This window comes from Lactuca serriola, chromosome 6 (genome assembly GCF_051521515.1).
Source record: "Lactuca serriola cultivar US96UC23 chromosome 6, Lser_US96UC23_V15, whole genome shotgun sequence".
Taxonomy (NCBI): Eukaryota; Viridiplantae; Streptophyta; class Magnoliopsida; order Asterales; family Asteraceae; genus Lactuca; species Lactuca serriola.
The window spans coordinates 76,450,791-76,522,879 of NC_136413.1; the positions used below are offsets into that span (position 1 = coordinate 76,450,791).

The window sequence follows — 72,089 nt, forward strand, 5'->3', positions numbered from 1 at the left end:
TAAAACCCCTAGACTAAGGCATCATATATCAGGCCATTCTAGTCCTAATAAGAATACCTAGTCTTACTCTAGCATGCATAATATAATTCATCATATAGCATAACATAACGTTTCTTTTAAAACTTATTGTAAGGGTATTTTGCGAAATCACCGTTCGGGCGCCGACTGATCGTACACACGGCTCCGCTCTGTTTTTCTCAAAACTCTTTTTACTCTTTTTTAAAAATTTACTTTGTTATCAAATTTTTCCTCAAATCCTCAGTTCGAGTTCAGATACGCCCGAAGATGCATCCGAATCCCTCAAACCAAGGCTCTGATACCAAATTGTAACACCGGAAAAATTAAAACAAATTTTTGCATTTTTAAACACATTTTTCCAAACACATTTATTAACAAAATCTCATTGTATCATAACTTTGTTTCACAAAATATTTCCCAAGATCAAAATACATAAAAAAAAAACCATGCGTGTGTACGAATCATGCTGACGCTTTCCCGCGATCATCACTGGTACCTGAAACACATAACACATAACACTGTAAGCATAAAGCTTAGTGAGTTCCCCAAAATACCATACATAACACATACTAGCCACTCGAGGCTATAACTCTATGGGCCCGGGGCCCTAACTCTGTGGACCCTCTGGTCCTAGCTCTATGAACCTTCCGGTTCTAACTCTAATATACTCTAATATACACATGGCATAAATCACATAGACACAATGCAGTGCAACACATCACATAATAGCATACATTAACTCTGTAACATGACTCTAATTACCACTCAAGGTAAAGTATAGTGAGAAGACTAACCTCAGATGTCTCGGTAAATCTCTGACTCGGTAGAAATACGATCTAGCCTCCACCTAATCACATAAAGTAATACTCTCATAAATATAACTCTCAGGACTAGACTCAACCCTCTCTAGGCACCCTCAGAAGGGTAAAAGACCATTTTACCCCTCCTTTGGCTCAAAGGCCCTCATTGTTGACCAAACCCTAAAAGTCAACCAAATTCAACTGTCAAACTTTGACCCGACTCGTCGAGTGCACTTGGGCAACTCGGCGAGTCCACACGTGTTCACTAACTCCCTAGTCTCACTTGGCATGTTGAGTCCCTTCCCTTGCTTGACGAGTCACACCTAGCATGAATCGTGGGGCTACCCCGACTCAACTCGCCGAGTCTCAAGATCAACTCGGCGAGTTCCATCTGAACTCCAATCCTCTAATCCCTCTCTGATTCACTAAGTTATTCCCCCAACTCGGTGATTCTACTCGCTGAGTGATTTACAGGAAACCCTAACCCTACTCGTCGAGTCTGATCTTTGGACTCGGCGAGTTCATGCCATGCAAAAACTCCATTGACCTCCTGAGGTCAGATGTAACACCGTCAATTTCCAAAACAATTTTTCGCATTAATAAAACATAATTCATTTGTAAATCATAAAAACATCATTGTTTGAAACTCAATTTATAACATATAAAAATATCCCAAGATCTCGTATCATAAAAATCCCGTATGTGTACTGATCAAGCCGGCGCCTTCTCGCGATCCTCACTAGTACCTGAAACACATAACACAAAACACTGTAAGCACAAAGCTTAGTGAGTTCCCCAAAATACCACATATAACACATATTAGCCACTCGAGGCTATAACTTTGTGGGTCCCTGCACCCAAACTCTGTGAACCCTCAGGTTCTAACTCTGCAAGCATACACAACATAAATCACATAAAAGAATGCAGTACAACAAACAATGTATATAAAGCAATGTATCACATAACTCTATTTACCTACTCAAGGTAAAGTATAGTGAGAAGACTCACCTCGCGTATCTCGGTAACTCGTAAATCCCTGAAATCACTAGTGCTCGATCTCCCGAGCTATAGTCCTCCTATAACACAATACATCTCTAATTAACACTTTCCCAACTAAGGTTGACTAACCCTATCAAGTCAACACCGGTCAACTCTGATCAATGGTCAATGGTCAACCCCAACTCGCCGAGTCTGGCGTGGACTCGCCGAGTCCCTACGAGGACCCCATTTCCTCTGAGTCCCTTCCGACTCACCGAGTCACTCACCCAACTCGGTTACTCAACCCTTGGTTCTAAATCTATGAACAACCCGCACCAACTCGTCGAGTCTGCCAAAGGACTCCGCGAGTGCATTCCATGTACAACCCCAAACGACCTTCTGAGGTCAGATCTGCTCCACTAACTCATAGATCCAGTCCTTCCGAGCTTATTTATCACGTAAAGTTCATGTCTTAGCGCTCATATCACACCTAATGACTCATAAATGGTGTTTTGACCTCAAACACAAAGATCCCAAACCAAAACCTCCATGGATTCATAAAAAGCTTGGACAAAGGGACACTCTGGTCCTCCAAGGGTCTAGATCCAGAACCTAACTCGCTTAAGGGACCAAATGGGCACTAGATCTAGCCACAAAAGGGCTCAATAAACCCTAAATCAACATGAACATCACCTTAACAGAAAAGGGTTCGAAAATGGTACCTCAAATGTGATGTTCTGGACCTCAAATCTTCAGGAAGTTGGTCCTCTTGCTTCCTCTTGGCTAAAACTTCCTTTCCTTTTCTAGACAACACCTCCAAGGTTGATAATGGCTCTTTCTCTTACTCCAAACGCTCAAGTGCACTAGGGTTTCGCTCTGGGGGCTGGTGAGCACAAATGACGGCCATAAGGCCCTTTAAATAGGCCCTAAACCCGAGAAATTAGGGCTTCATTAAACAGCGCTGACTCGCCGAGTCCACCAATGCGACTCGTCGAGTCCGGTCATTAATCCAGACGAGAAATCGCGTCTCTACTCGACGAGTCTACGCCCTAACTCGCCGAGTTCTTCCACAAAACTCAAAATAAAATGAATAACTATAATACCTGAAATTCCAGATGTTACATCAGATTTGTTCCTTAAACCCATAGATCTGACCTTCCAAAGCATGATAATCATGTAAAGTTCAGACCTTGACACTCATATAACATCTAGATGGTCCTACTTGGTGATTTAGCCCCAAAAATAAACTCCTAAGTTCATGGCTCCCAAAATAACCCATAAAGCTCCAAGGGTTAAGGTCTCTGGACCTCTTTGAGTCCAGATCCAAAGCATAAACTCGAGAAGGGACCAATTGCTCCACATATCCATTCTCTAAAGGGGTTAGAAAACCCTAACTCTAAGAATCAACACCAAAACTGAAGAAGGTCTAAATAAATACCTCAATATGAAGTCTCTGAACTCTGAAATCACCATATCCGCTCCTCCTTCAGCCTTCTCTTGCCTTGGTCACCTCCTTTTTGCAATCACACCAACAAAATGATCAAAAGTGGCCTCTCCTACCTCACAAATGATCTAGATCTCTTAGGGTCTCTCTCTGGGGTTTGGTAGCTGTAAATGACGGCCTTAAGGGCCTTTAAATAGGTGCCAAACCCGGGAAATTAGGGTTTCATTAAACAACGTGGACTCGCCGAGTCCGGTCATGAACCCGGATGAAGATCCGCGACCCTACTCGGTGAGTCTAAGCACCAACTTGCCGAGTCCCTCTACAAACTCCAAAATAAATGAATAAAATAATATACCTGGGAATTCGGATGTTACAATTCTCCCCCACTAGAATCAGACTCCTCCCTCAAAGTCTCACTCTGCAAACAACTCTGGATTCTGCTCACGCATCTCACGCTCCGACTCCCAAGTCAGCTCTGACCCTTTCCTACGTTGCCACTGTACCTGCACCAGAGGAACTTCCATGTTTCTCAGAACCTTGATCTTCCGATATCTAATTACCACCGGTCTCTTAACATAGTTCAGGTCCACATCCACCTGAATATCCTCTAATGGTACCACTGCCGACTCGTCGGCTATACACTTTCTCAACTGCGACACGTGGAAAGTGTCGTGAATCTGACCCAACTCCGAAGGTAGCTCCAAACAGTAGGCTACCCTGCCTACTCTCGCGATCACCCTGAAAGGTGCAATATATTGAGGCCCCAACTTTCCCTTCTTCCTAAATCGGATCACTCCTTTCCAAGGAGAGGCCTTCATGAGCACGAAGTCGCCGAACTGAAACTCGAGCTCGGACCGGCGCCTGTCCGCATAACTCTTCTGACAACTCTGAGTGGTCAACAACCTCTGTCTGACCTGTTATATATGCTCAGTCGTTTGAAGCACAATCTTTGTACTACCCATCACACGTTGCCCTACCTCTCCCCAACAAATAGGGGTCCGACACCTCCTCCCATACAACAACTCAAAGGGTGGCATACCAATGCTCGAATGATGGTTGTTGTTGTAGGAAAACTCTTCCAAGGGCAAATATGTGTCCCAACTCCCGCCAAAATCCAACACACATGCTCGGAGCATGTCCTCAAGCGTCTGAATTGTCCGCTCACTCTGCCCGTCAGTTTGTGGGTTATATGCGGTACTAAAATGCAGCCTCATACCCAACTCCTCATGAAATTTCTTCCAGAATCTGGAAGTGAAACGCACATCTCGATCTGAGACAATCGAGATCGGCACTCCATGCGGCGATATCAGCTCTCTCACATACAACTCTGTCAGCCTCTCCGCGGAAGAGCTCTCGCTAATAGCAAGGAAGTGAGCGATCTTCGTCAACCTGTCTACAATCACCCAAATTGCATCAACGCCCCTCGCAGTCCTCAGTAATTTGGTGATAAAATCCATAGTAATCTGCTCCCACTTCCACTCGGGAACCTCTAATGGCTGCAACTTACCATGCGGTCTCTGGTGCTTGGCCTTAACCCTACGACAGGTTAGGCAACTCTCAACGAACCACGCGACGTCCCTCTTCATACAGGACCACCAATACTCCTTCTTCAGGTCCAAATACATCTTAGTGGCCCCGGGATGGATCGAGAACTTCGATCGATGAGCCTCTTCCATCAAAATGCTACGCGTCCCGCCCACAAACGGTACCCAAATTCGACCCTGAAATGTCATAAGCCCCCGACTATTGGTAACGAGCTCCGATACCTGCCCGATAACTCGCTCCCTCTTCTGGTTATCTAGTCTCACAACCTCAGCCTGGGCCCCTCGAATGGTGTCCAACACCGGAGTCATTACTGTCAATCTCATGCAAACGTCCCGCATCGGGGAGCTTTCCGCCCTACGGCTCAGGGCATCGGCTACCACATTAGCCTTACCCGGGTGGTACATGATCTCGCAATCATAATCCTTTACCATGTCCAACCATCTCCTCTGCCGCATATTCAAGTTGGGCTGATCCATCAAGTACTTCAGGCTCTTGTGATCTGTGTATATGGTACACCGGACCCCATACAGATAGTGACGCCAGATCTTGAGAGCGAACACTAATGCTCCCAACTCTAGATTGTGGGTGGGATACCTTATCTCATGAGGCTTCAGCTGCCTCAATGCGTATGCTATCACGTGCCCCCTCTACATAAGCACCGCTCCCAACCCTGATATCGACACGTCACAATATACCACAAAGTCCTCCATTCCCTCCGGAAGGGCTAACACCGGGGCTTTGTATAACCTTTGGCGAAGTGTCTCGAAGGAGGCCTGCTGCTCTGGGCCCCATGAGAAAACAACACCCTTCCGGGTCAACTTGGTGAGTGGCACGGCGATCTTGGAGAAATCCCTGATAAATCTCAACAATAGCCTGCCAATCCTAGGAAACTCCTGATCTCTATAGGTGACCTCGGCACCTCCTAACTCATCACCGCCTCAATCTTGGTCGGATCAACTAATATCCCTTTTCTGGTTAATGAGGTGCCCTAGGAACTGGACCTCTCGTAACCAAAAATCACACTTGGAGAATTTGGCGTACAGCCTCTCCGATCCCAAAACTCCGAGGATCTCTCTCAAATGTTCCTCACGTTGTTCTCTGGATCTCGAATACACCAATATGTCATCAATGAACACGATCACCGAACGATCCAACATCAGCCTACATACTCTGTTCATGAGATCCATGAACACCTTTGGCGCATTGGTGAGCCCGAAAGGCATCACCACGAACTCATAATGCTCGTAACGAGTCCTGAACGCTGTCTTCTGGATGTCCTCATCTCGCACCCTCACCTGATGATATCCCGACCTCAAATCGATCATGGAGAACCAAGATGCTCCCTGTAACTGATCGAACAAATCGTCGATCCTCGGCAACGGGTAACGGTTCTTGACCGTCAGCTTGTTCAATTCCGTGTAATCAATGCACATCCGATGTGAGCCATCCTTTTTCTTAACAAAAAGGATAGGCACTCCCCATGGCGAACGGCTCGTACGAATAAACCCCTTCCCTAGCAGCTCCTGAAGTTGCGAGGATAACTCCTGCATCTCTGGAGGCGCAAGGCGATAAGGTGCCTTGGCGATAGGCGCAGCCCCCGGAACCAAATCAATGCTAAACTCAACCTGCCTCTCGGGAGCCACACCAGGTAACTTTTCCGGAAATACATCCGAGAACTTACGCACTATCGGAACCTCATCTAGTGACCTCAGTCTCTCTGAATCAACCGTCGTATCCATCACATATGCTACAAATCCCTTACAGCCCTACTGTAGACTCTGCCTCGCTCTAGCGGCTGAACAAAATGCCGACCCAGAACATGTACCCTCACCGTACACGGTAAGAACTCCCCCACTAGGGTCTCGTATGGTCATCAGCTGTCTCTCACAGTCGATAACCGCTCCAAACTTGCTCAACCATTTCATGCCCACGATGACACAGACATCTCCCATCACAATAGGAACTAGATCAATCGGAAACTCAACGCCGAAAATCTCAAGTACACACACTCGGATCACCTCAGTGGCATACACCGCTCTCTCGTTAGCTATGGAAACTCTCAGAGGTCGACTCAACGCCACTCGACTAATACTGATGTGCTGACTAAAAGCCAAAGATACAAAAGACCGACTCGCACCCGAGTCAAATAACACCAAAGCATGTACATAATTCACAAAAAAAGTACCTACGCATATCATAATATAAGCACCATATCTCAACATAAAAGTAAATATCTGAAAGAATACATACCAACCATGACATCGGGCGCTACGCGGACCTCCTCTGCAGTCAACTGGAAGGCTCTCCCTCGCGCCTTTGGTACCTCGGCCTTCACTGGCCGACTCTCAGTAGCTCTGATAGCAGCAGGGGCAGATCCCTGAGGTGCTCCCTAGGTACTCCCTCGTAACTGTGGACACTCTGCCTTGCGGTGTCCAGTCTGGTTGCAGTGAAAGCATACTGCAAACCCCTTGGGGCAATCCTTGGCCATATGCCCCTCCTTGCCACATTTGTAGCAAGACCCCGCTCTGCACACCCCCTCGTGGCTCTTGCCGCACTTCCCACAAGTGCGGCCCTTCTGATTCCCAGATCGTGAATCAGCGGGCTTGGCCCGCTTGGCTGCCGATTGAGACTGTGCCGGTCGCCGATCCCTCGCCTGAGACTCAGCCTCCTCCTTAGCCTGGGTCTCCAGCTCTATCTCCCTCTTCCGGGAATTTGCCTGAAGCTCAGCAAATGTCCGATACGTCGAGTTCGCCACGAACTCCCGTATATCCCTCCTCAAAATACTCAGATATCGGCTCACACGTGCCTGTACGGAGGACACGTGCTCTGGGAAAAACATTGCCCGCTCATGGAACTTCCTCGTAATCACTGTGACAGAATCAGTACCATGCTTGAGGGTCAGAAACTCTTGGGCCAAACGCTCCCTCTCCACTTGGGTCCCATCAAACTCCGGAGGTTTTGTGTTGCTGAACTCCCGGAACAGCAAGACATCACCACCCTACGATCTAGTCTCTGCTACAACTATAGTGGCCGCAGCAACAGCAGCATTAGAAAGAGCAGCGTATCTCTCATCGAATGTCTCTATCAGGGTGGTCGTGATAGACCCGAACATATCTGGAATCTCATCGCGGATGGCAGCAACCACACTCATCATGAATCATCTGGCGGAGCTCCTCGTCGCTCACACCCCCTCCACTGGTCCCTGGTTTGTGGCGTGTCCATACAATGATGCCTCTCTGAAATACAACATAAGATATCAGTAATTTGCTCGGATGTACACACACTCGAAATCCCAACCCTACTTGATCTTTGGTACCCTAAGGATTCTTACTTGGGTTGCGCACAGACCCGGTGCCTTAGGTAGTACGGGCCCAATAGTACCGACCACACCGACTCAGTATTCACACCAAGTCCTCCTCCCAGAGTCCCAAATCCCAAGTACTCTATTCTCTCTAATCATGTGCTACTCACTAGCAGATCTCTCATAAGCTCCTTGCTGCTATCTAAGCATTCTCAAGCATCCCTAGTAGTAAAACCCCTATACTAAGGCATCATATATCAGACCACTCTAGTCCTAATAAGAATACCTAGTCTTACTCTAGCATGCATAATATAATTCATCATATAGCATAACATAACGTTTCTTTTAAAACTTATTGTAAGGGTATTTTAGGAAATCACCGTTCGGGCGTTGACTGATCGTACACACGGCTCCGCTCTGTTTGTCTCAAAACTCTTTTTTACTCTTTTTTAAAAATTTACTTTGTTATCAAATTTTTCCTCAAATCCTCAGTTCGAGTTCAGATACGCCCGAAGATGCATCCGAATCCCTCAAACCAAGGCTCTGATACCAAATTGTAACACCGGAAAAATTAAAACAAATTTTTGCATTTTTAAACACATTTTTCCAAACACGTTTATTAACAAAATCTCATTGTATCATAACTTTGTTTCACAAAATATTTCCCAAGATCAAAATACATAAAAAAAAAACCCATGCGTGCGTACGAATCATGTCGGCGCCTTCCCACGATCATCACTGGTACCTGAAACACATAACACATAACATTGTAAGCATAAAGCTTAGTGAGTTCCCCAAAATACCATACATAACACATACTAGCCACTCGAGGCTATAACTCTATGGGCCCGGGGCCCTAACTCTGTGGACCCTCTGGTCCTAGCTCTGTGAACCTTCCGGTTCTAACTCTAATATACTCTAATATACACATGGCATAAATCACATAGACACAATGCAGTGCAACACATCACATAATAGCGTACAGTAACTCTATCACATGACTCTAATTACCACTCAAGGTAAAGTATAATGAGAAGACTCACCTCAGATGTCTCGGTAAATCTCTGACTCGGTAGAAATACGATCTAGCCTCCACCTAATCACATAAAGTAATACTCTCATAAATATAACTCTCAGGACTAGACTCAACCCTCTCTAGGCACCCTCAGAAGGGTAAACGACCATTTTACCCCTCCTTTGGCTCAAAGGCCCTCATTATTGACCAAACCCTAAAAGTCAATCAAATTCAACGGTCAAACTTTAACCCGACCCGTCGAGTGCACTTGGGCGACTCAACGAGTCCACACGTGTCCACTAACTCCCTAGTCTCACTTGGCATGTCGAGTCCCTTCCCTTGCTCGACGAGTCACACCTGGCATGAATCGCGGGGCTACCCCGACTCAACTCGCCAAGTCTCAAGATCAACTCGGCGAGTTCCGTCTGAACTCCAATCCTCTAATCCCTCTCTGACTCACTGAGTTATTCCCCCAACTCGGTGATTCTACTCGCTGAGTGATTTACGGGAAACCCTAACCCTACTCGCCGAGTCTGATCTTTGGACTCGACGAGTTCATGCCATGCAAAAACTCCATTGACCTCCTGAGGTCAGATCTGTTCCTTAAACCCATAGATCTGACCTTCCGAAGCATGATAATCATGTAAAGTTCAGACCTTGACACTCATATAATATCTAGATGGTCCTACTTGGTGATTTAGCCCCAAAAATAAACTCCTAAGTTCATGGCTCCCAAAATAACCCATAAAACTCCAAGGGTTATGGTCTCTAGACCTCTTTGAGTCCAGATCCAAAGCATAAACTCGAGAAGGGACCAATTGCTCCACATATCCATTCTCTAAAGGGGTTAGAAAACCTTAACTCTAAGAATCAACACCAAAACTGAAGAAGGTCTGAATAAATACCTCAAGATGAAGTCTCTGAACTTTAAAATCACCAGATCCGCTCCTCCTTCAGCCTCCTCTTTCCTTGGTCACCTCCTTTTTGCAATCACACCAACAAAATGATCAAAAGTGGCCTCTCCTACCACACAAATGCTCTAGATCTCTTAGGGTCTCTCTCTGGGGTTTGGTAGCTGCAAATGACGACTCTAGATCTCCTTAAACAGCATGGACTCGCCGAGTCCACTCATGGAGTCACCGAGTCCGGTCATGAACCCGGATGAGAATCCACGACCCTACTCGGCGAGTCTAAGAAACAACTCGCCGAGTCCCTCTACAAACTCCAAAATAATTGAATAACATAATATACTACACATCAGTTGCTCAAAAGTCTTATATCACTCAAGGGATTAAGCTAGACTCAAATCTAGGGCATAGGAAGTCATTTGGGGCTCCAAAATGACCTTTGGAGGAGTTCTTGGTCGTACACACATGAATTTACGTCCGTAAACTCATGTTTGCCCATTCATTTCATGTTTTGTTGTTCCTAGATTAAGCATGCAAGGTTCTAGTCAATTATACAAGCCATAGGGAGTGCTAGGACCATTTCCTTAGGGGTTTACGACCGTAAACACTATGAGGACATGGTTTCTTTGATGTTTAAGGTCCTTACTTCAATGGTGGTTGGTTCTAGGTTAAGTTCTGGGCATAAGGAAGGAAGAAAGGGCAACTTTGCACCCTTAAAGGGAGTTTACGGCCCAAGAAAATCTCTTGGCCGTAAACTCTCATTCATCCTTGATTTATTGTTGTTTCGAAGCCCTAAACATGTTAAACCTAGTGTACATTGAGTTAGGATAAGAGTACTTACGATCTAGGAGCTCGGATGGTCATTTTTGGCCAAGAACACTAGTGTGTGTTCTTGGTGAAACTTGAAGATCAATGAAAACATGAATATCATGGATGAAAACATGTAAGATCACTAGTTTAAGTAGTATATCAACTAGTTGGGACAAGGAACTAACGAGTTGTGAAGACCGGGGACGAAGAACGGGATGATAGTTGAGAGGATTTGAGCCTAAAGGAAAGGAGGGAATGAACAAATGGCCACATTTCTCCTTATATAGTGGAGTTTACGGCCCACATGGAGTTTACAGCCATAAACTCACATGTGGTGGCCGTGAACTTCAGGTCAATGTGATTTAGGCCCGTTCGTTGTACTATAGCTTTGGCAGATAAACCCCAACACTTATTCCTCAAGTGTACTGGGCTTATAATGCTCGGACATACTCTAACTTATGCTAAATGATAGCAGGAATAAGTCTGGCATTTATTTGGGTTAAATGGCTGAGCTTTCAAGGCAATAGAAAATTTTGGGTTGTCACACAAAATTCCAAAGCCTATAGTTAGATATGGATGTATAGTTTCCAAAATATAAAGGGACTGATGTAATTCTTAGTATATCGATACAGTTTATTCCAAGAGTGTTGAGTGGTCCAGAAAATGATAGCTAAAAGTTACCAACTTGTAAATTTAATATAAAATAAGCCAAAAATCATTAGAATGAGAGCTTTATATTTCTAAAAAGATAAAAGGGGGAACTTTACTAGTATAATTTATCAAAATTTAAAAATGGGTTGAAAGGTAAGAAAACATATCCCAAACAGAGGACTACAATCAAAGAGAAAATAAGGAAATATGCACGTAAGTTTTATAAGATTAATACAACAAACACAAGTTAAATAATGTTATAATTTTTGTGTAGGTTCTCGGAAAGGAAAGGATCCATCTTGCTCATGCTAGATAATTTTCAAGATCAAGGAGGTGAGTACTAACTTTCCTATTATATCGGCATTACTTGTTTTATGTTATTGTTCATAGATACCCTAATAACATGTGATTATGTGTATCTAGTTACATATGATTTATGTGGCAAAGATTCTTTTCGCGTTCTCGATTCAATAATCATTTTTTTTTTCAATTTAATCATATCTGGAAATATTAGTTGTAACATCCCGAAATATCAAGAGTAGAGTTGAAGGGCTAAAAGTGAAATTGTATAAGGGTAACTCGGCGAGTCCATGGGTAGACTCGGCGAGTAGGGTCGCGACTTTGATCGCGTGTTAAGTGGCCTACTCGGCGAGTCCAAAGATGGACTCGGTGAGTAGGTGCTGACTGGAGAAAACCCTAAATCCGGAGAATGAGCCCTATTTAAAGAACATTATACCCTCTTCCCAGCCTCCTTGATCTCCCTTGAAGTCCAGAAACCCTAGATACGTGATTGTGGAGGATTGGAGTGCATTTGGAGCTTGGGGAAGTGCTTGTTGAAGAAATCTTGAAGGAGAAGGGACTTGGATCAAAGGGCTTTGCAAGGATTCGGATTAATCTTCTCTTGGGCCTTCTCTTTGAGGTATTATTTCATTGTTTGAGCTGCTATTATCTAGATTCATCATTTTTGGAGGTGTGTCACACCCCCAAACCAGGCGGCGGAAACGTTCGGGGGCTGTCGTGACTCAATTGAATACCATAACATTGTATATATATGAAACGTAACAACATTCGTCACCATGCATTAATACAGTACAACCAGTAGAGTTTACATGAAGTACATTGTTTAAACATTACATTCCCAAAATAAATTGTTTGACTCGTACATAAATAAACTGCAAGCCATCACTGAACTTGATTTCCTTTAATTCACTGGTTCCCTGAGAATACAAGTATTTTGAAAAAAAAAACGTCAACATATGAAATGTTGGTGAGTTCATAAGTTGTATTTGAAAATCAATGTTCCGTATCGTTTGAAAACCACCAGAAAATCCGATATTTTCTGAAAAGAGAAGCTTTTGAAAACGGTTGTGAAGATCCATAAGTATGCTTGTTTGTTTCTATACTTGTAAAAATTGTTTATTGAAGTTGTATGTATTTCGAATCTGTATGTATTGAAAAACCCTAGGAAAACCCGATGTTTTCCTAATTCTTTGAATTCCATGAATTTATTTTGAAACCATTGCAACGCATGAAGTTATCATTACCAGACGACATTGGATTATTTTGAGCATGATTATCTGCTACAAACACGCGTTACACAAACGACTCGTCTATAGCAATACTAACGATCCCGTAGGCGTCGTCCGTACTAATCACGTTATCCAACCGTCCTGACTACGTGTAGTCCCACATCCGAAGAGAAAGAGGACACGAAGGCCTCGATGACTCCATTAGCCGGTTGGGGATAAAAAGGTACGAGGGGTCCCAGACCCGCCTCGCATAAAAGGCAGACTCTACTAGAGACACTAAAGGACCCTTGGGGACCAGTAGTCTACAAGCCATTGAAAGTCCGGTTACGTCGTGTCGGATCGGTAAAACCCAACACTTCGTAAGATTGAAGTCTTCGGGCCTTAAGATCAGGTCGTCGGGCTAGCTAGGCTCAACGAATAAGATTTTACACTTGTGGGGCCCAAAGATAGTGCGTAGACGTCTGTGCACATTCGCATGTATAATGAATTCCAAATCGTTAGTTGTATGAATCGTAGTGTTGTAGTATCATAGTGTCGTCGTGTTAGTAGTTTCGGATTTTTATTGGTTCGAGACCGAACCAATTCGTTTAACAACGACTTTTGGTGTTGTAATGTATTGTATTTTGTCGATAGTCGTGGTACCATTATTTGGTCAAATTGCATGTATTGAATTAGTCTTGAAAATTTTCTGTTTTCAGCCCCTCCTTGTTTGTAAAATTTACTTTTTCAACCCTTTATTCAAATACTTTCCGGTTTGGTCCTTAAATCAATTTTCTTGACATTTTAACACCAAAAATTATTGAAATAAATATTTTCCAGCATATTTTTCATAGAAAACAGCTTAAGTCCCTGAAATTTCAGTTTTCTCGGTTATAACCCTTCTTTTTCGCAAGTTTGACAATTTTGGCCCAAATTGTAAAATTTTTGCAACTTTGGTCCTTTTTAAATTTAAAAAGCATTTTAAACCTTTGAAAAGGACTTGGATCACTTATGGTCCACTGTTTTACAGAAAATCACAGGTTTGGCCCTCCAAAACAGAAAAATTCGCATAATGGGCCTCATTGGGCCGAAATTGTCATTTTTAGCCCATTAAGCTTGAAATTTATGTTTTTAATCCTCTAAATGAGTATATTTCCAGAAATTGTTTTATTGAAACTGTTTTGACACACTTCATCCATCAGAATTCGTGATATGTCAATTTGGGCCCTTAAATTTTGTATTTTTCACATTTTAGGCCCAAAATTTGTGTTTTTAGCCCAAAGGAAATTGTTACTAAACTACTTAGCTATTTTTCTTGAAACACTTTGTATGTAGAAATACATTTGATGCTAAAATCATTTAACATAAGATATATCTCGGTTTTGAGGGGTTTTATGGCTAGATCCAACATTATAGCACACAAAAGCATACATGTAAGCATGGAAATCATACAAGGCATACAAACACATATATATCTACACTTTCACTTGTATTCCCCCCCCCCCCCCCCCCCCCCCCCGCACAAAACTCATAAAAACAGAAAATAGGGGTATGAAGCTCACCTTGGGTGTGGGGGCTCGGTTTTGCAAAGAAAATGGAAGGAAAATGAAGTGATTTTCGGCCTTAGCTCCCTTCCTTGGTAGATCTCGAATTTGGTGACTTCTAAGGTGCATGATCACAAGTTGGAATAGATTTAGAAGAGCTTTTGATGGAATGAAGTAGTTAGATCATGGATATAAGTAAAGACTTACCTAAGATGATGATTAACTTGCAAGATCCTCTTGAAAGCTCCTAATTTTCGAGATTTTTGGAGTGGGGAGGAAGGAGTGTTCTTGAGTGATCTAGAGAGAATGGGATGGATTTTTTTGTGAGTGTGTGTGTGTTGTGTTCGGCCGAGAGTGAGAGGGAGGAGAGGAGAGAGTGATTTTTGAAGTGATGTGCATGGAGGTATGTGAGATATTTTGCATGGAAGTCCTTTGGTTAATTGTGAGGTGTCACTTGAAAGTCAACCCTTCCATCCTCTTGGCTTGTGCATTTGGGCCGAGAATTTGGAAAGAAAAGGAAAAATTTGGGCCTTTGCCCCTAAGCCCAATATTAGTGTTTGTTTGGGTATGTTTTAAGCCTAAAAGAATGTGGTAGGATTTTTACATTTTTGTTGGACTAGTTTAGGTTATTCATGGATCAAAGCTTTTAATCCATTTCATTCTAGGCCCAACATGGCCCAAAATGTTGAAATAAATTAGTGTGGGTCCAATTAGAGCCCAATTAGGGTTCTAAGCCCTTGATAGTCAAATTGGAAGCTTATTGGTCCATTTGGATCCAATAAGGAAGTTCTAGTCCAAGGTGTACCTAAATAAGAACTTCTAGGGTTTCCAATTGTTTGATGACTATTTGTAGTACTTTGTATGATGTATTTACTTGAAGTTTTTGAAGTCATAATCATAGGTGTTACACATGTTCTTAAGCTTTTGATTCACTTTAGCTTGAGTGTATAGTTTACAAGACACAAAATTTCCAGTTGTGACAAGGTGTTAGAGATCATATCTTTTGATGTATTGGAGTTTAGAGGTTAGATCTGAGGTTGCTACCTCAGATCTGGAATGAAGAAGGGGTTTGAATGCATAAAGGTCCCTGTCTTTGAGAGATTGATGGAGCTATCTTGTCCCAAACCCAAACCCTAGAGTGAAAATGCCTAGATCTTCTTGGATTCACGTAAAGATTGCCACTTTACGTGATGGATGGCCTCAGGAGGAGTAGATCTATGGTTTGGATCATCTGCATGGCTTGGAAAACCTCTGTATGGATTCAGACCCGGTGGTACTCGGCGAGTCACATGGGTGGACTCGGCGAGTTGCTTGAAGAAAGACTGGAACTTGGCGAGTTGGAAGAACAACTCGGCGAGTTGGATGAAGATGGCCTGGAACTCGGCGAGTTGGAAGAACAACTCGGCGAGTAGGTTGAAGATAGTCGTAGACTCGGCGAGTCTGTTCTTGGACTCGGCGAGTCTGGTCGTAGGGTCCAAGTTTCTTTTGGGAAGGCTGTGACTCGGTGAGTCAAGGGATGACTTGGCGAGTTAAGTCGCAAATTGAAGGAGGTTCTGTGTGTGGGGACTCTGCGAGTCATCGGGTTGACTCGGCGAGTTGAGTCAGTCAGGGGTAGACTTTGACTTTGACTTTGACCAAGGGTTGACCAGTTGACTTCCAGGGGAATTTTGGTAATTGTTGGCTTTTGTGTTGGTGTTAGCCAGTGGTGGAGTTCGGGTCGGAGATTTCAGCAGCGTGATCTTATCCTTTCAGTCAGTAGTTTCGAGGTGAGTTATCCTGACTATATCAACAGGGTCTAAGGCACCAAGGCCGACCCTTTATCGGATTGAGATCCGGGTATCTATTGTTATGTTATTGCTTTGATATGTTTGCATCCGGGTAGTTAGGATGGTATTCGTTAGAGACCTGGTTAAGGTCGGTATCCTGGTATATAGGATGATGCTATGCTAGTGACCGGTTAGGTCGGTTGCTTGTTAGAGTATGTTGTGTTATGTGATATGCTAGATCGGTTTGACTGAATATGAATTGTTATGTGATTGTATGTTTATGTGCACATGGTTGTTTGGACTGGAGTTGGGTTGAGGCGGGTCCTGCTTCGTGCCGTTGGCCAAGATACCCGGGGCGGACCGGTTGTTCCGAAGGCCCAGCGAGCGGTCCGGATAGGCTGTAGGCCCCACGAGGGCGGACCAGACGTGCCGAGGCTCGGAGAGTGGACCAGGCCGACTGAAGGCCCGATGCGGGCGGACCAGTCATACTGTAGACTCAGAGAGTGGAGCAGGTGGGTTGCAGGCCTGGTGCGGGTGGACCAACCACACTGCAGACTCGAGGGACATGACTGGACTCGGAGGGTGGACCAGGTGGACTAAAGGCCCGACACGGCGGACCAGTCTCACAGTAGACCCGATATGTATGGTTGTTCTGTTATTCGTTATGATAAAGTATGTTATGTGTATGGTATATGTGGTTGGTATTTTGGGGGTATCTCACTAAGCTTTCGGGCTTACAGTTGTGGTTTAATGTTTTTCAGGTTCTTTAGGAGACTATGGCAAGGCAAAGGTGTGATCGTACCGCTCCTTGTGTTTATGTTTTATGAAATGGACTTGGGAATACTCTGATAATAAATGTATTGAAAACCTTTTTGTAATAACTTAATGAACTGGGATGTTTTTGAAAAGTTTAATTTTATTGAAATTTTTTTCGTTATATTAGTGTGTCTACTTTCTTCAAACTTTGAATCACATTTTGAAATTCCAACTCCTTGAGGGGTAAAATTGGCAATCTTCTCAGGCTGGTCCATGCTGTCACATATTTCATGCACTGTCTTCAAAAAATCATAATACATACATCAGAACTCCAAATGCCAAAATTCCAAAGCCTATAGTTAGATATGGATTTATAGTTTCCAACATATAAAGGGTCTGATTTAATTCTTAGTAGATTCATACAGTCTATTCAAATAGTGTTGAGATGTCCAGAAAGTGACAACTAAAAGTTACCAACTTGTAAATTTAATATAAAATAAACCAAAAATCATTAGAATGAGATCTTTATATTTCTGAAAAGATAAAAGGGGGAACTTTACCAATATAATTTTTTCAGAATTTAATAATGGGTTGAAAGGTAACAAAACATATTCCAAACAGTTGGACTACAATAAAAGAGAAAATAAGGAAATATGTACATAAGTTTTATAAGATTAATACAACAAACACAAGCTAAATAATGTTACAATTTTTGTGTAGATTCTTGGAAAGGAAAAGATCCATCTTGCTCATGCTAGCTAATTTTCAAGATCAAGGAGGTGAGTACTAACTCTACTATTATGTAGGCATTACTTGTTTTATGTTATTGTTCATAAATGCCCTAATAACATGTGATTATGTGTATATAATCACGTATGATTTATGTGGCTTCGATTCTTTTCGCGTTCTCGATTCAATAATCGTTTTTTTCCACTTTAATCATATGTGGTTAAATACATTCAATTAGATGTGACTATATGTTTCTAATCACATATGATTTTATTTTAAAAAAAAACAAATCTAGTCTATTTAAATCATATGTGATTAGATACATACAATTACATGTAATTATATACACGATAACAAATATTGAACCAATAACGCGAAAACAAATATTTATCCAAAGTAATCATATGTGATTAAATACATATAATCACATATGATTATAAGAATTTAATCACATATGATTTATGTGGACATACTTCATTTTTGCTTTGTCGAGTCAATAGTTTTTCTCATGTATTTTATCACATGTGATTATATGTATAATCATATGTGATTAAGTACATGAGCACAACTATTGAATCAAGAGGGGAAAAATGAATATTGTCCACCTCAAATCATATGTGATTTTATATATATATATATATATATATATATATATATATATATATATATAATCGCATGTGATTAATTACACAAAAGTAATTATTCAGTCGAAACCGCAAAAATAAATATTGCCCACATAAATCATATATGATTAAATACATATAATCACATGTGATTAGATGTATCGAATCTTATATGATTTATGTGGATGAGATTCATTGTCACATTCTCGATTCAATAATTGTTCTTTGTCCATTGTAATCATATGTGATTAAATACATATAATCATATGTGATTATATGTATCTAGTCACATATAACTGATACAGACAAAAAAATAATGATGTCTATATAAATCATATGTAATTAGATACATATAATCACATATGATTATATACACAAGAACAACTATTGAATCGAGAACCCAAAGATAAATATTGTCCACATATATCATATGTGATTAAATACATATAATCACATGTGATTATATATATCGAATCACACATGATATATGTGACATAATTCATTTTTGCTTTGTCGATTCAATAGTTGTTGTCATGTATTTTATCACATGTGATTATATGTATAATCGTATGTGATAAAGTACATGAGGACAATATTGAATCGAGAAGGAAAAAATAAATCTATAATCACATATGATTAATTACACAAAAGCAATTATTCATTCGAAACCGCAAAAATAAATATTGTCTACATAAATCATATATGATTAAATACATATAATCACATGTGATTATATGTATCCAATCATATATGATTTATGTAGATGAGATTCATTGTCACATTTTCGATTCAATAATTGTTATTTGTCCACTGTAATCATATGTGATTAAATACATATAATCATATGTGATTATATGTATCTAGTCACATATTATTTATACGGAAAAAAATGATGATGTCTATACAAATCATATGTGATTTTATACATACAATCACATATGATTATATACACAAGAACAACTATTGATTCAAGAACACAAAGATAAATATTGTCCACATATATCATATGTGATTAAATGTATATAATCACATTTGATTATATATATCTTATGATTTATGTGACATAATTCATTTTTGCTTTGTCGATTCAATAGTTTTTCTCATGTATACATGAGCACAACTATTGAATCGAGAAGGAAAAAATAACTCTTGTCCACCTCAAATCATATGTGATTGTATACATATAATCACATGTGATTAATTACACAAAAATAATTATTCAGTCGAAACCGTAAAAATAAATATTGTCTACATAAATCATATCTGATTAAATACATATAATCACATGTGATTATATGTACCTAATCATATATGATTTATGTGGATGTGATTTATTGTCACATTCTCGATTCAATAATTGTTCTTTGTCCACTGTAATCATATGTGATTAAATACATATAATCATATGTGATTATATGTATCTAGTCACATATGGTTTATACAGACAAAAAATAATGATTTCTATATAAATTATATGTGATTAGATACATATAATCACATATGATTATGTACACAAGAACAACTATTGAATCAAGAACACAAAGAAAAATGTTGTCCACATATATCATATGTGATTAAATGTATTTAATCACATGTGATTATATATATATATATATATATATATATATATATATATATATATATATATCTAATCACGTATGATTTATGTGGACATAATTCATTTTTGCTTTGTCGATTCTATAATTGTTCTCATGTATTTTATCAAATGTGATTATACGTATAATCGTATGTGATTAAGTAAATGTGCACAACTATTGAATCGAGAAGGGGAAAATGAATATTGTCCACCTCAAATCATATGTGATTATATACATATATATAATCGCATGTGATTAATTACACAAAACCAATTATTCAGTCAAAACCGCAAAAATAAATATTGTCTACATAAATCATATCTGATTAAATACATATAATCACATGTGATTATATGTATCTAATCATATATGATTTATGTGGATGAGATTCATTGTCACATTTTCGATTCAATAATTGTTCTTTGTCCACTGTAATCATATGTGATTAAATACATATAATCATATGTGATTATAGGTATCTAGTCACATATTATTTATATGGACAAAAAATAATGATGTCTATATAAATCATATATGATTTGATACACATAATCACATATGATTATATACACAAGAACAACTATTGATTCGAGAACACAAAGATAAATATTGTCCACATAAAGTATATGTGATTAAATGCATATAATCACATTTGATTATATATATCTTATGATTTATGTGACATAATTCATTTTTTCTTTGTCGATTCAATAGTTTTTCTCATGTATTTTATCAAACGTGATTATATGTATAATCGTATGTGATTAAGTACATGCGCACAACTATTGAATTAATAAGGAAAAAATAAATCTTGTCCACCTCAAATCATATCTGATTATACACATATAATCACATGTGATTTGTATCCAATCATATATGATTTATGTGGATGAGATTTATTGTCACCTTCTCGATTCAATAATTGTTCTTTGTCCACTGTAATCATATGTGATTTGATACATATAATCACATATGATTATATACACAAGATTAACTATTGAAACGAGAACATAAAGATAAATGTTGTCCACAATTTCACGTTTTTTATTAAATACTTTTTCTTTTTCCATATTATTCATATGTGATTAATACATAAAATCACATATGATTAAATACATAAGAAAGAATATTGAATCATGAATATTATCAATATAAATCATATGCGATTTGATACATATAATCACCTGTGATTTAGTACAAGAGTACAACTATTGAATTGAGCAATAAATAATGAATCTTGTCCACCTAAATCATATGTGATTAAATACATATAATCACATATGATTAAATATATTAGAACAATTATTGAATCGACACAAGAATAAATATTTTCCGTACGAATCATATGTGATTAAATAAATATAATCACATGTGATTAAATACACAAGAACAACTATTGAATCAACAAGTGAAAACATATATTGTCCATGTAAATCATATGTGGTTAAATACATATAATCACATGTGATTTAATACACGATGCCAATTATAAAATTGAAAAAATGAAAATAAATACAGCCTACGTAAATAATATTTTATAAAATACATATAATCACTTGTAATTATATGTATCTAATCACATATGATTTACGTGGATATATTCATTTTTGCATTCTCAATTCACTAATTTTTTCACGTGTATTTAATCACATGTGACTATATGTATTTAATAACATATAAATCATATATGATTCGATATATATAATCATATGTGACTCGATACATATAATCACATGTGATTATATACACAAGAAAAACTAATGAATCAAAAACATAATAACAAATCTTTGTAGGTGGAGGTGGGGGTGGTGGTGGCGGCGGATGGTGGAGGCGGTGGTGGTGATGGATGGTGGTGGTGTGTGGTAATGGGTGGTGGTGGGTGGGTGGGTGGTTGCAAGTGGTGGTGATAGTGATGGGTGGTAGTTTTGGTGGGTTGTGGGTGGTGGTAGCGGGTGGTGCTGGGTGTGTGGTGATGATGGTGGGTGGTGGGTAGTGATGAGTGATGGGTGGTGGTTGGTGGTGGTGGGTTGTGATGAGTGGTGGTGGTGGGTGGTGGGTAGTGATAGGTGGTGGGTAATTATGAGTGGTAGGTAGTGGTTGTTGGTAGTGGTTGTTGGTAGTGGTGGCGGGTGGTTGTGATGGGTGGTGGAAGTGGGTGGTTGTAGTGGTGGCGGGTGGTGGTGGTGGGTGGTGGTTGGTGGTGGTGGTGAGTGATAGGTGGTGGTTGTTGGTAGTGATGGGTGGTGGTGGTAAGTGGTGGTAATTGGTGGTAGGTAGTGGTTGTGGGTGGTGGTGGTAGGCGGTGGTGATGGGTGGTGGTGGTAGGTGGTGGTTGGATGGTGATAGTAGTGGGTGGTGATGGTGGTAGCGGGTGGTGGTGGTGGTTGTGATGGTGGTGGGTAGTGATGGGAGGTGGGTGGTGTTGGTGGTTAGTGGTGGGTAGTATGGGTGGTGGTTGGTAGTGATGAATGGTGGTGGCAGGTGGTGGTTGGTGATGGTGGGTGATGGTTATGGTGGGTGGGTGGTGGTAGGTGGTGGGTATTGGTTGGTGGTGGTGGGTAGTGGTTGTTGGTAGTGGTGGCGAGCGGTGGTGATGGGTGGTGGGGGTGGGTGGTGGCGGCGGGTGGTGGTTGGGTGGTGGGTGGTGGTGGCGGGTGGTGGTGGCGGGTGGTGGTAGTGATGGTGGGTAGTGATGGGTGGTGGGTGATGGTGGTTAGTAATAGGTGGTGGTAGTGGGTATTGATGAGTGGTGGAGGTGGGTGGTGGTGGCAGGTGGCGGTGGTTGGGTAATGATAGTGGTGGGTAGTGATGGTGGTGGCGGGTGGTGGTGGTGGTGATGATGGTGGTGGTGGGTGGTGATGGGTGGTGGTTGTTGGTGGTGGTGGTGGCGGATGGTGTTGGTTGGGTTATGCGTAGTGTTAGTTAGTGAGTTTTTTAATTGTTTGTAACTATTTTTTGATTTATATAAATATTATTTTATAATTTAATTAAAAAATTATGTGGTTCAAATTTGTTCTCAAATGTTCTCGATTATATATATATATATATATAGGGAAAAGTGAATATACCCTTAAGGGTATATAAGCTTAGGTACCCAAACACACCATAATACGTCGTTGTGTTTGATATATTCATTATAATGTTCTTAAACTTCAACCCCTAACTTGATTTAATTTCAAGATTTTAGAAATTTCACTATTATATTTCTCTTATGTCACATCTTTTTGTCGAACACCTATTAGGTTATATTTATTGTAGTTGAAAATGAAAATTAAGTAAGAGGAAAATAAATGTGTAATTTATAAAAATCATGGAAATAAATCAATTTAGAAGTTAAATTATAAGAACATTGGACAATTATAATGTATTATATGATGTAAAACGACGTAGTATTGTGAGTTTGGGTACCTAAGCTTATATACCCTTAACGGTATATTCACTTTTCCCATATATATATATATATATATATATATATATATATATATATATATATATATATATATATATATATATATATATATATATATATATATATATATATATATATATCAAAGACACACGTAATTAAATTCCTCTTGTATTTTTATAGGGCGTGAAATTGTTTCTTTCGGAAACCAACCGCAATGTGCTTGGCCATGCATATATATATGCAACTCTTACTCTTAAAGCATGAACAATGCAACTTTACCACTTTAACACTTCTTCCGTTATCCTACCTATATATATCAAACAAACTCAATGAAGGTAACACATCGTATAATTAGCCCTCTCATATATAACACAAAACAATTCGAACCATGGCTCCATCAATGTCACTAGTCCACTCAGCAAACACACTCAACATCCTCGATTTCGTGGTCAACAAAGGCCATGGAGTCAAAGGTTTATCAGAACTAGGACTCAAAACCCTACCTCCCCAATACATTCAACCCCCACAAGAACGGTTTGATCATACGAGCAATGAGGAAGAAAATAAAGACTCCATCCCGGTTATTGATATGTCAAACTGGGATGACCCGAATGTAGCTAAAGCGGTATGTGATGCTGCATGCAAATGGGGGTTCTTTCAGATTGTAAACCATGGAGTCCCTATTCATGTTCTTGAAGATGTCAAAGATGCAACTCATAAGTTTTATGCGTTGTCAGCAGAAGAAAAGAATAAGTATTCTAAAGAAAGATCGGTTTCAAATCATGTTCGTTTTGGTACGAGTTTTACTCCTGAAGCGGAGGAGGCTCTTGAGTGGAAGGATTATCTCAGCCTGTTTTTTGTCTCCGATGATGAGGCTGCTTCACTTTGGCCTCCTGTGTGCAGGTAAACAATGTGTTGTAGTTGTTCTCGAGAAGAATTGCATATGGACCGGGTCATAAATTGACCCGTTTTTCGGTGGAAAAAAAACAGTCATTTATGACAATACGTTCGTCTAGTCTTGTCTTTCTATTTCATTTTCTTCGTCAACAGTCTTTCCTTTCATCCACCAACTCTAAAAATCTAAAAAACTAAGTATTATTTTATTTTTTTTAATTCCAACCATACAATAAAAAAATATTTGATTTTTCATTCCTATCAACCATTAAAAAACCACCATCTATGTGGGATAGCTTCACATTGAAAGACCAAAATACATGACAACTAAAAACATAATCGATATGTCACACACATGCATTAGAAAACTTTAAATTTTTGTCTCTTATAATAGGAATCAAGCATTGGAATACATGAAGAGTTCCGAATTCATGGTCAAGAAGCTACTTGAGATACTAATGAAAGGACTAAACGTAAAAGAGATCGATGAATCCAAAGAAGCGATTTTAATGGGTTCAAAGCGAATTAACCTCAACTACTACCCAACATGCCCTACCCCGGAGCTCACAATCGGTGTGGGTCGTCATTCAGACGTATCCACATTGACTGTACTCCTTCAAGACGATATCGGAGGGCTTTACGTACGAAACACCGAGACTTCAAAATGGGTTCATGTCCCTCCCGTTTCTGGATCTTTGGTGATCAATGTTGGAGATGCACTTCAAATCATGAGCAACGGGAAGTATAAAAGCGTTGAGCATCGTGTCATTGCTAATGGAACCAATAACAGGATTTCAGTCCCGATATTTGTGAACCCAAAGCCTAGTGATGTGATCGGACCATTGCCTGAAGTGGTTGGGAATGGAGAGAAAGTGCTTTATAAGCATGTTTTGTACTCGGATTATGTCAAGCATTTCTTCAGAAAAGCACACGATGGGAAGGCCACGGTTGAGTTCGCAATGATATAAGGTTAACGAAGTGTTTTTGTGTAAAATAAAAGCTTTTAATTTGCGGAGAAGAAAGAATAAAAGAGCTTCATAAGCAATGTATGAAGAATTAAGCTTGTATAAGCCCTTGACGTATGGTAGATGTTATTCTAGGTGTTGTCTTTTGCCTTTTGAGTTTATCTTTTATTTTTATACTAAATTACATATATCATCATTTTGCTTAGTGAACAGTTGTGGATGGAAGCCAATTGTTTAATTGTACTTTTGCATTGGTCATACATAAATCAGTGTCTTTGGTTTGCTGGTCTTTAGAGTAATCCTCAACCTAAAATGTATAAAAATAATGATTTTGCGCTTGTCTTCTTAATAAGGCTAAATTCACACGCAATTTAACCACGTCATAAATAAAAAAAATAAAAAATAAAAATAATAAAAAAAAAAAAAGTCAAAATAAAGAGATAATTCCCATGCTGCTAGATCCGATCCGAATCCAAAGAAAAGAAAAATGCATAGCAAGCATCAAGACGTAAAAGAATATTCTCGCATGGTCTAATAGATCATTGAACAGATGTCCAGATCCCGCTCTTGAATTTCACAACAAATCTGAAACGGGAGATCGACGATGATCAAGACAACAATGAATGCATTTAACATAATCTTGATTTGATACTTATCCACCAATAAACAAAAATTTGATTTTGATTTATTTGAAACAATTGGGTTTGGAATTAGTTTTATTTAATTTCAGATTTAATATATGATCCGGTCAAATTGTGTTTGAATTTTGGGTTTGTTGAAGAGGATAATGAGGGATTAAAGAAAACTGAAAAAGACAATGGTAAAATGGTTTTTTTTTTTTTTTTTTTTTTTTTTTTTTATAACCGTTGAACCATTACTTTTAGACAAACAAGAATGGTCATTATGGTATGTTATGTCGAAAATTGTTACTTTGGGCCAAACATGTTTGGACTAGCACCAATGGTCCAAACGTTTTCATTTTGTTGCGAGTTTGGTCCAATTTGTTTTAATTTTTTCTAAAATGATGATTTTGCCTTTGTATTTACTTTTTTTAATTTTTTTATTATAGAAATAAAAAAGAAAAGAAAAAAGAATTACCCTCTCTCTCACTCACTCTCACACACACACACACACTCTCTCTCTCTCTCTCTCTCTCTCTCTATTGTTTCTTGATTACCACCGGCCAAAGAAGAAGACATCGACGACTGTTGCCGACCTAAGCTGCCCCTCCGTCTCCTTCTGGTCAGGTAGCACCACCCAAACACCCGCTTCGATCGTTGCTGCCCTCCCTTTGAACCACGACAGCCGGCAACGAGAGAAAGGAGATTGAGATCCGAAGTAAGGGATGGCTAGGGTTTCTTGGCGGCTAGGGTTTTCAGATGGGCCGTCCTCTACCTCCTTTGTTCCGACGACGACTTCAACTCTGCAAATCATACATGGAAGAACCCGATAATAAACCCGACTCAGTCTGGTCCTCTTTCTAAGTCAGTTCTTAACCGGTCTCCCCCTTTCTCAGATCTACATACACTCCAGATATGACTCGACCAAGGAGATGAAGGTGAAGGCGAAGAATCCCTTTCTCTTTACGGAGGTTTGCTGATGGTGACGGCGACTTCCTCACCCTAGATTTTCAGCTTTGTTGTGGCGTTTGTGTGTGTGTGTGTTTAATATCGTTGGTCTATTTCGAGTTTGTGGGTGTGTCAAATCGACCCCAGATGTCTCAGGTTTGTAGCAATGCCAGATCTGGAATCTATGGATCTGTCGTCCCCCCTAGCTTTTTAGATTTGTTGTGGTGATGGTTTTTGCCAAAATATCGATGTTGGTGGTGGTGTTGAACTAGTGGCGATGGTTGACGATGGTTGTCGGAAAATCTGGCTGGTGTTGGTGGTTACCGAAAAATACGACTGCTGTTGGTGGTTGCCAAAAAATCCCCTGCTCTTTGAACTCATGTGATGGAGGTGGTAGAAGGGGAAGAGAGAGAGAGAGAGAGAGAGAGAGAGAGAGAGAGAGAGAGAGAGAGAGAGAGAGAGAGCATTTTTTCTGTTCTTTTCTTTTTTGATATTTATAACAAAAAAAAATTGAAAAAACAAAATATAGAGGGCAAAATTGTCAATTAAAACCAAAATGGACCAAACTCGCAGCAAAATGAAACTTTTTGGACCATTAGTGCTAGTCAAAACATGTTTGGCCAAAGTAGCAATTTTCAACATACCACAAAGACCATTTTTGCAATTTTATCTTACTTTTAATTAGTGCTAATGAACTAACTGTAATGTAACGTTTATAATAGTTGGACGAAAAGTACATTTAAATTTATTTTATTATATTTAGTTCCTTTAGTTAAACAATCACGAAAAAATGATAGTGTGTGTTAATCTACACTCTACACTCGTGACCATTGTTTATGTTAGTTTAAATTTTAATGTACATTGGTTCTTTAACGTTTGTTTATATTTATTTAAACAAGAAAAACAACATAACTTTTTTTTTTTTAAATTTTAATATTGTTCTATGCAATAATTATTACTTATTTAATTTATTAAAATCTTATTGTGGTATGGTGTATATTGTATGTTTGACTTCTTTTTTTCACTTGGTAAGTGCTTATGATATTTTTTGTTACAATTTTCATCCATATATTACTTTTATCTATTTATTTCCCAATATATGTAATGTTTATAATTTTAAAAAATAAGATGACCCACCCCACACACCCCCACTCCTCCACGACCTCTGAAATTCTCTTCCTTCCTTCGATTCAAGCCGCCCAACCGCCCTTGATTAAGCTCCGACCACCATCTTTGATGTCATTCTTCAAAAATTGATGGGATACAAATTTAAATTGACGGTTTCTAAGATCCAAATTTATAGTATACAAAATCTAAAAGTGATGGTTTCTAAAATCCAAATTAATCGTAAAAATGAATTGGATTGCACAAATATCTATTTTCTTACATCAAATTCAAAAGCATAAACATCCAACCTAGCTTCAAAAAATAATAAAACCCCAACATACATTAGATCAAACCCATAAGCAAAATCTTCCCAAAATCTGGATTTATGGTTGTTCCAACAAGCGAGATATTTCAAGAAAGGGAAAATGACTCTTGAGGGTAATTAACTTTTGCATTTGTACTCATTTGGTCCCTTTTTTGTATTCAATATACCATCGAACTTGATGTTTGTATTCACCATAACCCTTTTGACCGGCTTTTGACCTATGATAGTCAGTCAAAGGGTTATGGTGAACACAAACAACAAGTTCGACGGTATATTGAGTACAAAAAAAAAGGAAAGGGACCAAATGAGAACAAACTCAACAGTTGGTTACCTTCCTGAGTCATTTTCCCTTTACTCATTTACAGCAAATCCCACATCATCTCCTACTGATATTAATGATTTTATGATATTCATTCTTGCTTCTCTTCAAAACATAACCCACGAAATAAGACTATTCATACATGTACAACTTTGTAATGCACTTGAATATTTATTAGGGGAATCTTGACTAAACAGACGCATTTCATGACTACATTTACATTTCCAATCGAATGATTTATCGTATCATGGATTCTAGACAAGTCTACAAACGAGTGGAATCACAAGTGTTGTGATTGTTGAGTTTACTTAGCTTTAAGATCGAATTCATGGGATGAAATACAACATCAATATGTATAATATCATGCTGCTTTTGCAGACACATCACCATAATATACCTTGAGGTAAACATTTATGTTGATAAATCTACCTCTCATACACAATCATATCCTTTTGGAGAGAGGTGTTGACAGCTAACTACAGTAAGCATAACATATACCATGTTTTAACAAAGTTACCCCTCTGAAACGCTCTTTATATACGTTATAGTCAAAGAAGGTTGCAGTCTTTGATAATTTTGCAACTTTAATTTCATTTAACTTTTCGGGGAAAATGACTTAGGAGGGTAACCAACTATTGAGTTTGTTCTCATTTGGTCCCTTTCCTTTTTTTTGTACTCAATATACCATCGAACTTGTTGTTTATTTTCACCATAACCCTTTGACCGGCTATCACAGGTCAAAAGCCGATCAAAAGGGTTATGATGAACACAAACAACAAGTTCAATGGTATATTAAATACAAAAAAAAGAAATGCACCAAATGAGTACAAACGCAAAAGTTAATTACCTTCAAGAGTTATTTTCCCTTCAAGAGTTATTTTCCCTTCAAGAAATTTGGTCCAAGTTCATGAAGAAAAGCACTAATAGTCCGGTAGAGACTTTGAGAGAAGGAATGATTTCGATAGTAAGATTAATCTTTATAACATTGTTTTGTAATAGGTTAATAATAAACAAATAATAAGTGCATTAAAAAAGAATTAGATAAAGGTAATATAACTATATTATGTTTGATAGGATAAAAAAAAATGTAACAAGAAATGCCTTAATAGACGGTCCGAGTGAAAAAAAAAATTAACAAAATGCCCAATTGACCCTAAACCACTAAGAGGATTTGAGTAATTTACTCTTATTACTTGCTTTCTTTGTTTTTTTTTTTTTATAGCAAACCGGTGATAGTTATACATGTTGTCTTCATTAGGTTTCAGGAACGGTGACGTGTGATTTTTTTTTTTTTTTACATGTATTCATTTAAATACAGCTCTTCACGACTTTTTTTGTTCATTTGTATTCTTTTATGTCCATGTTATATGTATGTTTATGCTCATGCGTTTATGTTCATTCACATTCGTTTAGCATCTTAATAAACATAAACAAACGTGAACAAAATAACTTTCTAATGAATGAACACGGACAAGAAAATTTGTTTGTTCCTTTATTCAGTTAAACTACAAGGAACGAACAAGAACAATCTCTTATTCGTATTCATACTGTTCGTTTATAACACTACACTTATTTAAGAATCGTCAATGCAAAAGTACAAACTTATTGAACTGAATCCATAACTTTTCACTAAGCACAAGGACCATTATTGTAATTCTGGATTTCACATTTCACAACATGATTATATTCTACTCCGAGTGCGAAGCTCCTCCTTCAACTGATCCCTTAAAACTCTCCTTAGTAACTTATTAGATGCAGTCCGAGGAAACTCCGGAACAATCTTAACAAAACTCACCTGTTCATTAATTAAAAAAAATCATAAACACATAGTTAACTCTTTTGATAACCTTAAGAAAAACAAGAGTGGATTAGAGGAAACCTTAAACAAGGGATTAAGGTTTCTTTGGATAGCCTTTGAGAATATCATCTTTAGATTCTCGGGTTCAGCAGTGAACCCTTTTTTTAGTACCACAAATACAGCCAAAAGTTCTGGACCTCCAATTGCGGGTGAAGCACTGACTGCAGCCGTTTCCATGATGCTGACATCAGCATTGTCACAAACACGCTCGATTTCAATTGAACTTGTCTGCATACACAAAACCCATATTCATTTTCTTTTAATATAAAAAATAAAAATTTATTATGAACTACAATACCTTTATGCCACCAAGATTCATGGTATCATCAGCCCTCCCTTGTACAACAAAATAACCTCCAATTGTTCTCTTGATTATGTCTCCATGTCTCCTCAGTTTCTATATAAAACAAAAAATCACATTATGTTATAACTTTTTATAATTTTTTTTTTTTTTTTAATTTATAAAGTTGTGATACCATTCCATTGTAAATTGGCATTCCTTTGAAGTAAATCTCTTCATTATCTGCATTAAGTAGTCTATCTGTTGCTCCCATATATAGAGAAAACAACCCAACTTCACCAACACATGCTTCATCATCTGCCTGCCATATACATATAACACCACAATCAATTAAATAAAGAAAAAAAAAACATGATAAATAAAAAATATGTTGAATTGATAAATGATGTTGGTCCTTCCTTCTACTTTATACATAAAGGCCTTTTTTTTTTGTATTTAAGTAAAAGAGAAACATGGGTTATATATATAAGTGTATTAAGTGAAAAAGAAAGATTTTACATAGGGAACTCCATGTTCATCAAGAATGAGAAAGCCAGTTGTCATTGAAGCAGAGCTAAAAGCTCCAAAAGCTTGTGGCTGAAGAAGATTGCCTTGAATGTAAGAAGAAGCAAGCTCAGTGCCTCCACAACATTCAATGATAGGTTTGTAATAAGCCCTTGAAGAAAGCCAAAGATCATCGTCAACATTCGAGGCTTCACCTGTAGATGCAAATAACCTGTTTGGATATTATGTTGCAAAAACATCGTTAATGATAATTTTTTTATTTAATTTTAAATGAGGATTAGTTAATTAAATTACTTGATCTTTGTCCAATCTAAACCTTCCATACATCTTGTACTTTTCCATGTCTTCACTATGCTTGGAACTGTGCCCAAAGTTGTCACTCCTGCATCCTGAAAGATTTTTTAAACCATGTTAAGTAATATATTGAAAATTTCAAAAGATTTTATGTTTTTTTTTTCAATCTTTTTGTAAAAGGTTATTCTTCCAGCAACCCCACCCCAAACTTCACAGTTTTCAATTTTATTTTGTTAGCTTGTTTTTATATTTAAAAGGAAGGGATAATCTCAAAAAAGACATTGTATTTTGTGTTTTTTCCGTATTAAACCTCAAAATTATTTTTTGCCTGAAAAAAACCTTGTATTTTTTCATTTTTTCCGGTCTGGACCTTTTAGTCATTTTTCCCATAAAAATTTGTAAAATGTGAGGGTTTTTTCGAGAAAAAACGAAAAAAGTAGAGGGTTTGTTTGGAAGCATTTAGTAGGCTGAGGGTTTTTTTAGGAAAAAATACAAAGTTGAGGGATTTTTGGAAAATAAAGAAAAAATACAAGGTCTTTTTCAAGCAAAAAATAAATTTGAGGTTTAATACGGAAAAAACACAAAATACAAGGTCTTTTTTGAGATTAACCCTAAAAGGAATAGTTTAATTTCTTCTATACTTTAAATAATCTTTTATTGTCTTAAATACAATAAAAAAATTTATTATAGATAATGATTTCCAATCAAATGTTGGGTTGTGTTGCTAATAGCCACAAAAAACTCAATTCATATTAAAATTGAAACTCTCACACTTGAATATTTCTGCAAGTATAGCATCCTAGAACCAACTATGCCACACCCTAGGGGCAATTTGGTCAATCTTTAAAACTTAGAAAGAAAGTTTGAAGAAGTAACCTGAATAAATTTTCCAAAACCATGGCCAAGTGGGGAGCCATGATAAAGAGCGAGTGTAGCGCCACATAGGAAAGATGAATAGAGTAAAATGGGCCCCATCACCCATCCCAAATTTGTGGGCCAACAAAAGACATCTCCAGGCTGAATGTTCATGTGGGCCCACGAATCACCAGCACATCGAATTGGAGCAATTTGAGTCCATGGTATAGCTTTTGGATCTCCTACAAAAGAAAACTTATAAGTTAATTAATAAAGAAAAAAAAAGTATACTTTTAGAGGCTTAAGAGATTGTAGATAATGTCTTTCAACCTGTTGTTCCTGAAGAGAAGAGTATATTTGTCATTGTGTCTATTGACTGATAGACTGGAGGGCAATAATCTGGGCTGAAATTTAATAAATTGAAAATCATTAAATCCATATTTTCCGTTTTTCTTCACATAAAATGTTACTTGCATATATACAAAGCAATGGTGTAGAAACAAGGTTATTGTAATTTGTACCTTGGAAGGTGTCTTGAAATTGAAAGAAAATCCTGCCATGAAATATCTTGTTTTCTTAGTTGAATGTCAAGATTCTCTCCAATTGCAGGAATCACAATCACTCTACATTCAGTGGCTTCAACAACACGGCTGTAAAAAAGAAAGAAATCATGATAACAGTTGGTTTCAGAGTGGTATACTTTGTAGAAAAAGTCAAGGGTTTGACTTTTGAATCTCAATAGTTGCAGTGTGAATGTGTGATCCTATTTGTAGTTATTACCTGTACAAGGGAAATCTTCGACCACCTCTAACAATGTAATCCTGAGTAAAGATAGCCTTTGATTTAGACACGCGTAATCTTGTTGCAATTTCCTTTGATGCAAAGCTATCAGCTATGGATACAACCACAAATCCAGAGTAGATGATTGCCAAGTATAAAACAACTGCAGTTACTGTCATTGGCATGTCAATTGCAATCGGATCCCCAATTGAAAACAACCCCTTTAATGAATTTGCAACCAACCTATACAAAAAAATTAGTTACAGAGATACAAGATTCATAAAGAATTATAAAATTAATGGCGAATTGTATATGGAAATCATACATTACTTGGTGTCGCAGTTCGTTCAGTGTCATCTTGTTTACGTCAAAATTGTCAAATCGTTCATCCCTCCATATGATTGCAACCCTTTCGTTCTCGTCGTCTTGTTTGGTAGTTGATTTTAAGCAACACTCGGCGATGTTCAAAACTGAATTAGGAAACCATGAGCCGCTATGTTTTGATTTGTTGGAGGTATCCAATATACACTTTGGAGGTTGATGAAATCGTATTGAAAGTTTTTCCAAAACAATCGACCAGTATGCCTGAAACCAAAACATCACCAAGTTTATTGATTATTAGATATGTTAATTAAAAAGAGGCCTTGAGGAGATACGAATGTAAGAACAAGAACTTGCCTCGGGATGTTGAACGGAGAATTTCTGAAATTGTTTAAAGCTTGAGATAGGATCCTTGTAAGCTGCTCCTAGAAGCTTTGAGCCATGAGTTTCCATAAGTCGCCCCAAGTTCGTCCGTTTAGCATCAACACTAATTTACAAACAGAAACGCAAATTCATTACACTAATCGATTAATTTTGGAAGAATAAGAACAAAGTAATATAAGTTCAAATGATGATAGTTCAGTTGATCACTTCATAATTAGCTAAACACTAGTTATGATTCGGATTTTATAATTGTAGTATAAGAACACCAGAAGAAAATCCCTAAAACAGAAGCAACATTATAACTTACTCGGAAGGGAACCAATACAGAGGAGGGCCGTGGATGGAGGCATCGTAATCAGCATAAACGGCGTTGTAGATGAGACGATGCAGAGAATGTGGGAAAGATGGTTTGAGCAACCTTCGAGAAGTAATGTCGCGCCATAACTGAACTGGGCTGGAGCTAGTGGTGCGATCAATGGCTTCTTTGAGCTCGATTTGCAGCGATTTCGCATCATGTACTGATAATCCAGTGTTCAGCAGTTCTTGGAGCCCCAATTCGTGGATACGTTTAGCTTTATCCATCTGAATTTCCATTTTCTATGATGTCCAAACACGAAGAGCTTAAAATAAGGAAGTAGGGGTAGGTGATTCATGATGAGTAGCGTGTGTAGGTGAAAAACGAAGCAATTAATTAATGGCGCTCAGTACTTCTCATACATTCAATCATGTGATGGTTACTATTTTCACCGAACAATAACAAACAACATTTTTGGAACGCCATGTTCTATCGGGGTATTGCTTTTTTTAGAAAATTACAGATCTAATATAATATTTTAATGATTTTTTAACAAATAGCCAAAGAATTCTGTCTTTTCGAAAACAGTCATTGAAATCATCGTAGATAGGATAGCTAAGTTCACTTGTGATTTCGTACTGTTTGTTTAACTATGATTTCCTCTTCTTGCGATATAACTTTTTTTTTTCTATTTTTATAGATTTTTGACAAATCTTAAAAAATGATCCTGTGGTTTCCAAAAGAATCGATTTCAGTCATTAACTTTTTTAATCGTCAACATTGATCCATATGGTTTCAAAAATTTTAAAAATTTTAATAGATGGTCCTTCCGTCAATTCTTTGTTGTTAAGTCTAAGGTGTTTGTTTTTCTGAAGCAAAAATTCATAAAGTTTGCGAACGTAACTCTCTGCAACAGAAGAAAATTGACCAAACGACTGTAGATTGTAATAAAAAGCGTGTTTGTTTTTTAACATCTGAATGCTGTAGATATTAAAAAGGTAAAATAATCTGATTTTATATAACGAAAATAGTTTTTTTATACCGAAAATTTAATAATGTATGAAATTTCAGCAAAAAATAAAGGTATTTTAACAAAAAAAATAATGATATTTCAACAATAAATTATCATTATTCAATATAAAAAAACGAAAAAAAAAATCATTTACAAGAATAAATAAAAAAAAACGAAAAAAAAGGTGAAACAAGAATTCAACAAATTTTAACAACATAAAATCATTTACAAGAATAAATAAAAAAACGAAAAAAAAAGATGAAACAAGAATTCAACAAATTTCAACAACATAAAATCAAAATTCATCAAGATTTCAAAAAAAAGAGGTTGGAAGAGGCAATACGAGTGCTGCCTCAAGCATAACACATGCACGTGCAGTGGTTTTTTACTCCGAAGACTTCTAAAAAACAAACTGGTAGATGAAAATTGTTGTGTATGTGTTGCACCACACAGCAATAAGAGATTTGAAAATATTTTTTACAAAGAAACAAACAGCACCTAACTATTGCACTAATCTCTCCACACCACTAAGCATTAAACACTAATAGTATATGTATCACATGTACACACCTTAGGCAATTGAACCTAATCGTGTAATAATAGCACTCAACATCATAAGAAAGTAAAATACACAAGACCATAGCAAAATATGTAAGATCCATTAGAGCAGAAAAAAGGAACAACCAAAACCAAATCATAATACAAAAAAACTCGGATGATGAAATACAAAATACGAACCAAGGATAATGTTGGAATTCCAAATGTCGAAAACACACAAAATATTAGCACGTGATAAAATATCTTTGAAAAGTATTTATTAAAATCACGAACCAATTTAACATTTAAAATATGAATTAATCACTTTCTCACATCTCAAGATTCTTACAGTTATTTTCATATTGTTACTTCACACACATATATCCAAAAAGTGTCTAAACATTTGAAAATCTTCCAAATTTAAAAAGCATGCACTTCCTAAGCCATTTTACAATGTAATATACAAGAAAAGCCGATACTTATACATGAAATACATAATTCCTACATAATATATGAACTAAAAACACACATGACTATTTGGTTTCCTAAATGCTCAATTTTTACTTTGCAAATCGTTGAGTCCATTCTGCAGCTAAAGAATCATGTTTACTTTTGTCTACCAAGTACAAATGAGCAATTCCTGGAACTTGAGGTTTATCTGCAACAATTGAAAAACAAAATTATCAACTTTATCCAAATGTCTGATTTTAAAAGATGCTAAAAGATTGGGAATTTTAGGATTAAAACTATAACAAAAGGAATGAAATACATACAAGGGTTAGGGTTGGTGAAGATTGATCTCAAAGCAAGTAGCACCTTTGAAATTGTTAAAGCAGGACTCCAACTATTTTCTTCCAATATATCCAAGCTAACATTGCCTGTTGAATCTACGTTGCAATGATATATTCGTGTTTTGAAAACAACCTGCACCCTAATATAACAAATCAATAAAGTGCCAAAAAAAGATTAAAAAAGAATGATATTGGGATTTTTGATAGGTTATATGCAAGTAGATTGGCATTTATAACAGAATCTTTTGTATGAAAGTTCCTATGTCAAGAAAGTATATTCAGCATAGATATGGACATACCTTTGGAGGCTTAAAAGGATAATTAGCAGGAAATGTTATGTCAAGGAAGTATATTCCTCCATCATAAGGTGTTCCTACAAGAAATTAAACAAAAACATCAAATAAACAAAATCAAGATAAAGATCTGATACATAGTTAGTGTTGTGTAATCTTTTTATAGAAATGGTTTTAAATACTCAAAATATAAGCATCTATGAATTAACTAATTTGAATGTACTTATATAAATTTATAGGAGCAAATTTATAAACAAGTAAACACAAGTTACTGGAATGATTGTGCTAATTCTTTTCCTAGCGAAGGTCAATGAACATGTGAAGTTCTTCTCTTAGGCATTTGATCGAACACCTTTGACCTTTCCCTCATCACATGCTAAATCAGTTGCAGGTTTCTCTAAGGATTTAGACCATGACTGAACACAATTATAGGGTTCATAACTCCCTTATTACCGGGTTAAAATCAAATGAAGCAAAAGCTAATAAACATACGAATTTCTTCTCTAAAGCGTTTGATCGAACATCTTTTCCTAATTCCACACAAAATCGTTGGTAGGTTTCTTTAAGGCTTTAGAAATTAGGTAAACACCATTACAGAGTTCATAAACCCCTTATTCATAAGGATGCATCTACCGTAGAAGCTATTAACTGAGTTCAATCAAATCAATTGAACGCCCGAATCAAGAAATTAGAACAAAAAGGTAAGAGATTTAACAAAAACAGTCAAACACACAGTAAGAGTTGAGTTGAGGAGGGTTGACCTTGGGGACCGAAGAGAGTAGCGACCCAGTGATAGAGGTTATCGCCTTTGGGGCCAGCGGAACAATCGGCAGGTGGGTCCGTGTTGAGTTCTGCCATTTCCTTCTGTATTCTCTTCCCCGACGATGTTAAAGATGTCCGTGATGGCCATGATCGTCCACCAGTCAAGCTCCCACTGTTCATCATCCACCTCCCTTCTTTACCAACACAGATACCCAAGTATCAAACTTGTTTGACCGCGTCTTCTACAACTCCAATTTTATACATTTTAGTTCTAGTAAATTTTAGTCAAACAAATGTTTGGTAGGAAAATTATGATAACTTTAATAAAGTTATAGCCCTGCCTAGAGGTGCAAACGAGCCGAGTCGAGCCTGAGCCTGGCCAGGCTCGGTTCGGGCTCGTTTAAGTTATGTGAGGTCGAGCTCGAGCTCGGCTGGATTCGAGCTTTCTTCACTGAGTTCGGCTCGAGCTCGTAAAGAATTATACAAGCTTGGTTCGGGCTCGAGCTCGACTCGTTTGTTTTTTTATCTAACGTGCCTAAATAAGCTTAAGCCCGACTCGAGCTCGTTAAGAAGCTTGTTTATTAATACCTTAAATCCATAATTCTCCTAATATGTTTTTATTTTAATATATATAAATAATAATAAATTATATTATATAAAGCTCGTTTAGGCTCGTTTAGGCTGATTAGGACATAGGCTCGAGCTCGAGCTCGAGCTCGTTTAATAAACGAGCTTAATATTAAGCTCGAGCTTGGCTCGGGCTCGTTTAAGATCGATTTCGAGTCGAGCTTTTAACGATCCGATCCCGAGTAGCTCGCGAGTAGCTTGGCTCGTTTGCACCCCTAGCCCTACCCAAGCTACGTTGTTGTTTATACAATACTTACTGATGTTTAACATTTAAATATCTGAAACTTAGTTTACTAGTACATAAAATTCTAAACTTTGACTTGGAACTTTAGCTCCACATAGGTGTCTAACATGTTTTTGCGCCAAAGGTAATGTGTTAGGAAACAACCCGAAGTTCCGACCGAAATGGAATTCGGGATTGTATTGTGTGGTTTATTTGTTGAAGGCATAATCCAAGATAGATTTATGCATAAACAAACGAAGAACCCTAAAGAAAACACTTACATGGAGAAAATGATAACTTTAATGATGTTGAAGATGACATCTCATATTATATGATTCTTTCACTTCCCTGTGATGGTGTCTTAGTGATCAATTCTTATGGATGAAATCACCTACATGTGATGATGGTTTTTGTAGATTCGGTTTAGAGACTATGAACAGAAGAATTGTCTCTTTAAAACATGTCTCTTTATATATGTTGTTAGTTTATCATTTACCCAACATATAATCTCATTACCTTAAAGCCATACTAACGAGTTATTTTCCAACATTAATTCGTTGTCAAATGCAGATGATTCATTTTTATGAAAATTCTTCTAATTCCATGATAAATCTTATCATTCCTATGGATAGACAGAAGGAATTCATTTGCATTTTGTAACATCCCGAAATTTCAGAAGTTCAATGAAGGGCAAAAGTGTAATTTCGAAGAGGGGACTCAACGAGTAGGTACGCTTACTCGCCGAGTCAGAGCGGGTTTGGGTCGCGAATTAAGTAATCAACTCGTCGAGTCAAAAGCTTGGACTCGACGAGTTGGTGCTGAAGAGAGAAAACCCTAATCCCGGGGGTTGTGCCCTATATAAAGCACTTTATGTCCTCCCCTCAGCCTCTTTATTGCCTTGAGAGTCAGAAATCGTGTGAGCTTCCATTGTTAAAGAGAATTGAGCTTTGGAGGAGGAATTTTGGGAAGGGGGCTTGAAGACCAAGAGGATAGCATCAAGGGATTGGTGTAGATCCATAATCTACTTCAGCTGGAGCATATATTGGAGGTAATAATATGTTGCTTGGGCTCTTTTGCATCTAGATCTTTTGTCATTTGAGATTTGGGGCATTTTTGGTATAATGGAAGATCTATTTCGAGTTAGAGGCGTAGATTTGAGGTTACTACTTCAGATCTAGGCTTGTGATGGTCCTAAATGTCATAAAGTTTTTGTTTAAGAGTTATTGGTGAAGTCCCTTAGTCCTTAAACCTAGCCATAGTGTGTTTTGGGCCTATATCTCCTTGGTTTCACGTAAAGTTTGCACATTTAGGTGAGGGATAGACTGTAGAAGAGTGGATCTATGGATTGGAGCCCCTACATGGCTCAAAAAGCCTCTGAATGGATTGAGAACTGGAGAGAATTGGCGAGTCGCATGGGTGTACTCTGCGAGTTGTATGAACATGTGCATGGACTCGGCGAGTTGGAAGAACAACTCGGCGAGTTTGTTAAAGATTGCCTTGTACTCGGTGAGTCAGATTGCAGAACCCTAACCTCTTTTGATTAAAGCCTTGGATTAAGTAAGTCGGTTGGCGACTCAGTGAGTTGGACAGGATGGGACTCAAAGATCGTTGGACGCGGCGAGTCTTGGGGCGACTCGGCGAGTTAAGTTGAGCTATGAGAGTTTTCTAGGTATGGGAACTCAGCGAGTCGACGGGTTGACTTGGCGAGTAGAGTCAACCAGGAAGGTTGACTTTGACTAAGGACTTTGACTTTGACCAAAAGTTGACCAGTTGACTTCCAAGGGTACGTTGGTAATATTGGTATTTATGGAATTGGTTCTTTGGTAATGTTATGTGGTGAAGATCGTGTTGGTGGTTGGAGCAGCTTGGTCTTATCTTTTCAGTCGGCAATTGCAGGTGAGTTATCCTCATTATATCAATAGGGTCTAAGGCACCAAGGCCGACCCTTTTAGTTGTTATCTTGGTTACAATATGCTACATGTAGTTATGATCTGTTAGATTGGTATCAGAATAGACAGTATGTCGTTATGCTAATATGATCCGTTAGGATTGGTATGTTAGTGACCTTGTTAGGTCGATGCTTTAGTCATGAGAGATTGCTATGATCGATGATCTGTGAGATAGCTATATCTGATATTTGTACTTGTACTGTTGATGTGCTTATTGATCTGTTGGATCGGTGTCCTGGTAATTAGGACAGTATTATGTTAGTGACCTGGTTTAGGTCGTATCCTGGTATATAGGATGATGTTATGTTAGTGACCTGGTTTAGGTCGGTATCCTGGTATATAGGATGATGCTATGTTAGTGACTGGTTAGGTCGGTATCTTGGTTAGGATGATACTATGCTTTATGATCTGCTAGATCATTTTGTTTGCCTATGGACTGTTATGTGATTACCTGTTATATGTACACATGGTTATTTGCTTGATGTTTGGGTTGAGGCGGTCCTGCTTTGTGCTAAAGACCAACATACCCTACAAGTGGTCCGGATAGATTGTAGGCCTGTACGGTGGTCCAGTCATAACAAAGGCTCAGATAGATCCAGATAGACTGAAGGCCCAGTGCGGGCGGTCCAGTTATACTGCAGACTCAGAGAGTGGACCAGGTGGACTGAAGGCTTGTTGAGAGCGAACCAGTCACACTGCAGACTTGAGAGACATGGTTGTTCTGTATTGTGATATGATACGATATGATTATGGTTGTATGTGGTTGGTATTTTGAGGGTAACTCACTAAGCTTTCGGGCTTACAGTTCAGTGTTTTGTTTCAGGTACTTCAGTAGATCGTGGCAAGGTGAAGGCGTGATCGTACCGCTCCTCATGTTTTATGATTTATGTGATATGGTTCAGGGGAATACTCTGATGTTTAAACTATTTTGAAAACAAGATGTATGAACTTAATGGTTTTTGAATGAAGTAAAATGTTTTAAATTGGCTCAAATTTTATAGGTGTTACACATTTGTTCTTGTATTTAGGACTGTTCACTATTTGGATAAAACCGAATTGTCCAATTGGACAATTTGGATCGGACTATTTGGTTCGGATATTTGGATTTTTGGATTGGTTTTTAGCAAAACCGAATTATTATTTTCGATTTCGGATTAGTTTTGGTTTATAAAATAAAAACCAAATAGTCCAAAAAAACCGAATTGCAATTTATTATTTTGTTCTTTTTAATATATATCTTTAATAATTTATAAATTTACTAAATTATTCTTTTAGTATATTAAAATTTTTCATCTATTATAATACTTTAATATGTACTTCTTATAAAAAAAAATTGTCTATAAAGTAGTAAATTATAATATATTTTTCTTGATAGTTATTTATAAGTTTTAATTCACAACTAATTAAACAATATTTTTTAGTTTATATTATAAAGTAAGTTAATACTAAAGTTATATATTTGTTGAAATGTCTTAATTCTTGAAAACCGAATTGTAAAAAAACCGATCCAGCCGAATTATAATTTGGTTGGATCGGATCGGATTTGAATTTAGTTTGGACTATTTGGATCTACGTTTTGAAAACCGAAATTAATTTGGATTCATTTGATCGGATCGGATTAAACCGATCCATCCAAACAAACACCCCTACTGGTATTTATTAGACTAAAGTAATGTACATATATGGTCCTTGTTTTCATTATTTATCAGAGTTAAGTAAAAGAAATGGTATTTGTGGTATATTAAAGGTTTTGAAAAAACGTAAAAGTTTATGAATTTAGTCGAATTGTTCCACTTATTATATAAACATGTCTAACTTTTCATTTCGTTGAAAGCTTCATCCCTAACTTTAACGGACATCAAAATGACTCGTTAAGTGCCATCATGACTTCACGTGCATTTCACATGAATGTAAAATTGACAAATGCTACATCTATTTGTTGGGTTTTATTCAAAATTTTGGTTTCAAAAACACGACAAAATAGGCAAAGGAAGCAAAACAAATTTGAATAACATAAAACTATTTTATACCAACCAATGATCATTCTACGTGAACATGAAAGATTGATCACAACCATAGGAGGTTGAAGAAATAACAACACTTAAAGACGTTGAATCCTCTTGGTAGGTTAGAAGCTGATGGAGATGGCAAGAACACAAAAGAAAGTTCATCTAAAGGTATCCACCAACAAGTAATTAAGACATTGGATATAAGTTTCATAACTTGCAATATGGAAGCTCTTAAGCCATTAAGCACATAACCTATTTTATATTAAATGAGAGTGTAAGTATCATGCTCCTTTTCTCTATTCCAAGGTTGTAAAAATCGTTTAACGGTAGCTCGACGGTGGACTGGTGTTAAGGGATTAATCGGTCTTGGCGGGGATTAATCGAGGATTAATCGGAGACCATAAATTATTAATAAAATATTAAAATTAATTAAATATAAATAGATCTTAAGAAAAACAAGTGCTTTAAAATTAGAAAATAAGAAAAATTGTAATTTGGAAATTTAGAAATACGAAAATATGAACATTTTGGTATAATATTTGAAATTTTGAAAATTTAAAAATTTTGGAGTAAAAAAAGAAAGAAGGTTTTTTGAATTTTTAAAATTTTTTTTTTTTTATTTTTTTTCTATTTTTTTTTTGACTTTTTTGACTTTTGTTGACCGATTAATCCCGCCAAATCCGATTAATCCTAAATTTCCGATTAATGCCCTAATCCTCGACGGTTGGAGAACGCCAAACAATTAATCCACGATTAATCGCCGATTAATCCTGATTTCTGCAACCATACTCTATTCTAACACTTAGAGAGAAAGAGGAAAAAGATAGGGAAAGTGTCCATTTCACTAAAAAGAAAGGAAGGGGCTTGAAAACCTTCCGTAAACATGTACATATTTTATAACAATCTATGCTTCTAAAGCATGTCATGCTTAATAAAATAAACAAGAAGGACAAATTCTTGTTCCCCATGAAGCCTCGTCTCACCTTTTGCAAGAAAGAAGAAGAAAGAAAAAATGTTTAACACTCTTTTGCTATTAACACATGTTATGTACATATTTTTATACCAAAACCCTTTAAGTCCAAAAAGATGTATATGACATTATAAATAATATCTTATGATATTATTTTGATACTAACTCTGAAAATTATTATTTTCATAAATTATTAATTTTCAATTAATTACAAGAATTATTAATATTTATCAAGAATCATATTCTTATAAATATTCATTATGTGCTTACTTGTTATTGGTGTGACCTTATATGTGATGGGTTTTGGTCATAAGAACATCCTATGTGCTCATACAAACCCTAATGCTTGGATCTAGGTTTCTCTATTGTACATGCAATTCATCCAAGACTATAAACCCTAGATCTAGAATATGATAATCAATATAACATATGAATTAGGGTTTAGATCATACCTTGATTGTTATGTAGTAATAACAATCTCAATTCCTCCTTGTATTGACTTTAGAAAGCTTAGAGTCACAAATGTCACTCCTCTAATGGTTCACAAACACCAAGAGCAAGAGGATGAAGAGGATAAGAGAAGGAGGCTCTCAAAAACGTGTGGAAACCATAGAGAACAAGTTCACCACGTTTTTGGAGCATAAGGGTTCTATATATAGTGAGGCTATTAGGGTTATCTAACAAGGAAACCCTAATTTGGATGCTTAAGCCCTAAGCAACCCATGGACTCCTTTCCTTAAAGGCCTTGGACGATTTCTAATGGGTTTCCCCATAGAATTCGTCCAACCTTATAATATAAGGCAATCCATGGCCCAATTACAATTATCTTATAATTACAATTCTAGTCCCTTAAGTTTAATTAATCTCTTTTAGTCACAAAGTTAATTCTTATTAATTCTTGACTAATATTAATTAAACAATATGATTTCTCCTTCAATATATTATTCTCATAATATATTAATAAATCATATTTAATCCTTTCTCTCTATAATTCATCCTATCAAGTTGCTTTGGTGAAGGCAACCCAAAAGGACCATGCACCATCGGGTCAAGTACATACCAAAATAGTTATGGACTTAGGTGCTATTTGTTTTTTCGAAGCGAAAATTCATGAAGTCTGCAGACCACCTCTGCAATCATCTGTAGCAGAAGAGGTGGAACAAACGGCTGCAACCTATAATAAGAAGCATGTTTGTTTTTTAACATCTGCAGTAAACTGAAATTTAAATAAACTAATTTTATAAACTGAAAATAGTTCTCAACACCGAAATTTAATAATTCTAGTTTTAAAACATTGAAGTAATAATAAAAAGAACATGTAAAAAAACAAAAATATAAAACTTTTTTTTAAAAAAAACTTAAAAAAATGTAAAAGAAGCTAATAGTTTTATTCTAGAAAAAAAACTAATTTTAAAAAACATTAAAAAAGGAAATAATAAAAAAATTAAGAAAGTATTGCAAACATTGTCTACAAAGTTCGTAAAAAATTACACACGTTAAAAAAGATGCAACTGAAATTGAACATATTATTAATAAAAGGGTAAAAAAAATTAAAAAAACCATGTTTAAAAAAATCGTGGAAATTATAAAAATAAATTGTGTCACGTCCGTAAATAAAAATTTAAGAAAATCAAAGTTTAAAAAAAAATTAAAAAAAAAAGTTATACAAAAATTCTTAAAAAAACACTTAGAAAAAATGAAAGCTGAAAAGGTTAGAAGAGGCATGTCAAGTGCTGCGCCACGCAACACACGCGCAGAGGTTTTGTAGTCTGAAGTCTTCCAAAAAACAAACTGCTGCGAGAGGGAAAGTGTTGCGCGTGTGCTGCGCCGCACAGCAATAAGTGGTTTGAAGAGGTTTTTATAGAAAAACAAACAGCACCTTAGACACTAATCCAACAGTCTCCCACTTGGATAAGTCTAACAACTATTATGCGTATGACTTCAGATCCTAATCTGCAATCATAGCTTTCCAAAGCCGCTGTCAACTCTGATCCTATCAGATATGCGTGTCCTTTAGATAAGGGATCATATATTCCTCCATTCTAGATATCGTATAAGACATGATTTCTAATCATTCTCTCTGCACTATTTCTCGACTTTCGATTTATGACGACTGACTAATTGAACAAACCAAATTAGCCCTAGCCCGGCCGAGCATTTACGTTTGTCATCACTAAATCATCGAGGGGCCCAAAGATATCGCTTTTATCCTACTTTGGATAAAAGGAACGGATAAAATTTGATTCAATGCTCGCTTGCACTCACTCACCGAATCACGCACAACAATATGTTTTATAACACCAAGTTACTGGTGCGTTTACATATTATCAATGTGCAACCGATTTGCAAGATACAACTCACACATCTCGGTTTCAAGAATATAAGATGTTATCGTCTCACCAATCACTCGTGATACAATTCATGGAGTGATCCAAGTGAACGTGGGTTTAATCCAATGCTCAAATCATATTCATAAGCACTCATGAACGTTGCAGCAAACATTTGCTTATGTCTAATACTCTTCAGACAATCCACACACCAATTCACGATAGTCTTCTTTCATATCTACTTCCAACATATGAACGACTGTGGCCCGTTTGAATAATTTGACTGTTCTTAACCAATTAAATTATTCAGGAAGTCAAAACATGCAAAGTGAAACACAAGAATAATACTAATCCCATATGGCCTCAAACCTTTGAGTATAAATAAAACACCTTTTTATTTATCACCATATCGATTACTCATTATTTGTTGTTTCGGGTAATCAACTTCTTACTTGAATTATTACTATACTTGTCCCATGCTCCTAGCATGCACACAATGTTTACCTATGGTTCTTACTTTGTGAAATAGATCAAATGAACACATTTCCACTCATACTCATTTCACAACTCCTAATCCTTTTCACAAGTGTAAGAATATCAAATTCTTGTCACTTATAGAATATGCTAGATTCTAACATTTTATGCAATGATCATTTCGTAATGTCATAGCACAAAAGTCACAATGACTATTGCCAATGAAATTACAAAGTTCTCTATCGGAGATTGTTACAATACAATTCCTTAGATGTGATGTCTCTCACTCAAAGTACATTCCTTTGAACATCCTTTTGCATAAAAGTTTCTAATCTAGACATAGATTCTTAATATCCAACTTCCAATATGGAAACCTTTCCATAGTTACCATATGACAACTCATTCTTAATAGAATCTTATCTATTCATAATAATGTCGATATGGTCCATTCAATACTATACTTCCAACTACTCACAAGCGACCAATCCTTGGCGAACTTGGATTGTCCTTTGATAGTTGTTTAATTATCTTAGTCAAAAACCGATTCTTGTCTTTTTTTCCCTCTAAATGCGCTAGACATTTGGAAAATTTTAGAATGGTCAAATATTATAGCATTTGCAATCGATCCTATACTCGAAGCGTATGGGACACGATGCATAATGTCTTACATAAAGATTTGATACTTTATCAATCTTCTGCCATAATATTTTTATGTGCTACGTGCTCAAAATTCGAACTATGAAGAGGAATGTCGTAATCATAGTCGAAATTCGAGAACATACTATTGATCCTTGACTGAATTTATTAACATTCCACAACCTAATCCTTTAGATTTGAAATGAAGCATAATATTCTCTCCCTTAATTTTAGCAAAACAACTATTCAATCCTTACAAGTTTGCAAAGTAAGACTCTTGTTTTCTATAATTAATATTGCTACCTTGCAATACTTTCCATAATAATCATACAATCATAACATTTATGCTCCCACTATCATGATGATTATTATAAACATAACACTTATGCTCCCACTAGCTTTGACATGTATTCAGAAACCAGCTTAACTTCCAGAAAAACAATACTTATTGAATTTCTTAAGTTCATGTTTCTAATACCTAATGCTTTGATAATCCTTTATCTAAGCTTATACACATTTGCCTTAGATAGCTCATATGTGTGTCTAAACAATTCAGACTAATTGCCAAATCTCACAATTCGAATCATGGAAAGGGATACCGTAACCATAATCGAATTCGAGAATTCAATTTCACAATTACTATCTTCTTAAAATCTCTCTTAGTGAAAGTATTTCCTCACAGTCATTTTCATGAAGGAGGGAATCTTATGACACTTAGATTTTAATGGTGTATGTGTTCCTATCCATGTGAATTTGTCAAAACCAAAGTTTACGACAAATCCAAACTCATATGGACCGAACTTTCTCTATCTTGATTTCTTGCCTTATGGTAACACATCTTCCCACCATGTCTTCCAAGTAGTTAAGCAGCTCACATTTTCCTATCAATGTACTTTTCATTGATTAAGGTGCCTGCCTTTTATGCGTTCAAATGAGAACTAATAGAACTTACGTGCATAATTAACTCAATTGCAATGGCACATAAACAAAATAGTGTCAACACGATAGGTTGTAAACCTCAACTCGTGTGCTAGTGATGATCGATAAGGTCTATTTTGATTTGTTCTTGAAACCTTTCAAGACCATTAAGACTCCCACTGACTCCTTGACATATAAGATTCTCTTGTCAATAAACATTTCTTGACAAACAAATATTCAAGAGTTAGTGTAGTTTTTATCAAAACACTTCATAAATTGGTCCTAGTTGGTCTTTGTCTTATCCAAGACATCACAACCTTCCACATTTGATGAATTTATAAACCTTCTTAATACTTATCACTCAATTTTACAATCTTAATTCTAAGACTTGTTTTGGAACGAAGTATGATTGACTTCTTGATTTAACCATTTCTTCAATTCTTGATTCCTCTTCTTAGACATACAATTGTACTAAGACTCACTTAGAGGATCAATTGAGATATGGTTCTTAATCATTAAGACCTATCATAAAGCATAAAAGGTACTCTCCCTTCTTCTTAGAATAGAGAAACTTTTATCTTTCTGCCTACTTGATTCTTCTTATTCATTCTGCTATTGATTTAAACTTTTTCAATCAATTCAGAATTACACTTAATCTTATAAGTATAATCATATTTACTAAACCTTTAGTAAATCATTACGAATATCTTTGTTACTCTTATGGTGGACTTGATCAACACGCAACTTTGTGTACTCGATTTCCTAGTCCTTCACTTGACACTTTGTCAATGAATTAGTCTAATTTCCAAATATGAAATGTTCTCATTCATCGTGCAACCAATTTGCATGATTCCAAGTTTCTGTCCAATTGAAACTTGGGCGATGAGAAACTCTCCCTATTTGGTAAAATTTCGACATTTCCATAATTAAGAATCAATCCATTATTGCTAATAATAGAAACATTCAAACATCAATTTTTCATGCACGCCATTGCAAGGATAAATAAATAATATAAAATCAAAATTTATTTTATTGCGGAAAAAATTTGTCCTTACAATGCAATTCATTGAAAATCTATGCTAATACATATTTCTTAGCAATCTAATTCTAACTCTAAATAGTAGCTCAAGAATCTAATCTACAAGTAATGCAATCGAAACCCATTTCTTCACGGTTAGATTCTGCTCACTTCTTCCCTTAAGCTTCCTCTCTTTTCTTCGATCTTACAAAACATCAATTGTAATCTTATCACATTATGTATTAAGAATCTAGAATAGAAGCTTAAAAGAGTTAGTCAATGGATTTTTACCTAAAGCAGAGCCATACGTTGTGACTCTCCCATCTCTTAGATCTCTTAGGTAATTAGGGCAGCTTCGTCTCCAATGCCCCTTCTCTTGGCAATAAAAGCAAATTGACTCTTTTGGAATAGCACATGGAACTACTTCAGACTTTGCCTTTCTCTTATGATCAAACTTTTCGATCATGGCATGTCTTTCGTTGCCATTGCCTATACCCATAGAGGTCTTGAAGGCAGATTCACCAATCAACTTTGCTTTTCTATTGCGCCAAACCATTGCCGATTCAGCAGCAATAAGCATATAGGTGAGATCTATAAGGGTCACGCCGCGGTTTATCATATAGTACTCTCTTACGAACTCACTATACAAGTTAGGAAGTGACTGAAGAACCCAATCAACAGCCATCTCCTCACAGACAACGGATCCCAACATTCTTAACCTATCAATGTGTGACTTCATCCCTAGGACGTGTGCACACACCGACTTTCCTTCTTTATGTTTACTTGTCAAAAGGGCTTGAGTGAGCTTGAACTTTTCAAGCCTTCAAACTTGTGGGTTAGGGAGAATAATTGGAGGAGGTGGAGGAAGTGAAGCATGATCTCTTGTTCCTCGATCGAATCGTGGAATATCATCTTCATGTGGAATGCTTGTTCCACAGGATTTGGGAAGACCATAGTTGTCGTACTTTGACATCTACAAAACGGGAGAAAACGAATTCAAGTTAGTTGATTGATTGAGTCCTTAATAAATCACCCAAATGAGATATTAAGGCTAGGACCCAACACAATACGCTACAACCTAGAAAAGGGATTTTGTAATCTAGTTGCAGAATATTTGAAGGTAAGTGAATGACGATTCACTAATTTCCACCATTAAAAAACGAAAAAGAAATTTAAGTTTTAAATCTATGAAAACTCCTAGATCCTTTGAGATTCATTGAACATTTCAATGGCATGTTTAAATCTCGATATGCCCCTCTAGTTTGTGACTGGGATGCCGAGGATCACAAAGCGGGTGTGAATAACCATGCAAACTTACATGGTGCCCTCACATGTTACAGTCACCTATTCGATGTGCCGGTAAACCACACACGCTCCACCGAACTATGACAAACATTGAGTCACCCTTTGCTACCTTTGCTGTGTGTCGGTAAACCACACACGCTCCACTAAAGTCTTCGCAAGGGCATAAAGTGTAATTTCATGGAATTGCATCAATTCACTTTGCCTAAGTAACTAAGATTGGGAATTTGTAAAACATTTAGTTACTTTTGTACTTCATTATACTTATAATGGAAGGTTTTGTCCTATCCTACCCGTTCGGCTAACGACCCTCCGCTAGTCAAGAGTGCGGTGGGTAACAGTGGATACCCATTCAATCGCCATTTTATAGGCAATTTCGTTAAACACCCCTTATAGACCAGCTTCGTGAATGAGGCCTACTAACGGTAAAACTGACTTTTACTCATACATATATATAAAGTTAGACTTTTAATGTTATATATAGTATAGGGTGTATTTTACACTTTTAAAATACTAGGTTATCAAATTTAACAATTATACTTTTAATTCAATTAAATTGTAAACCAAAACTTTTTATGGATTTATTAAACCTCTTTTAATTATACACCTTAATTAATTAATAAAACCATAAGGGTGTGATTTGAACTTTTCAAAACAATACTAGGGTTTTAGAATTTAACATTCCTAGATTAAACTTTTAATCAACTTTTAAATTCCAAAACTTGAGGGAAAGTTTTAAAACATTTCAAAACATTTAGGTTTAGAATTTAAATATACATCAAAATTAAACTTTTAATCACAATTTAAATTCCAAAACTTGAGGGCAAGTTTTGAAACCTTTTCAAAACATTAGGGTTTCAACTATTTAAATTTCAAAACTAAACTTTTGAGTTCAAATTTAAACTATAAAACCTAAAGGGGAAAATTTGAATTTTTCATAACACAAGGATCAAATAACAAATAATATAAATTAAACAATTAATTTTGTCATTATCTATATTTGACCTAATTTCAATTTCTTGCAAAATAAGTTACCCGATTAATACAAATAATCAATTTTAATCATATAAGGAAGTTATTATCTAATCAATTGGTAATTAGCTTTTGTTTAATCAAGGATATACTCAAAAATATGAATAAAATCCGATTTTAATGATCTAAAACAGATAAGGCAATTATCCATGAGAAAAACAGCAAGAAATCCCAAAATCCCCTCTTTCTGACGTTCGAACTCGCCGAGTACCCATATGGACTCGCCGAGTAGGGGCCTACTCGCCGAGTCCACAATGGGACTCGCCGAGTTCATCAGGCAGTTTCACAAAAATCGAATTTTTTAACTTGAACAAACATACAAGGCATCAATACAATAGAAACCAATCAAGGCTCTGATACCACTGATGGGTTTTGGTCATAAGAACATCCTATGTGCTCATACAAACCCTAATTCTTGGATCTAGGTTTCTCTATTGTACATGCAATTCATCCAATACTATAAACCTTAGATCTAGAATATGATAATCAATATAACATATGAATTAGGGTTTAGATCATACCTTGATTGTTATGTAGCAATAACAATCTCAATTCCTCCTTGTATTGACTTTAGAAAGCTTAGAGTCACAAATGTTACTCCTCTAATGTTTCACAAACACCAAGAGCAAGAGGATGAAGAGGAGAAGAGAAGGAGGCTCTCAAAAACGTGTGGAAACCCTAGAGAACAAGTTCACCACGTTTTTGGAGCATAAGAGTTCTATATATAGTGAGGCTATTATGGTTATCTAACAAGGAAACCCTAATTTGGATGCTTAAGCCCTAAGCAACCCATGGAATCCTTTCCTTAAAGGCCTTGGACGATTTCTAATGGGTTTCCCCATAGAATTCGTCCAACCTTATAATATAAGGCAATCCATGGCCCAATTGCAATTATCTTATAATTACAATTCCAGTCCCTTAAGTTTAATTAATCTCTTTTAGTCACAAAGTTAATTCTTATTAGTTCTTGAATAATATTAATTAAACAATATGATTTCTCCTTCAATATATTATTGTTATAATATATTAATAAATCATATTTAATCCTTTCTCTCCATAATTCATCCTATCAAGTTGCTTTGGTGAAGGCAACCCAAAAAGACCATGCACCATCGGGTCAAGTACATACCAAAATAGTTATGGACTTAGACACTAATCCAACAATATGATCATATGTTAATGGTAATATCATTCTAAAATGATTATTAAGCATATGGATCCTTCATTATTTCCCTATATACCTTTTTAAAACAGTTTTCTTTTTCTTTATCCTTAATATTCTTGCTTGAAATTCTCCACACCCCACACCTTCTTTAATCAATCTCGAAGACATGACCATGCTAGTTGTCTTGCATGCTTGAAACAATAATTCTCGCCAACATAAAATACTTTTAGCTTATGTACACTCCAAAAATGACCACACATCATTTTTTTGGACTAACATGTAACGCCTGTGTTTCTGGGCTTGCCATTTTTAGCAATGTAATAGTCTAGGTTAAACTTTGTAACCCATTTTGAAGTAATAAGATTGTATTATTTGAGTATTGTGTGTTTTGTGCTTAATTGCTTAATTATGTGGTTTGAATAATTAAGAATAAAAAATAAGCGTCAAAATTTAAGTGTAAAATAAACTTACTATCTTTGAATAATGTTGTAGTAGTTGAAACGAGGTTTCCGAATATATATAGAACGCCCAAATCTGACTTCGTATGAGGGAGTTATGATTTATCGAAGTTTCGGCTTAGCGGTGTGCAACCTGTTTTACTCGATTTGAGATCGAGGGGTTTTTAGCCGAAACAATCTAAATGAGAATCGAAGATCTCATTGTTGGTATCGAAGCGATAAAAAGTTAGGCGAGAACGGACGTCAAACGAAGAAGTTATGAATTTATAACGAAAGTTTCTGTCCCGGCCTATTAAAAATAATTAATAAAAATAAAGTCAAAATTAGCCGACGGAGTCTAAACGAAAGTCGTAGAGCATGGTCTGACCTTTCCGTGGATATAAAGAACGTCGAAAACGGAGTTCGTATGAAGAAGTTATGAATTTCCGAAGTTTATAAATCATTTTGTATTTAAATTTAAATCAAAATTCGGAAGCATTATCCAAAGGAGTCACCGATCTGATCCGAGGTACGCCCCGCGTACTCGAGTACGCCCCGCGTACTCCGAGGGATGTCGACACTCGCACTCGAGCACTTCGGATACGTAAGCAATGACGTTTTGGGCAGTACGCCCCGCGTAACGCAGTACGCCCCGCGTACTCCGAGGCTCCAGCCTCCTATAAATAGGAACCGAAGGCAGCCGACCCAATTGCCAATTTCTTCTCTTCTCTCTCCCGTTTTGCATCGTTTTGCGTGCCATAAATACCCCGAAGCCCCGGTATCATACTCTAGTCCCGAAGCAAGTCCCGAGATCCCGAAGATCCCGAGAAGTGCGGTTCCCGAGTCGAAGCTCTGCCCGCGAGAAGTTCGATTTTTGTGAAGATCTTCCAGATCTGCTGTGGATTACTACTTCTATAAGCCGTAGTGCTGTCCGATCATCTTCTGATCAAGTGAGTGTATACTACCTTTCATAAACACAATAATAATACGAGTTTGGTTCGAGTGTATTAAGAGTATTGTTGTTTATAAGTGTGAGTGTGTAGTTATTTTCTTTCTAATACAATAATACGAAGTATTTTATATAAAAATACGTGCTATGTGTATATATTTGGTTGTGTTATGTGTGAATGAGTATTCACTCTCTTCTATCTTACAGATCTGCTTATTTCTTTATGAGATATGTGTTATGTGTGTTGTGCCTCATCTGTTATGTGATATATGTGTTGATTAAAACATGCTATACAGGTTTTCTTTAAACTATGTATACAAATGTATATTTTTATCTACTAATATGTTGGGTAGAACATGGGTAGACAGTTGGTGTGTAATAAACAGATGAGAGGCCTCGTTGTTGTTTGATTGAGTCATCTAGCGGAGTTTAGATGACGACCACTGGCTATTCTAGACAGTCTTGTGGAAACATTAGCAGGTTCGCCACCTGTAGGTGTTAATGAACTTGGGTGTTCATTCGCTGTACTCCATCCCCCTCATGGTTGCCTTATTTGACTTATATTGCTGAGGTACCCCCGAAGCATGTGTTGTCGCCCCGATGAAATATTCTTAGACTAGGTCCCTTATGTTAGTTGTTTTAGGGACATTAAAGTGAGAATAACGGGAATGGGTAATTGGGTTATTGTTGGTTGGTGAAAAATTAAATATGATATTTATTGTGGGTTGAAAACCCTATATGCTCACCAGGCTCCCAAGCCTGACCCACTCAGTTTTAAATTGTATTACAGGTAGTGGCGGAAGGGCATGAGATGGATGAACCATCAAGTTGTTTTGTTTACAAGTCTGCATATGTTTATATTTGTTATATGACTTGTAATGTATTCGTTTATGCTTATTGGTCTGTATCGGAACATGACACCCCGAGTTTTGATTATAATGAAAATACATTTCTTTTATGAAATGCTTCGGTAAACAATGTTTTATCATGTTTTGTTTTTGGGAACAAATTCCGCAACTCTTTCAAATCAAAAGGATTTACTCTGAAAATATTTAAAAGCATAAATGAAAATCGGTCTTTTCTGGCCGAGATTTTTGGGGATGTCACAGTTGGTATCAGAGCATTAGTTTAAGCGAACTAGGAATTTGTAGGATTTCTAGACTTAAACTTAGAATGCTAAGTGAAGTTTTGAGATGCGTGTCTGTTATGTTTTAGACACGAGCACTAGTTTATTTTAGGAAAGTTGCCTAAAATGTTTTATGTGCTAAATGTTATATGTTGCCATATAGATGATATTATTTGTTCGGATCTATGGTCTGTTGCCGACCGGATCTAGAAACCTTATGTGTGTAGGATTCTAAGCGTACGTCTACGATATTAGAACTAGCATGTAAACGTTTCGGAGTGATAAGGATGATTTGAATATCTATCATGATTGAGGATCTAATTTCACCTTATTCGGTGTAGATCAAAATGGTGAGAACAAGAAGTGGAGTTGGAAATGCTGACGAAAACAGGAATCAACCACCAGTGATTGAGCCAATACCTGTCGTAGCAGCAGCACCTGAGCCAATAACCATGGCTGGTGTGCAATTGATGATTCAGACGATGTTGGATCGTCAGATGGATGAAACTAGACGGCTGCTTCAACAAAATCGTGAAGAACTGTCGATTCGTGTGGAAGAGCCTGAATTGAATGAAGGGCACTCGGAAGGTGGAAACTTCAGTGGGTCTGTTGGTCCAGCCAACCCACCGATAGTTAGGCAAGATAACCATGATGGAAGGAATGATGGAATGGGATGCAAGTACAAGGACTTTTTGACTTGCAAACCATCGACCTTCAATGGAAAGGAGGATCCGATTGGGGTTATGGATTGGATCTCCGAAATGGAGCTAGCCTTCATGACGTGTGGCTGCAGAGGTAAGTTGCAAACTATCTATGCCGTGCGTCAATTCCGAGGTGGAGCCGTTCGTTGGTGGAACACTCTAGGGAAGACCTTAAGCCCTAATGAGCCACTGCAATTGACATGGGCAGAATTCTTGGTGCAGTTCAAGCGCAAGTTCTGCTCGGCTCAAAATCTGTTGGAGTTGGAGAATAAGTTTTTGACATTGACGAAAGGAAGCATGTCAGTTGATGAGTACACCAATAACTTCACCGATAAGATGGAGTTTGCCTTGCGTATCGTTCCAGACGAGCTGACAAAGGTGGATCGGTATGCGAAGGGACTTCCATGGGAGTATGAGGTGCCAGTACGTCAGGCACTTACTCTAGAGGAAGCTATCTGGGCTGCCAAGTCTGTGGAGAACATGATCAAGGGGAGAACCACCATCAAGTTTGAGGTTGGTGAGAAAAGGAAGTTTGAGGGAACATCTGGTTCTAGTAAGAAGAGCAAATTTTCGAAATCTGATTCGAAAAAGTTTGGAGGAAAAGGAGGCGAGGCGAAGTGGTGTGATAAGTGTAGGAAAAAGCACTTTGGGAAATGTAGCGAGGATGTGACCTGCTACAAGTGTGGAAAGGTCGGACATTTTGCCAATGAATGTCCGAACAACAAAAGGATGTGTTTTGGGTGTAATGAAGAGGGGCATATTTTGAAAGACTGTCCGAAGAAGAAGGAGGCAGCGAAGCCCAACATTCCACCAAAGCCGAAGGCGAGAGCCTTCCAGATGACACTTGAGGCTGCGAAAGATGAAGTTGATGTCGCTTCAGGTACCTTTCTCGTAAATGATTTACCTGCTCAAAAATTGTTTGATTCTGGAGCCAACTACTCCTTTATTTCGCATGAGTTTGGTAGAAAGCTAGCTTTGCCTATTGATAGACTAGATGATGCTTTATTAGTCGAAGTAGCTAGTGGCAAGTTTGTACCTGTTAGTCATCGTATGAAAAGCATCTTAATTGATCTGAATGGGAATAAGTTTCACGAGGAATTATTGCCTATCGAACTAAATGGTTTCGACATCGTGTTGGGAATGGATTGGCTTAGCGCCAATGATGCCGAAATTTTGTGCAAGAAAAAGATAGTTAAAGTAAACCCGCCTGGAAAAGATTCGTTTATGGTGTATGGGGACAAACGGCGAGTGAATTCTGGGATCATTTCTCTAATGAAATCCAGAAAGTGTTTGACCAAGGGATGTACATCATATTTAGCATTTGTGATTGATGCTAAGAAGGAAAAGAAGGTGATGCAGAGCATTCCAGTGGTGTGTGATTATCCGGAAGTATTTCCTGAAGATCTTCCTGGATTACCACCTGATAGACAAGTGGAGTTCAGAATAGACTTGTTACCAGGAACCACGCCAATAGCAAAAGCACCTTATCGATTAGCACCGACGGAGATGAAGGAGCTAGTGATGCAACTTCAGGAGTTATTGGACAAAGGTTTCATTAGACCTAGTTCATCGCCCTGGGGAGCTCCGGTGTTATTTGTAAAGAAGAAAGATGGAAGTATGAGAATGTGCATCAATTACAGAGAGCTGAACAAGGCAACAATAAAGAATAGATATCCGTTGCCGAGGATTGATGACCTGTTTGATCAATTGCAAGGTTCGAGCTATTTCTCGAAGATCGATCTTAGGTCAGGATATCATCAGCTGAAAGTAAGAGAGCAAGATATCGAGAAGACTGCATTCAGAACTAGATATGGACACTACGAGTTCTTGGTTATGTCGTTTGGACTAACCAATGCTCCGGCAGCGTTCATGGATTTTATGAATAGGGTTTGTAATCCTTTCCTTGATAAATCCGTGATAGTGTTTATAGACGACATTCTGATCTACTCGAAAAGCCAGGAGGAGCATGGCAGAAACTTGCGAGAAGTGTTAGAAGTTTTGAAGAAGGGGAAGCTTTATGCAAAGTTCTCCAAATGCGATTTTTGAATTCGTGAAGTCCAATTCTTGGGTCATGTGGTCAACCAAGAAGGTATAATGGTTGATCCAGCGAAGATTGAGGCTGTGATGAAGTGGGAACAACCGAAAAGTCCCACGGAGATTCGAAGCTTTTTAGGATTAGCCAGATATTACCGAAGGTTTATCCAAGGTTTTTCTTCGATTGCTACTCCATTGACAGCTTTAACCCACAAAGGAGCTACTTATGCTTGGAGTGAGAAGCATAAAGAAGCATTCGAGAAGTTAAAGAAGAAGCTATGCGAGGCACCGATACTTTCTCTACCCGATGGAGTTGAAGACTTCGATGTTTATAGCGATGCGTCTGGTGTTGGATTGGGTTGTGTTTTGACCCAAAGAGAAAAGGTGATAGCATATGCGTCTCGACAGCTGAAAGAGCACGAAAAGAATTACCCGACTCATGATTTGGAGTTGGCAGCGGTAGTTTTCGCTCTGAAAATATGGAGGCATTACCTCTATGGCACGAAGTGCAAACTTTTCACTGATCATAAGAGTCTCCAATACCTCTTTAATCAGAAAGAATTGAATATGAGGCAACGACGCTGGCTAGAATTACTTAAAGACTACGACTGCGAGATACTTTACCATCCCGGTAAAGCTAATGTTGTTGCTGATGCTCTCAGTCGAAAAGTCAATCTTGAAAGGAAAAGGCCAAGAGCGTTGAGAATTGAAGTTGTCTCGACTATTTTGGAAAGTATAAAGAAAGCACAAAGCAAAGCTTCTGAGAAGAATGACCGAAAGGAAGAACGTTTGGGCAAAACGTTGGTGTTCGGTGTAAACAGTCATGGACTGAAGGTGTTCCAAGATCGGATTTGGATACCTAAGACAGGAGGAGTCAGAGATCTTCTGATGGAAGAAGCTCACAAGACCATGTACTCGATTCATCCAGGTAGCACTAAAATGTATAGGGACCTGAAACCCTACTACTGGTGGCCGACGATGAAGCTTGATGTTGCAAAGTATGTGGCCGAGTGTGTGACTTGTGCGAGAGTCAAGACACAACATCAGAAACCTTACGGGAGTTTAGAACCATTGCCTGTTCCTATGGGTAAGTGGGAAGACATTGCTATGGATTTTGTCACTAAACTGCCCAGAACAAAGAATGGTCACGACATGATTTGGGTGGTCGTTGATCGATTCACTAAGAGTGCGCATTTCATAGCGGCCAGGGAGAAATGGTCTATGGAAAAGCTTGCGAATTCTTACGTGAAGGAAATTGTGAGACTTCACGGTGTTCCGTTAACGATTGTATCGGATCGTGATAGCCGTTTCACCTCAAGGTTTTGGAAAAGTCTACAAGAGGAAATGGGTACCAAGTTATGTTTAAGCACAGCTTACCATCCGCAGACTGATGGTCAGAGTGAAAGAACAATACAAACACTTGAAGATATGCTGAGAGCATGTACCTTGGAATTCCTAGGTAATTGGGATGAACATTTACCGTTGGTAGAATTTTCCTATAATAATAGTTTTCACTCGAGCATTAAGATGGCACCTTATCAAGCTTTGTATGGACAGAAGTGTCGTACGCCGTCTTGTTGGCTTGAGGCTGGGGAAAAGCAGTTTATGGGACCGGAGATGGTTCATCAAACTGCTGAAAAGTTGAAAATAATTAGGGAAAGAATGTTAGCAGCTCAAGATCGTCAAAAGAGCTATGCTGACAAGAAGCGAAGACCGATGACTTTTGAGGTTGGAGATTCGGTTTTGCTTAAAGTCTCGCCGTGGAAGGGACTTATAAGATTTGGAAAAAGGGGAAAGTTGAGTCCAAGGTTTATTGGACCGTTTAAAGTCCTTCAGAGGATTGGGAATCAAGCTTACAAGCTCGAATTACCCGAAGAACTGAATGGAATTCACAACACCTTTCATGTGTGTTATTTGAGGAAGTTCACGGGAGAAGTTCCCGATATAATTCCAATTTCTGAATTGAGAATTGATGAGAACAAAAGGTTGATTGAAGAACCAGAGGCAATTGTTGACCGAAAGACTAAGAAGTTGCGACGCAAAATGGTTGGATTAGTGCTTGTCCGATGGAAACACACGAATGGGCCGAATCTCACCTAGGAGACGGAGAGTGACATGTTGAGTCGCTATCCGCATTTGTTTGTTGATGTGTGATTCCGGGGACGGAATCATTCTAAGGTGGAGAGAATTGTAACGCCTGTGTTTCTGGGCTTGCCATTTTTAGCAATGTAATAGTCTAGGTTAAACTTTGTAACCCATTTTGAAGTAATAAGATTGTATTATTTGAGTATTGTGTGTTTTGTGCTTAATTGCTTAATTATGTGGTTTGAATAATTAAGAATAAAAAATAAGCGTTAAAATTTAAGTGTAAAATAAACTTACTATCTTTGAATAATGTTGTAGTAGTTGAAACGAGGTTTCCGAATATATATAGAACGCCCAAATCTGACTTCGTATGAGGGAGTTATGATTTATCGAAGTTTCGGCTTAGCGGTGTGCAGCCTGTTTTACTCGATTTGAGATCGAGGGGTTTTTAGCCGAAACAATCTAAATGAGAATCGAAGATCTCATTGTTGGTATCGAAGCGATAAAAAGTTAGGCGAGAACGGACGTCAAACGAAGAAGTTATGAATTTATAACGAAAGTTTCTGTCCCGGCCTATTAAAAATAATTAATAAAAATAAAGTCAAAATTAGCCGACGGAGTCTAAACGAAAGTCGTAGAGCATGGTCTCACCTTTCCGTGGATATAAAGAACGTCGAAAACGGAGTTCGTATGAAGAAGTTATGAATTTCCGAAGTTTATAAATCATTTTGTATTTAAATTTAAATCAAAATTCGGAAGCATTATCCAAAGGAGTCACCGATCTGATCCGAGGTACGCCCCGCGTACTCCGAGGGATGTCGACACTCGCACTCGAGCACTTCGGATACGTAAGCAATGACGTTTTGGGCAGTACGCCCCGCGTAACGCAGTACGCCCCGCGTACTCCGAGGCTCCAGCCTCCTATAAATAGGAACCGAAGGCAGCCGACCCAATTGCCAATTTCTTCTCTTCTCTCTCCCGTTTTGCATCGTTTTGCATGCCATAAATACCCCGAAGCCCCGGTATCATACTCTAGTCCCGAAGCAAGTCCCGAGATCCCGAAGATCCCGAGAAGTGCGGTTCCCGAGTCGAAGCTCTGCCCGCGAGAAGTTCGATTTTTGTGAAGATCTTCCAGATCTGCTGTGGATTACTACTTCTATAAGCTGTAGTGCTGTCCGATCATCTTCTGATCAAGTGAGTGTATACTACCTTTCATAAACACAATAATAATACGAGTTTGGTTCGAGTGTATTAAGAGTATTGTTGTTTATAAGTGTGAGTGTGTAGTTATTTTCTTTCTAATACAATAATACGAAGTATTTTATATAAAAATACGTGCTATGTGTATATATTTGGTTGTGTTATGTGTGAATGAGTATTCACTCTCTTCTATCTTACAGATCTGCTTATTTCTTTATGAGATATGTGTTATGTGTGTTGTGCCTCATCTGTTATGTGATATATGTGTTGATTAAAGCATGCTATACAGGTTTTCTTTAAACTATGTATACAAATGTATATTTTTATCTACTAATATGTTGGGTAGAACATGGGTAGACAGTTGGTGTGTAATAAACAGATGAGAGGCCTCGTTGTTGTTTGATTGAGTCATCTAGCGGAGTTTAGATGACGACCACTGGCTATTCTAGACAGTCTTGTGGAAACATTAGCAGGTTCGCCACCTGTAGGTGTTAATGAACTTGGGTGTTCATTCGTTGTACTCCATCCCCCTCATGGTTGCCTTATTTGACTTATATTGCTGAGGTACCCCCGAAGCATGTGTTGTCGCCCCGATGAAATATTCTTAGACTAGGTCCCTTATGTTAGTTGTTTTAGGGACATTAAAGTGAGAATAACGGGAATGGGTAATTGGGTTATTGTTGGTTGGTGAAAAATTAAATATGATATTTATTGTGGGTTGAAAACCCTATATGCTCACCAGGCTCCCAAGCCTGACCCACTCAGTTTTAAATTGTATTACAGGTAGTGGCGGAAGGGCATGAGATGGATGAACCATCAAGTTGTTTTGTTTACAAGTCTGCATATGTTTATATTTGTTATATGACTTGTAATGTATTCGTTTATGCTTATTGGTCTGTATCGGAACATGACACCCCGAGTTTTGATTATAATGAAAATACATTTCTTTTATGAAATGCTTCGGTAAACAATGTTTTATCATGTTTTGTTTTTGGGAACAAATTCCGCAACTCTTTCAAATCAAAAGGATTTACTCTGAAAATATTTAAAAGCATAAATGAAAATCGGTCTTTTCTGGCCGAGATTTTTGGGGATGTCACATAACATATAATACATTTAGCTTAAGTTGTTTTCGACGTACTCTTAGTTTTGTTAGTTGTTACCATAGCATCGAGAAGCCTTTTAGCAAGAACTTACAAAATTTATTAGCCATAATTTGTTTTTCATGTTTCTTTTTCGTTTATTTTTAGTGCTTTAACTCTTTTTATTGAGTGAAACACAAAAAATCATTAGTAGTGCTTGGATAGCATGGAGATGTTTACAATTACATTGAGACTTTATATTTAGAGTTAGACGGAGACATAAAACTATATCTAAACAATGTGGGAGCAAACATAGTATCCCCCATACTTTAGTATTTGTATCATTCATGAAACCCATTTTCGTTGTCAGAGACGCTTAAGCCCTAACAAAAATAACCGGCCACCATAACTCAACAATCTCTTGCTTGGAGTTTATCGACAAATGAACTCCCATCCAAGGAATGTACCTCTCAGAAATCCAACACTGCAAAATCTCCCCTTATCTCTAGCCTATCGCCTTTTCATCAACCATATATGCTCGATGTTGGCATTTGTAATGGCCATGTATTCTGCAACTATGGTTGAAAGAGTAACACTCTTCTGAAATGTGGACATCCAACTAATTATTGTCCCCATAATAGTGAAAACGTAACATGTAGTGATCTTCCCTAAATATGAACATCCACCCAAATTTGCATCTATGAATCCTTCCAAGATAATCCATTTCTTCTTAACATGAAGCAACATCATAATTATGTTTCGAGCAGCGTAACAACCACTTGATTACTTTCCAAAGCTCTTTCTTGCATCTGACATAAATCTGCTTACAACTCTCACTACATGAGCAATGTTTAGCCTTGTGTATACCATAACATGCATCAAGCTTCCTCATTTCTATTTAATTATAAGGAACTCTAGCCATTTTCAGTTGTCTTTTTCTATTTGTGCTGATTTTTTCTTATGAGCTTATGCTAACTTCTCAAATGTGAACTTTTGCCTTTTACATACACTTTCCTAATGTACTCATCATGTGGAAGTTTTAAAGTGCATTTGGCTCTATCTCTTACTAACTCATGCCAAATATCTATCTAATTGCTCCTAGATCTTTCATCTCTAATTTTGAGACAACTGCATATTTAGTATATTAATTTCCTTCATATCTAATACAACTACCAACATGTCATCTAACATACCACTATTTGTAATTTACTTTATTAAATGACCAAAATACCCTATATATTGTAACCAATGAAATTAAGAAATTTATTATATACTTATGTTAGTAAATATGTAATTATAGATAAAAATTTGTAACTATTCAATTTTTACTGTTGGATATATCAAAATTTTAAAATATATATGTATGAGTGAAAAAAAAGAAAATATTTTAGGAGAAGATACAATAATGATCGACTGAGTATGAATGTTTTGCAACTTTGTTCCAACAAACTCTCTTTAAATCATGGTTTTTATTTTGATACTATTTCTTAAATTTTTGTTCCAAATTATAATTCCTTTGACCAACATATTATGCAAACCAAAAGCATCGAAGGTTCGAAACTAAAATGTTATGTAAGACAATTAAATTATTATATAAGACAGCATTATTAACCAACCAAATCAATACAATTCAAATTGCCAATTTGGGAAGTTAAATGAATCGCACATTATTAAGTATTAACTATTTCATCGTCACTTTGCACCATACAATCATACTCCCATAGAATGACTTCGCTACAGTCTACAAAACCCCACAACCAGCCTCAATAACTTACACATTACACAAACCAACAAAAAAACCCAAGATTCGGCAATCACAACTAAACCTTTACCAATTTAATCTAGAATTCCTGTTGAATTTCATCATATTCAACACTCTGCATTAAAACACTAAGAGCCTGAATATCAGCTATACAAGAAAGCCAAAAATCTACAGGACTGACAATACAACTGTGCCCAAAATTAAACACCAAATTTGAGGAACTTGACGCCATGATATGCTTGCTCCAGGAGGCCCCACTGGCCCAAATGCAGGTGGAACCAATCCACCAATGCTAGCATTTGTACTGTTTAAGACACAGATTTTACACATTATCAGTTTAATAATTAAAAAAAAAGGACATTGAATGTCAATATTTTAGAGCTTAGTGATCTTACCTTCCTGTAAATATGCATGATCCATAACCTACAAAAAAAAAAAAAAATATAGTTCAGAAACGAGTGGAGAAATAGACTCCAACATATACAGATACATTAAGACTGTGTCTAGTTGATGTGGGACACCAACAATCTTAATGAACAAAAAACTATAACTCCATGTTGGGGCTGTTTGATAAAACTGAATCATGTAGTGCTGAATGATTCCAACCTCTTAATGGTTATAGAAGGCAGGGTCCTTCACCATTCAGAGGCTGTATCAAACGCGCTGAATGCTGACTGATTCGCTCTGAATGGTTCCATTAAGAGGCTATCAAACAGCCTCATAATCTTAATAAAAGAAGAAAGAAAGAACCAAACACTTCAAGGAGCAGTAAGCCACATACTTGGATCAACCATGGTGGTTACAGCTGTACCACTAAAATCACACGTCCCACCAACACTCCGCATTCTCTGATAATAATCATTATAAGCAAACGAAGCATGATTTTCAATCGTATCCGGCATATAACACGGTTGACCCGATTGAATCGCACTACAATTCGCCTGGCCGGGCCCACAAGCCCAATTCAAACCGTCTTCCAAGCTACTCACATCCGCTCCTCTTCTAGCAACACAAAATCCACCAGAAGAAGCATTCACTGTCATTCCCCCTGATATATCCAACCCAAGGGCATAAACGGAACTTCCATTACTAAAATACACCCCGTAGCTTTTCTCGGATTCCGGGCCCCGTTTATTATCTTCATTAAACAGTTCGTAAATATACGTATTCATCGGAATCATCGGCTGACTAGGCGGGCCCGACCCATTCAAAACCCGTTTTATCAAATTATTATTAAAAATTTCAGCATTTTCCACCGTGGCATCACGTTCATTACCACCACCCGCCCATGGCCAACCAGTTTCAGTCACAACAATTGGAATAATCCCCGAGGAATTATATGCTGACATGGCATTATAAGTAGCATCCACCATAGCATCAAACATGCTATCGTAATGGAAGAGTGTATTCGGGTCAACGATTTGTTTGACCGGTGAAAGTGATTTGAAAAGCGCGTATTCAATCGGGAAAATTCCATTACTTTGGACGTAACCGTAGTATGGATACGCGTTCAACATGAAAACCGATTTTGTGGTGCTTAAAAACCGAAGGATACCGGAAATTGTGGAGTCCCATGAGGTGTTGAAAGTGGCGGCGGATGGCGGGAATGGCCTTGGGATCATGTCCATGGAAAATGGGGTGGAAACTTGGATTTGGTAGTTTAAGTTTGAGGAAACTAGGGCTTTGTGGAGGTTGTTCATGGCGGGGAGTAAAACCGGGGCGGCATTGGGAATGGTGGAGAGGACTTCACTGCCGACTGCAATGGCGGTGATGTTGGTGGAGGGGACGAATGCCGCTACGTTTTTGTTGATCCATGAAGCGGCGGCCGCCGGAGATTGGCCGATGCGGAGGACTTCGTTGTTTGTTACACTTACCATGACTTCGATTCCGGTGTCGGAAAGTGCGCTAAGTAGGTGGTTGTCGGAATCGAAAAGGCGGATGTGTGTGATTTGATGGGATCTGAGGATTGCCACCACTTCCTCTGGTGATGGGAGGTTGGAAAGATCGGTTCCGATGTTTATTCCCACGAAGGCGCCTGTGAAATTTCAAGAACATGACTTATTCACATTTTCTTGAAATACAATTTTGACCTCAAAAGTCAAAGCAAACCAAGTTAAAGGGAATCAAGAGGACACTTGACATTACCTAATGCAATGGACAAACTGCCAAACATAAACATGACATATCCAAGTATCATTTGAAGCCTCATCGTTCCTATGGAGGATTTGACTCCAACCTTCACCAAGAGCTTTTCACCCCTAAAAATACAAAAATGAAAGAATGGAATTGGAATATGAATCCATCAAATATGGAATTTGAAGGAATCTAACAGAAATGAATCCCGTCCATTTGGCAACCAAAGGCCATAGAATGGAATCTCGGATTCCAATTCCATTGGATTCCACCAGAATCCACAAACCAAAGTTGTAGCAATTAGAGTTTGAATGGTATTGCATTGTGTTTCAACTTAAGGGATTGGCAATAAACAAATAAGGTTACTTCTTTGCCACCATAAGGCTATGGGATCGAGCCATGGAAACAGTGTGTTCGCAAATAAGCAAGAAAAAGACCAAAAAGCCCATGAACCATGGTGCACCCTGGTCGACATTGTGGTCCACACCAAACACAGAAAAGAACATCTTAAAAGACCAATGTGAGGAAATACATAAACAAGTAAACATTAAAATAAGGAAACAATAAAGCAAACAACCCATGTGTAGCCATGTAGGTAAATTTAAATCTTGAAATCTGTGTAGCTAATATACATCTGAATAAGAGGAAACATCAACAGATTGCTTCAATTGAAGATCAATGTCCAATGTGCTAACTTTAAGCAACAATTTAGTTGAAATTATGAGAAACGAATCGAAAACAGAAGAACATCTAGGTTAAAAACTTAAAATCGCTCTTCGAACATCAAAAAGAAAGCAGCTTTTTGGGGTTCTAAGTCAATTTCACCAGATCAGGTCAATCTTTACCACAAATCACAAAACACCCAATTCAGCTCAAATCGTGATTCACACAACACCACATTGATTTCAGCGAAACCAAAGGTAACATAATTCGAGAAACCCAGATAGAAAAACCCTTGAGAAAGTCGAAAGGAGGAAATACCTGTACCCTAGTTCTTGATAGAAGTACCAAAGAGAGCTGTAGTGTTGAAGTTCTTCAGGTTGCGAAACTTTTACGAAATGAAAGAAGGAATAAGACGAAATCTAAGAAAGAATCCAAAGACACATTTAACATTTACGAAGCAGTGAGTGAGAGAGAGTGAGTGTAAAAGTTGGGAACTTTCTGAAGAGGAAAACAGAACAGCTTGCTTCCATATTATAAACTGATATAATAAAATAATACATCCCCCTTCAATTCATTACACAATAATGGTCAAATAAATCAAACCCCACCAATAAAAATACAATTTTTAATAGTTTGTAAATCAGTAAATGAGGATGTGGGGCAGAAGCTTCAGAGATCTGGAATGAGTAGCTTTGACCTCTGTTCTAAAAATTTGCTTTTTTAATCTTTATTTTAAAATTTGAATTATTGTTAAAAAAATCATCGTTTTTGCTGAATTGTACTATGTGGAATTGGAATACATTTTAATAAGAGTAGTATTTCTTTTTTGTTTTCCAAGATAATAATAAAAGGTTGAAAAGCTATTACAAATGGAATCTCTTTTATAAGAATTTCCATTTAACTTGTGGGTTTCTATTTATTTTATTCTTATTTTTGGTAACATGGGAAAAAGGCCATGGAGAAAGAGAAAAGGGTATTGACAAAAGCGGGCCTTAAGAATCTCTTAAGTGTGAATGAATGAGATCGTATTTCAGTAGTATCCACAGTTTTTTTAATACAAGACCAACCATAAAATTTTATATCTTAGAAAAGATACAGTATATTAACCTTTGATATAATGTGTAGTTAAAATTATTTCAATGAAAGACTCGTTAAGTTTTACCCACATAATTTGTATTTTTTTCATTTTTGATTTTGATAACTTTATATTCGTTCCAATACCACTAGCACCCTATTGTATGATACTACATATCTAAGGGCTCGTTTGATGTTCTTACATCTCGTTTTCATGTTCTTCCATGCTCTTCTGATATGTAGAACAAAGTGAAAATCAACCTCTAACATGTTTAGTGCATGCTTAAAAGACATGATTGGCTAATAAATATGTTGCGCCTAGATTGTCACACCACAAGGTTGGAACAGACCGAGTAAGGACCCGAAGTTCATGCAATAAAGTTTGAAGCCATGTGAGTTCAGCAACTGTATCGGCTAAGGATTTGTATTTAGACTCTGTAGATGGCCGAGAGACAGTCTTTTGTTTTTGGGCTGACCATGAAACAAGGTTAGACCCAAGATATATAGTGTATCCCCCAGTGGATTGACGGTTTTCTGGGCAACCCACCCAATCAGAATCGGAGAAGGCACTAAGAGAATTAAAAGTTGCATCAGTGTAGGGGTGGCAATTTATGACACGACACGACAAAAATACACGACACGAAGCGAAATTGGGACGAAACTAAAATTTGAATTCGTGTTCGTGTCGTGTTCGTGTTAGCTATAAAGAACACGATGTCGTGTCGTGTTCGTGTTCGAAATTCGACACGAAATTGACACGATTTAGTAATTTTTTATCGTGTTTTCGTGTTTGTCGTGTTTATCGTGTTTTATTTGATAAATTATTCATTAAATAAACTAGTTTTTAGTATATGTTATATTTGCCGTGTCGTGTCGTGTTTGTCGTTTTTTACTTCGTTTGTTTTCGTGTTAGTTAAAAAAAACACGACATCATGTCGTGTCGTGTTCGTGTTACAAAAAACCTTGTCGTGTCGTGTCGTGTTAGACAGAAACACGAAACGATAGCACGATTTGTCACCCCTACATCAGTGTAAGCATGTAGGAGTGTACCAGAATCTTGTTTAATCAAAAGTAAGGGTGGCAAATCGTGCTATCGTTTCGTGTTTCTGTCTAACACGACACGACAAAGTTTTTTGTAACACGAACACGACACGACACGACACGATGTCGTGTTTTTTTAACTAACACGAAAACAAACGAAGTAAAAAACGACAAACACGACACAACACGACAAATATAACATATACTAAAAACTAGTTTATTTAATGAATAATTTATCAAATAAAACACGAAAAACACGAAAAACACGAAAACACGATAAAAAAATACTAAATCGTGTCAATTTCGTGTCGAATTTCGAACACGAACACGACATGACACGATATCGTGTTTTTTATAGCTAACACGAACACGAATTCAAATTTTAGTTTCGTCCCAATTTCGTTTCGTGTCGTGTATTTTTGTCGTGTCGTGTCATAAATTGTCACCCCTAATCAAAAGCCCGTATGTAACTGTGCCAAGTAAGTATCGTAATATTCATTTGACTGTCGCACAATGATTTTGAGTTGGAGAATGCATAAACTGGCATACCTTGTTAACTGCAAAAGAAATATCTGGATGTGAAAGAGTCACATACTAAAGTGCACCCACTGTTTGAAGGTATTTGACAGGGTCGTCAAACTAAGGGCTATCTCCAAGAGCAAGATTGGATATAGTAGTGATGGGTGACGACAGTGGTTTGGCGTTGGATAAGCCAGCTCATTTAAGAAGCTCAAGAGTATATTTTCTTTGGGTAAAAAGCATATCAGAATCATGTTTCATAATTTTAATTCCGAAAAAGTATGACATTGGCCCCATGTCTTGAATAGCAAAGGTTCGGCTAAGACTTTGCACGACACAGTCAATGGCAGCCGTACTTTTTCCCGTTTAGATAATGTCATCAACGTAGACTAGCATGTACAAAAGAACACCTCTGGAGGAGTATATAAACAACGATGGGTCGGTTTTAGAGCCATGAAAGCCGAGAGCATGAAGAGCGGTGGACAATCGATGAAACCATGCTCGGGGGGGGGGGGGGGGGGAGGGGGTGCTTCAGTCCATATAACGACTTATGAAGAAGACAAACATGATTAGGCTTTGTGGGATCAACAAAGCCTGGAGGTTGTTGCAAATAGATCATCTTGGTTAGATTTCCATGTAAAAAGGCGTTTTGTACATCAAGTTGTTGCAGGGGCCATTTTTGTACAACCGTCAAAGAAAGAACAACCTGAATGGTAGTGGATTTGATAACCGAGCTAAATGTTTGTTGATAGTCAATACCCTACTGTTGACGAAACCCTTTAGCGACCAGGCGCACTTTATAAAACTTAATGAGCCCAGTTTAGTCCCGTTTAAGTTTGTAGACCCATTTGCAGTCAACAACATTGGAATTTGGAAGACAAGGAACTAAAGACCAAGTACCATTTCGGAAAAGAGCCGAATATTCCTCTGTCATGGCCTGATGCCAGTAGGGGTGTTTGTTAGAAACGGTAAAGGTGGCCAGTTCGATTTTAGGAAAGGAGTTGCGAGTGTGGTAGGATGTGGCATTATAAGGTTTAGTGGGTTTAGGATTAGGGCGAAGGTTGAAGGGCCGAGAACGTGGTGTTGTTTGGGTAGAGGAAGGTATGTCTAGATGGGATGGGGTAAGGGTATTGGGGCATCTATGATAGGTACATAGAAGAGGGGGTCGGGGTTGAGATGGTGGTGCCGAGTTAAGTGTTGTAGATGGTGGTGTATTTGTTGATATGGCGGGATCGGGAATAGGATAAGATGATATGTAAGGTATTGGAGCGGGTAAGATGGGTTCGGTAGGGGCAATAATTTTGTATGAAAAGGAATTTTCATGGAAATGAACGTGTCAAGCTACATAAAGCCGATCCAAAAGGGGATCATAGCACCGATAACCATAATGAGAAGTGTTATAACCATGAAAAACACATGGTAGGGATTAAAAATCCATTTTGTTCTTGTTGTATGGATGAAGATATGGTTAACATTTGTCAGACCCCTAAACTGGTACGGCGGAATCGTCCGGGGGCGAATGACTTCATGTACAATATCAATAACAACTGAATATGAATGAGACATAGCAACCAAACATCATACATTGGAAATACACACTTACATAGTTTACATATTGAAGTTGTTCATCATTTACACAAAAGTAAGAAAGTAAAATTTCTTGAAGTCGCACCACTTGATCTCATAGCTTAGCCTATTACGTGTTACTAGATCCCTTAGAATACACGTCGTTTTGAAAAGTGTCAACTAAAAATTTGGTGAGTTTATAAGCATTTTTTGTATAAAAATGGTTTTGTAGTTGTTTAGAGTAGTTCTGATAGTGCTTTCAGAAATCCGATATTTCTATAAAAATAATTTGTAAGTCTCGTTCTAAAACTATGAATACTTGCATGTTTGTCTTATGTTATCTTTTGCTTATAAAAGTGAAGTGAATATTCCCAGAAAATCCGATATTTTCTAAAAAGAAATGGTTTGAAATGTTTGTGCCTGATTTTATATTAATGCATGTGTGTTAATGTTTGTGAAAATAGAAAGAGAATGGTCCCAGACAAATTGATGTTGTCTACGTAAATGCTGGAATCTCAACCCCCAATGTTGAGTACCAACGCGTATAAGTTACCGTTTTATCCAAAAGTAAAGAGAATGGTTTCCCGTAAAATTTATAACGTTAATTCCTCTAAGTTAGTCGTTATAACCATACTAGATAATGAAAATTTCGCCTGTCATGGCGTTTTTCGGACGCCGACGGAATAAGGTAAGGTTTTTGTCACCCTAGACTGGCCTATTCTAACTGTAGCGAACAGCTCAGGTGTGGGGTATCACCCACATATAGATCTATACATAAACTCCCACTCTCCATCCAGGAGACTCTGGTTATAACTAGAGGCTACAATTGTACACTTAATAGGTGTCAACCGACACGTCTCACTAGATCCGTAATCGAATTTACGCGGAAAAAAAAAATATAAGGTATTGTAACGCCCGTAGATCAAGTCTAGTCAATTTAGAAACGATAAGCGTCAAAAATGACTTTTTGATGAAAGATTATTTAGAATGAGTAATCTTAACTGAGTTATAGTATATGTTACAAGGATTCCGTACATATAAAGAACGCCGAAATCCGAGTTATAACGAAGAAGTTATGACCTGTCGAAGTTTCGCGACAGAACCGGCACGACGCCGAATGACGTAAAATACGAATTTAAGATAGAATGATATCTAGCCTTGGTAATCTAAACGAAAGTTGAAGAGTTCGTTAAAACGGGAGCCTAAATAAAAAGAACACCCAAATCCGACTTCGTATGAGGAAGTTATGATTTTCTGAAGTTTCGACTTAGCAGTATGCAACCCGAATACTCAATTTGAGATCGAGCGGTTGTTAGCCAAAAAAATCTAAACGAGAATTGAATATCTCGTTAATAGTAGTGAAACGATAAAAAGATAGGCGAAAACGAACGTCAGATGAAGAAGTTATGAATTTATAACGGAGTTTTCCTGTCCCAGCCTACTAAAAATAATATATAAGTAATATATTTATAATATATTAAAAATAAAATCAAAATTAC

At 37.4% G+C, this 72,089-nt stretch overlaps 4 protein-coding genes across 4 annotated transcripts; 1 reads left to right on the top strand and 3 right to left on the bottom strand.

The window, feature by feature from the left end:
• The first annotated feature begins 23,685 nt into the window (after positions 1–23,685).
• LOC145057963 (feruloyl CoA ortho-hydroxylase F6H1-3-like) lies at positions 23,686–25,538 on the top strand. Its single transcript, XM_079005876.1, has 2 exons — positions 23,686–24,306; positions 24,692–25,538. The coding sequence occupies exons 1-2, from the start codon at positions 23,792–23,794 to the stop codon at positions 25,263–25,265; spliced, it is 1,089 nt and encodes a 362-aa protein (XP_078862002.1). The 5' UTR covers positions 23,686–23,791; the 3' UTR covers positions 25,266–25,538.
• A 4,512-nt stretch (positions 25,539–30,050) lies between these two features.
• Positions 30,051–34,573, bottom strand: AAE18 (acyl-activating enzyme 18). Its single transcript, XM_079007036.1, has 13 exons — positions 34,186–34,573; positions 33,852–33,981; positions 33,499–33,758; positions 33,174–33,416; positions 32,915–33,043; positions 32,724–32,797; positions 32,415–32,635; positions 31,539–31,633; positions 31,239–31,455; positions 30,916–31,041; positions 30,738–30,836; positions 30,461–30,667; positions 30,051–30,376 (listed from the first exon to the last, which is right to left on the bottom strand). The coding sequence occupies exons 1-13, from the start codon at positions 34,470–34,472 to the stop codon at positions 30,263–30,265; spliced, it is 2,202 nt and encodes a 733-aa protein (XP_078863162.1). The 5' UTR covers positions 34,473–34,573; the 3' UTR covers positions 30,051–30,262.
• A 1,446-nt stretch (positions 34,574–36,019) lies between these two features.
• FUS9 (Ubiquitin-conjugating enzyme family protein) lies at positions 36,020–37,818 on the bottom strand. The gene is made up of 4 exons (XM_079007090.1): positions 37,568–37,818; positions 36,813–36,886; positions 36,496–36,646; positions 36,020–36,380 (listed from the first exon to the last, which is right to left on the bottom strand). The coding sequence occupies exons 1-4, from the start codon at positions 37,749–37,751 to the stop codon at positions 36,283–36,285; spliced, it is 507 nt and encodes a 168-aa protein (XP_078863216.1). The 5' UTR covers positions 37,752–37,818; the 3' UTR covers positions 36,020–36,282.
• A 25,665-nt stretch (positions 37,819–63,483) lies between these two features.
• Positions 63,484–66,910, bottom strand: LOC145059175 (O-Glycosyl hydrolases family 17 protein). The gene is made up of 5 exons (XM_079007039.1): positions 66,709–66,910; positions 65,740–65,852; positions 64,376–65,629; positions 63,990–64,017; positions 63,484–63,898 (listed from the first exon to the last, which is right to left on the bottom strand). The coding sequence occupies exons 2-5, from the start codon at positions 65,801–65,803 to the stop codon at positions 63,763–63,765; spliced, it is 1,482 nt and encodes a 493-aa protein (XP_078863165.1). The 5' UTR covers positions 65,804–65,852; positions 66,709–66,910; the 3' UTR covers positions 63,484–63,762.
• Positions 66,911–72,089: the final 5,179 nt, after the last annotated feature.

What these genes read in the sequence shown, in the direction of transcription:
- LOC145057963 (XM_079005876.1), top strand. Translation starts at nt 23,792, where the DNA reads ATGGCTCCATCAATGTCACTAGTCCACTCAGCAAACACACTCAACATC. An exon ending in CTTTGGCCTCCTGTGTGCAG is followed by an intron (nt 24,307 to 24,691) that starts GTAAACAATGTG and finishes CTCTTATAATAG; the next exon opens with GAATCAAGCATTGGAATACA.
- AAE18 (XM_079007036.1), bottom strand. Translation starts at nt 34,472, where the DNA reads ATGGAAATTCAGATGGATAAAGCTAAACGTATCCACGAATTGGGGCTC. An exon ending in TTAGATTGGACAAAGATCAA is followed by an intron (nt 31,456 to 31,538) that starts GTAATTTAATTA and finishes ATATCCAAACAG; the next exon opens with GTTATTTGCATCTACAGGTG. An exon ending in TGCCAATTTACAATGGAATG is followed by an intron (nt 30,837 to 30,915) that starts GTATCACAACTT and finishes TGTTTTATATAG; the next exon opens with AAACTGAGGAGACATGGAGA.
- FUS9 (XM_079007090.1), bottom strand. Translation starts at nt 37,751, where the DNA reads ATGATGAACAGTGGGAGCTTGACTGGTGGACGATCATGGCCATCACGG. An exon ending in TACTCTCTTCGGTCCCCAAG is followed by an intron (nt 36,887 to 37,567) that starts GTCAACCCTCCT and finishes AATTTCTTGTAG; the next exon opens with GAACACCTTATGATGGAGGA. An exon ending in ATCCTTTTAAGCCTCCAAAG is followed by an intron (nt 36,647 to 36,812) that starts GTATGTCCATAT and finishes ATTAGGGTGCAG; the next exon opens with GTTGTTTTCAAAACACGAAT.
- LOC145059175 (XM_079007039.1), bottom strand. Translation starts at nt 65,803, where the DNA reads ATGAGGCTTCAAATGATACTTGGATATGTCATGTTTATGTTTGGCAGT. An exon ending in AACCACCATGGTTGATCCAA is followed by an intron (nt 64,018 to 64,375) that starts GTATGTGGCTTA and finishes TTTTTTTTGTAG; the next exon opens with GTTATGGATCATGCATATTT. An exon ending in TCATGCATATTTACAGGAAG is followed by an intron (nt 63,899 to 63,989) that starts GTAAGATCACTA and finishes TGTCTTAAACAG; the next exon opens with TACAAATGCTAGCATTGGTG.